Below are 72,089 nucleotides of genomic sequence, written 5' to 3' on the forward strand. Positions count from 1 at the left end.
TTCCAAGAACTGTGGGGGATGACAACATCAGCAAAGCCCAGCAACTGCACCCCACCCAGCCTGGCAGTTGGCTCTGTGGGCATTCTACAACATCCATCCAGAACCTGAGGTTCTTGTCCCCTTGGAGGATGTGGAGTGGCACCAGGAGTAAAGACTGAAGAAGGTGGCTGTTTTGGGAACAAGAGATCCAGCACCTGCTGGGTGGGGATGAAATCCCAGGAGATTAACCCCATGTTGCTGCTGAAATGTAGGTTCCTCCCACAAATGACAGGCAGGAGCTCATTCCTAAGCTGGTCCTGCCTGTAAGGTTCAAGGCTCTGAACCCTGAAGGGCTCCTCCGTGTTCTGATCATTTTCACCCTGGGTTGGGACCAAGAATGGTGGGTTCAAAATGGAAATGGTGACAAACAGAAAAATGACTTGTGCCAATACACTAGAGTCAAAGCACAATGGGACAGTTCCCATCAGTACAAACACACACACACACACACACACACACACACACACACACAGAGTCAGAATAGGAGTCCTGGGCCATTCATCAGGGATCAGACTAGAGGGCCTGCTGGGCTCACCTGCCCTGTGCTACTCACTGTTACTCTTGAGCTCCTCTGCGACAATCGCCAGAGGCTCTGGCGTCTAAGATGAAGCCTCACCCAGTGTATCCACAAAAGGGCTAGTTGGCCCCCCTGAGATTCCTGGGAGCCTGAGGCTCGGCATTGTCTGCAACCACAGGAGAACATCCTTCTCCCTCCAGTGGCTCCAACCAAGTGAGCTCGGATGGCTTGGTCAGTGAAGTGGGTGCCTGGATACCAGGGTTCCATGTTCTGTTTGATCCATTGTCAAGGCAATGATGTCATTTCCTGTGCCCATACCTGAGCCTCTTTTCACATAAGACCACTTTCAACAGCCCTATGGGCTGCCGATTTCTCCTCCATGCCTACCCATCTCAGGTGCGCAGGTGTTCACCAACAACTACCCAAACATCCCCACCAGCATCTGCCCTGCTTGGTGCCACTAGAGTTCCAGCTTGGAGCCTTCAAAAATGCATTCACAACCAGTCCTTCCCTCTCAGCAGCTTTTGGACCCTGGTCCCATCATTGTGCAACTCATGGTGTGCCCAGTCTTTTCTGGAAAGTAGGGTAGCATCTAATCTCTAGGGTTTATTGTGTCTATTGGCCCATAACACCCTCTGTTCTCTCTGAAACCAGAGATGGGACTCACAGGTGGCTAAAGCACAAATGTAGAGATGGGATAATCACAAGAAAGGGAGAGACAAAGAATGCACCCTAACTCAATCAGGCCTGTGTCCCACACAGGGACATGGCCAATGTCCGTCCCATCGTGGCTGCAGTTCCCTCTCTACACCATGGCAAGTTGGAGGGGACTGAGATGCAGAGGCTGCTCCCCTCTGCCATACAACTTCCCAAGGCTTCTCCTAAGATTTCAAAAGGGCCAAGTGTGTCTAGTGTTGGGGTCTCACAGAGACTCCGAGGTACCACAGCATCCTGCTGCCCAGAACCGGTTCACCCCTCACCTCAAGGGGGCTCAGCCTCTGGATTCATGGGAATTGAAGTGGGTACAGGTGATGGGATATCACCTCCAAGACTGAGTTATGCCAAGTCCATGACCCCTGTCTGCATCCCTGTCTCCAGCACCACTCCCCCCTCTCTCTTTCCTCCTCAGAGCAAACAAATCCATTTAGCAAGTGTGTCCTGTGATAAAGACATGACGGTCACCCATCCTCTCATTACAAAAACACTGAGGCTCAGCCAACATGGATCCTACAGGGAACACAGGCATAAACTCAGACTCCGATCCTCCCAGCCGAGCCTCAGTGGAGCCTGGACTCCCAGCCTCCTGAGTCAAGGAAACAGAGGTTCCTAGCCGAGCCACCTTGGATGCAGCCGCACACAAACTGAACTCATCAATGCCCCTTGCTCTCAGTTGTGAGTAAGAGGGGAAGTGGTGTTTCACAACCCTGGACATCAAGTGCAGTCTCCAGGCTTTGGGGTGTGCCCTGGCCTCTGTCTATCTGCCCAGGCTCTCCAACCCACACTGGCCTCTTACCCAACCTCCTCCTAGGGCCAAACTCAATCCTGCCTCTCAATTTCTGCTGCCTTCCCCAACACACTGCTCCCCAAAATGAGCAGGGCTGGCTCTCGGTTATCATGCTGGTGCCAGCAGCAATGCCACCCCACTGACATAATTCTGAGTCCCAACCTAGGCACTCCAGCTGTCTTTGCCACACCTGGCCTGTTTGGGCTCTGGCTCTTGCTCTTTTCTTTCATGTGCATGTGTTTTGAGGTTTTGAGTTTCTCCAACTGCAGAACTGCAGCTGTGGCAGGGTAGAGCTCATGAGGGTGACATTCTGAGCCACATCCAATCCCATCAGGACTGTTCACTGGGGTGACTGCTGGAACACAGTGATGAGTGAACACATGGGAGGTGGTTGGACCCACCTTGCCTCTGGGTGGCTTCCTTTCAGGACAGGAATGTAGGCATGGGAGCCCCTGGCGTGGGATGCTTTGCACAAGGCGTGACCATGGGCTCTCTTTCCTGGCAAAAATGGCTCCACTCAGCATGGAGAGCACTGTCATTCCTGGTGGCTAACAACAGCCCTGGACCCCAGAAAGGAACCCACACTCAAGATTAACGTCTGAGTGTGCGTGTCCTCGAGGAAATGAGGTCTCCTGATCCCAGGTGCAAAGGGGTAAGTCCTCTAACTCCAGGGGCCATGAAGGGACATCTGAGTTTCCCTTGTCCTTCTTTCCCTCTCTAACTAACCACAGTTAGGACCCTGGCCTCATTCCCCAGTGAGGATCATTAGGCTCCATAAAGGACAGTCTCTAAGATGCTCAGTGGACCAACACCCTCTGCACAACCCATAACCCTATTCACCCAAGAGGCAAGAGGATTTCTATTCAGGAAAACCAGGAAAGGGAGAGCCTTTCTCAAGGACACAAGGACATTAGTGAGTGAGGGAGTGATTAATGGATGGAGAACTATTTCCAACCCCAACTTCCAGGAGCATATATGGCCCCCTGGAGAATTCTGCAGTGTGTTGGTGATTAAGGAGAACGTGTGAATTCAGGGGTCACTAGGTCCTCTCAGCCATAAGGAGGGAAACTGCCATAAAGGAACTAGGACAAGGGTGCGAGGAATGCTCACTGGTGGGAGATCGGAAGGAAGGAAAGTGTACTCATTAGAAAAGTGTCGCCTGAAAATTCTTAGCCAGCCAAAAGCCGTGCGAACTTGTGTGGGAAAAGAGTCTTTGCACAGTGATGAAGCTAAGAGCTCACATGATGGAACACAGCATCAACTGGGACCAAATCCAATATCTGATATTCTTGTAGGAAGAGGAGAGTCTGGACCCAGATACCAGGGAGACTGGGGGATACCGGATATGTGAGGTTGGAGCCAGGGCGGGATGCCCATATGGGAACCACAGATCGTGGGCAGCAATAGGAGAGTGGGCAAGGGCTGGGAGAGTTGGGGAGACAGTCCCCTTGAAACCTGGGAGGGGTTATGGCACTGGGACAGCCCAACACCTACTGTGTTGAGCCTCTGGAGCTCAACGGAAGACACTTCCTCTGTTGTCGGCCACCCAGTTAACAGAGTTTGGTTGCAGCAGCCTAGGACCCAGCTGAAGGTCTGAGCATGTTGGCCATGCAGGTTGGATCTGGACCACAGACACCCTCATCAGAGATTGTAGGGTCTCAGCCCTGAGGCAAGACAGGCACTAAGTCAGGCCAGGTGGGGAAACGGATAGGCACACACTCTGGGGGCTGGTGCCTGTGTTACTGGGAGCACTTCTGATCGCAATTCCCTGATCTGCTGCCAACACAGGCTACAGAGGAGGGTACAGAAACACAGACCACGGATCTGCCCCACTCAGTGGGCCCAGGCCAACACCACACCCAGCAGCCTCGTGCCATACCCAATGAGTCTCGAAGTGGCCCCCTCTTCCCATCCTGAGAGCTCTTCCCTTCCTCATGTGCCAATAGCTCCCTACTGTCACTGGCAATATCTACTCTGTGAGATGTCAACATCCGTGGGTACTGTTCTCTCATCCCAGGACAGTGTGGTCCCACACACCCTGGTGAAATGGGCCACCTGGAGGCTGGACCTGGAGGTTGTTGAGGCTGAATGGCAGCGGTGGTCCTCTGGCACTTAATATTATTTAAGTTAAACAAAAACAAAAACAAAAAAAAAAACGGGTCTTGGTGCTCAAAAATGTTTGATTTGCATATTCTCATCCCCTAACCCCAATATTTTCATTATTTCCTCACATATGAAATCTTACTAGCATAAAGGTAATTTCGTATTAAACAAAGTGGATTGAAATAACATTGGTAAAAATAATCAATCACCATACTTTCAATTTTTGTTCTGCTTTCCTATTAGAAACCACTTGGATACAAGAGAACAGAGGACAGACTCATGGAAATGCTTGAAATGACAAGAAGCTCCCACTCAAGCTCAGCATTCAGTCCTGGACAGGGTAAGACCAGGCCACTTTGACATCTGTGCCAAAGAGTCTACCAGACAGAATCCTCTGACTGATCCCTGACTGAGCCATAGGAACTGGCTAGAAAAGCCTTCACATCCTCAATACATTCTTCACGTCAGAATACTTGACAACCATTGATATCCATCTCTCGTTAACTTGCTCCCCAGCCAACCATTCTTCAACAAATTCAAAGGAGTAACTCATGCAAGCACACAGAAAGGGGTGTTCACTACACACATCCATGTGCGAAAAAGACAACTGGTATTTCTTGTTTGGGCTATTTCAAATGAAATCCCTTCTGCATGACCTCCACAAACCAAAGGAAAATATTTGTGAAATTCCCACGTAGAAGACAAGATACACTTGCCAAGGAGGCAGTGGCAAGAATTTTGACACTCCAAATGTAGAGTGTGTGTTTAGGAAGCAGTCACAGTTTCCATGAGAGAGTCCCATGAAATCAATTAGGAAGATCCATGCTCTAGCCCTACCATGCAAGTGATGTGACTTGAAAGAGTCACTTACTCTTAGTAACCATCATCACTAACAACTAAGTCAATGAATAAAGGTCCTCAGGTGCCAAGCTACAAAATGTGGGATGAGCATGGATGAGGATGGGTGGGAGAAGTCTCCAACTCTAACACAATTAGGGAAGGATGTGCTGACCTCAAGTGGCTGGGGGGCTGGGATCCTGCCACAGAGGGGGATTCCAAACCTCACATCCCCTGACCCAGGCCAGAAGACCAGGTAGAGTCCAAGGACCCTGGGGTGGCCCAATGGCAATAAAGGTCAAAAGGAACTAGGGATCTGCCTGGTCCCTCAATCCCCTACTCTGAGCAGGGCTGCATGACGAGGCCAGAGGCCATCCACAGCAATCTGCCTTTACAGGAAAACAGGGACTGCAGGCTGCCTCTGGCTCACTGAATCAGGGTGGTGTTTTCATAAAGCAAGACCACTTCCTCACATTTGACCAGCAGCTCATGTGTTGACAGCACAATGACTGACTTGACTCAGGCCCTGATGAATGAAATAGAAAATTCATAGCAAACCCATCTTTAGCTCTTCCACATCATCAGGGGCTCTGATTCAATTCCGTCCAGAAAGGTGTCTGAAATGATTTCTAAACATGCTGGGGACTCACCTCTGTGTGGAACTTTTCAGGAAAAAGGGGATCAAATCTCATGAAGCAACTCTTCTCTCTTCTAGCCCATGGGCAATGCAAGGAACCTGCATGATACCAGAGGCTCACTTCTCTCTTCTCATGTCTTCTGGAAAGGATTCGTTAATGCTTCCTGCAAGGTGAAGCAGAAGCCTGCATCCCCAGCTGCACAGAAGTGTTTTAGGGCAGTGTCTCCCTTAAAACCCAAAAATAAAAAAAAACAGGTCATTCAACAGGCACATGGATTCGAGTACATGTTCAATGATCCCTCCTCCCTGGAGCCTTCCACATGCCCATCTTCCACATTCACAGAGCAATGCTTGGCCATTCTCAAGACCAGGAGACCATGATGCTCCTCACCAGGAAGTCAATAAGGAACATGAAGAGAGCAGCATGGATTGCAGAAGGTGGCACATCAAGGATCTTCAGCTCTGCTGCTAGAACACAAGAGCTTAACTTCAGTATTGACTTTTTGCCAACTACCAAGTACGATAGCAGTGTCAAGCCCAATATGCAGATATGCAAGTAGTAGGTGACACCCCGCATCCATTCACAAAAGTGGGCAACATCTGCATCAGAACAAGGAAGTATCTTACCCTTACTCATAAAAATCATCAGAAACAAAATAAAATGGATGCAAGACTTCTCATTTCACTATTAGGTAGCTGTTGGAATTCCCTATTAAATAATACCTCCTCCAAAATAAAAAGTATCTCAGACATGTGTCAACTATTCAATGGATGACATTTTAAAAACTATGGACTTTACTTAATATTTATGTATGCTATATCCCTGCCTAAGGCTCTATGAGAAAGGAGCACATAGAATTGGATCTTTGAAAATCTCACATTTGCTGATAAATATTACTGCTGATCTCAGGCATGGCGAAGTGAAAAGTGGGACTTTGGATATTCCAAGAATGCTATGTTGTGGGATTGGTGTCCCTGATTCATACATAGCATATGGTTTCTATGAAATCCAGTGAGGGAGCAGGAGTAACGAAGCTGATTGCACAGATGACCTCAGGGAATACTGACAGATAGGCCAAATGAAAAATATGCTCCAGCTAACCATTGGTATTTGGGCTTCTGATCCCAGTCCTGTTTTTAAAAAAGGTGCAGACAGGCAGTGTTCATTAAAAACTGTCTACCATGTAAAAGTGGGTAATTTAAATGGCATCTAGTTACACATCTGATAGAATGGTCTGGCAACATATGAATTTCATTCTAACAACAACAACAACAACAAAACATAGAAAATGAGACATAAAGATAAAACCTTGTCTTCACCAGGATGCCTAAAAATAGGTTTTATTTGGCTCATGCCAATAAATATCTTTCAATAGAATTTCTGATTTCTGAATGAATCCATTCAACTTCATACTGCACAGATCACAAGGTTTTCTTTACAGAATATTCTCTTCTTCTTCTTAAAGCCTCACATAGAAAATGTCTCACAGGACATAGGAGGGGAATGACCCAAAGGATGAGAGAATGGCTGGAACCGTTCTCAAATGTGCCCATGTAGCCTAAAGTTTGAAGGCATCTAATTGTACTCTAAAATAATTATGAACCTATTCGATCCGTTATTAATAAATATCACCACTTTACCACTTGAACCAAATCACAGAAAATTGGAAACAGATGATCATTGGCTTTGATTCCTTTACTTCTGTTTCATTACTCAGAGTCGATCAACTCTATACTTCAAGTGACACAGATTTATTACAGAATGCCTAAGATCCTAAGGATCTATTTTAGCTCAGCCAATGGTATTGCTTCATTATTTTATTATTTTGTAAGTAATAAAAAATAACTTCATGTTGGATGACATATTCAAGCCATGAATATATCATCCAACATTGTTCTTCCCAAAATATTAGCCCAATTTCTGCGCGCGCTCACTTACTGTTCAGGAATTTTACTAATTGTTTGAAGGTTCTAGAGGACCTGTTAGACTCCTAATGGACAAACATACTCCAGAGAACGGACGAGTGCCATAAGAAGAAAATAAGGTCAGCCTACAGCAATGGGCAGCTGCCTGCCCTCGGCTGGGAGGAGCCCTGGCCATGGCACCAGGGCTGCTGGGCAGCAGAAGCTTCCACAGCCCTGCAGGGAGCCTGGAGCACAGCTCTGCCTAACCATGCTCAGCCCTGGACAGATGCACATGAGTTCCCATCACAGGCTCGAGTGTGACAGTCCCAGGTGCATGCCTGTCATGCCAGCCACCAGGGAGGCTGAGGCAGGAGGAACGTTTGAGGTCAGCCTTGGCAACTTAGACCCCGAGGCAAAGGGGAAATACTTTTACAGGGGTCTCTGAGGGTGTAGCTCAGGTAGGTCACTTGCCTCACAGGCTCAAGGCCCTGGGTTCAATCCCCAGAACCCACGTACACACAAAAAGTGAACTTGGAATATTGTTTAAAATGATGGGTCAGGTACACACAAGGACTTCAATATGACCTCTCAGAGGAGCTCAATTTGAGATCAGACTGAACAAAAGACCACCTGGACCATTGACTCAGTGTCTGAAACCCTCTGTGAGCATGGGAAGCACTGCTGGCAAGACACCAGAGGGCCAAAGCACTTGTGCCCCCTGCAGAGGCGTCTCTTGTCTACCGCCAAAGACTGTTCCCCTCCTGGGGCAGCTGAGAGCAAGCTGGGCCTTGGAGCAAGGACTAGTGCTTTAGATATAGACTATGCAAGCAAGGGGCAATGTCTTTAATAAAACTAAAATTAAAAAGTCACATTGATAAAATTTTAAAAAGAAGAAAATACGGTCAAGTAGAGGAAGCCCATTTTCACAGGAAAAATCCCCCAGTGAAAAGCATCAGAATAGATACCAAGAAAAATACCAACAAAAACAGTGTGCTCCCACTATGTATCTACTCAACATGCAAAAGTTAGAAAGCTAGATAATACAATCCTGGCCACAGGTAGAGCTATGCAGAAGAGCCACCTGGCAGTGCTTAGTCAAAGAAGTAAACATGCACACTTTGACCTAGAAATTCCACCTGTGTGTAAACCAGCGGTGCTTAAGCAGTTTCACAAGGGGACATGCACAGGGAAATTTATCCTCAGGTTCTTATAGAGTTGTCTGTGCTTACAGGGAGTTGATGGTTGTCAAGATGCCCACAGCTGCGAAAGTCAAAAGCTAAAAAAATAATAGATGCCAACCTGGATATATTAATAATCCCGTATCTATGATCACCTTCATAAGGTAGCTTCCCAACTTCTGTGTGGAAGTGAGTTTCTCCTTGGCCCTTACACTGTTGTGGAGACCACTAGGAGTTCAGCTTTGTGCAGGATCATCTGACCTGGACTTTTGGCAAGACCTGTACAGCCCTCACACATGCTCAGATGCTACAGGACTTTTCAGACCAGTCCAGACAACAGTAGGCATCCATTCATTGTCTGCACTCTACAGATTCCTAGATGCACGACATTCATTACCATCAAATGCAGAATTTTCATCAAAAACTAATATATATATATATCATTCCAATCTGAATCAAGAAAATTGGAAATATCCCCAAATCCAAAGAGTGGATCCCCATTGTGATGCTACAAGTTGAAAATTCCACAGCTGACCTCATGGGATGGTTCACAGTCAAAAGACAGCTGCATGAAAAATATTACATGACCTTCCTGCTATGTGAAAAGTGGCATGTGAAGTACACATGCATGTCTTCCTCAGACATGGGTTCATTTGCAAGACACCTTGTGCAATTGAAAATACTCCAAAAGGGGAGAAATCAGAACCATGTCTCCAAAGTATTTCAGCAGAGACCAACTCCATCTGTCTATCTATCTCTCAGTGAGTGTGTGTGCTCTTGTGTGTGTTTGTGTGTCTTTGTTTGTGTTTGTACCTTCATAGCTGATACTTCATTGCCCCCATTGGAAAACTGACTCAGATAATGCCATCTGCCAAACTCCTAAAAACCAATGTTCTTGCTGATAGAATGAAACATTCCTTCCTGTTGGTTTGGATGTGTCCTTTAGGAATCACTGCTACATTTAGTATACTCAAATCATCACAGTAGATCAGGTAACAAAAACATATATATTTTAAAATAATAATAATATATTAATGGAAACAACAAATACAGGATAGAGTAACAACTGTGTTACTAAACAAGGTCAAGGACAATGGCAAACTATAGATTCAAACTTTGAAGAAAATAGTAATCAATGTAAATATTCCTGGGCTGCCTCAGCCCCGCCCAGGCAGACAGCAACAGAATGGTTTTGCAAGCATCCTCAGGAGGGCTGGAGCCTTCTTTGCAGGACGAGAGGGAGGTTGAGGCTGGATCCACCCATCATTCTTTTGGGAGAGGCTCCTTTTCCCCAGCACAAAGCTGGATTTTTTGTGAGGATTCTTGGCATAAAATACGTTGGCCTCTGCTGGAATCCTCAGCTCTGGGGAGAGAGGGGTGTACAAAAAGAAGGTGGCACTCAGGAGGTGCTCCCTAGGACACGCCAACACTGAGAGCCTGTGCCAGAAAAGGCCAGAGCCACACACCTGAGAGCTCTCCAATTCAGCACCAATACCAACAAAGACAGCCTCCACAGTCCTCCCTGAGGAAGAACTAGGCAGAGCACTTCAACAGACCTAATGTCTGTTCCTACCGAAGGCTTTGGACTCCAGAATATCTCAGGTCCTCTTGCATCTGCCAAAGCACACCACTAGGGTTTGCATCTGAAATCTCCCACAAAAGGCTCCTGTGCCGAAGATTCAGTCCCCACATGAGCCATCTTCATAGGTGGGTTTGGAGGGAAGCATTGGATGGTGAGTGCTCTGATGTCAACATGAAATTCTCATTCAAGATGAATACACTACTGGGGGCTGGGAGGGACTGGAAGAAAGGTTGAGCATGGTTGGAGTAAGACCTAAACAGGGTTGTGCCCTGGGCAACAGTACCTTGTTCCTGTTGGCTCCACTGAATCCTCATTCTCCAAGGAGAGGTCCTCCCTCTCCATCTTTCTCTCTCTCCCTCTCTGCCAGCCTCGTTCTCTCTCTCCCAGTCTATGCCTTTGTGGCAAGGGCTGAGGAGCTCTCCACTGCCACACACTAGAGCTTTATGGACAGCCTCAGTGCACAACCAAAGAGAAAGCTATGAAACCCAGAGAAAAAAGGCCTAGGATTCCTCCTCTGAGTTATTTTCCTCAAGTATGGCCACAGTGAGGACAGGCTGACCAGAGCGGATACCACGTTAGAGCCATGCTTCTGCGTTGGTGGAGCCCGCCTCCATGTGAACCAGGCTTCTGAGAATGGAGGCCACATTCCAAATACTGCCCTACTGAGAACAATGGTTCCAAAGACCAGCAAAGGGACTGCTTCCCTCCAACATGGTGTATGGCCCAGTGGTACAATGACCCCGAGTGGGGGAATACAACAGCCGCTTCTCCTTCCTCTGAACATGTGTTTCCTGTCGCCCTCCTCTAACCTAGAGCCTGTTCTCCATCCCTTCTGGGTTGGATGTGGAGATCTCTGAAATGAATTTCTTAGGCTACCAAGGCCCCAGACAGACTTCCTCTTCCATAGACTCTACTAACCTAACAGTAGGTTAAGATAGGAGACAAGTGATCCTAGAACTCATAGGGATGGTGGTCTTCAGGGTACATAGGCTGGGATAATGGCTGCTGTGGTGTTTGGCTCACAAAAACCAACCAACCAACCAACGAAAAAGCGCTGGCATTATTATCAGATGAGCTCTGTGGCTACGTGCTCAGGAAGCCCTCATCTGACTTTAGTTAGGGATCACAACCTGGCTATTGTGATCACTCCTTGCCTAGTGGACTCAGGTGCGTAAGACCATGGAATTTATGCAAAAACAGATGATTCAGGCTGTCTCCCAGGCTGTGTTTTCTTCCCAATTTCATCCTGTTACTGCTTGCTAGAATCCTGGCAATGCTCTGCCAGGCAGTGGTTTTTTGGTCACACAGAAGGCTTTCAATAGTACTGCTTCAGTCCACAAAATGCCAGTTCCCTCTTTAGCCCATGCATTCCCATGTTCCTTTGAAACCACTCCTATCCCAGACCATGAAAACATACTGCTCCTGGAGAGAGGCTTTCCTCCTCACTCCTCAAAGATGTCAGCTTTGGATGCCTGTTCATGTCCAGGGGAGGGCACCTGGTGGGGAGCCGCAATATCCACCGGGGTATACCATTGGACCTCAAGACCTTCCACCAGCAGAAGTGCAGTTGGCTTTGTGCACGAACCCAACACACCTGTTGGAGTGTTCTTGGGGGTCAGAGACTACTCTTTGTTGCTAAGAGTTGACCTGAGTCCACATTCTGACCCTTGCTCTCTGCTATCTGATTGTCTCACTTACTCTGACGGCGAGAGATGATTTGGCCCAGCTCATAATCCTCTGGATTCTCCTCAGTAAGGAAGTGTAGGTCGAGGGCGCTGCGGATGACGACAGGAGCCCTATCGTGGCAGGTCACCTGGAGCAGCATGGGAGACAGGCCTTCAGGAAATGGGCCTTGAAGTGACTACTCAAGGACAGTGGGCAGGGGCATTCTGGAGGCACCTCCACTCTAAATACAAGGGCAACATCCATGACCCTACTACCCGAGGCTGACCTCCTGCTCATCGTGTGGGCTCTTCCCACAGGCTACTAGCCCAATCCTTGTACATAGGACTTCCTGGGCCTGCCATTGCTCTTTGTGGAGCTGCACTCCTCTCGGAGTGAAAGGACCCCACTACCTGCATACAGATGCAATCTCATCCCACAAGTTGGGAGGAATGGGACAATAGCCTCCAAGATCCCAGGTCTGCCCGAGGATGCAGGCGGCATTGGGAATGGCCTAGGCACAAAACCTAGAGGCTTTGGTCTGGATTGCCAGGGCCAAAAACAGACCCAGGAACATGACCACACACAGGAGAGCTGAAAGATAGCCACGAGAGCTCCTGGCCTCCAGAGGCTCAGTGCTGGCTGGGATGTAGGAGGGCACCTCATCCGGCAAGGGTGGTCATTGGGTTACCTGGACATTTAGTGTGCTTGCTCCACATCCATATCGACTCTGCAGAGAGACTCTCTCAGCTCCTTGTTCAAGGAACATGGAGAACCTCACACTGCTGTCCTCCTCCATAGACGTCAGCATCCCATACAAGGGAACCTGCAACCTAGTTCCTGTCCTATTCTCATCTGTCACCCATACCTGTCCCTGCCCTTCTGGACTGCATGCTGCCACCTGACACACAGACTCCCTCAGACATGGCAGTGGACAAGCTGCTGCACTCGCTCATCTCAGCTCCAGCCCTTCACACTGACCTCTCCCTTCTTGATTCCCATCTATCCTCCTGATCATCCAGAAGCTCCAAATTCAAGAGGGCATGAGTAGTCCATGGTATTGGACCAGTGTCTGCTCCCCACCCAGGTGTAAGCACCACGGGACACCCCTGCTCCCAGGCTTACCAGAACACTCTTGGCCATCTCTGGACTTTGTGTTTCTAAGTGGACACGAGTTAAGCAGGTGTCTCCCACCTGCTTGTGGGAAAGCGGCCTGGAGGACTTGCAGGTTGATTCTGAGAACTGTGGGGGATGGAACATCAGCAAACCCAGAAACAGAAAGCCACCCCAGACTGTCAGTTGGCTCTATGGGCTTCCAGCAAATATGTCCAGGTGCTGAGGCTTCTTATTTCCTCAGGTCGGAGTGGAATGGCAGCACATGCACAGCTTGAATAAGGTAGGTGTTTACCTCCTTTCCCTTGACCTGGGGGCGTTTCCTCACGATGAAATATTCTATTCCCAGATTCATGGACAGACACACGAGTGAGTGGTCAGAGACCTTGATTTCTGCAGAGCGAAGTGGAGAGAATTGTTAGGTGGCACTCAAGGATTATACCACAAAACACCCACAACCCCTGAGAGTCTCCGCCAGGCCCATCACACTTTGGTATTTTGGGGCCAAGGCCCACTTTCTCTTGGCTGTCAGTTATCCTGAGCACACTGTGGATCATGTCTCCCCACTGTCTGATTGTCCTACTTACTCTCATCCTCAGACATCATATACAGCAGCTCAAAGTTGTCCACATCCTCATGCTGCAACAAATTTTGGTCCAAGGCCCTGCGGATGAGGCTTGTCACCGTCTCCTGAAAGGTCACCTGGATCAGGGTGGGACAAATGTCATCAGAGAATGGCTTTTAGAAGAGCTACCCAGAAGACTGTGGTCAAACATTCAGGAGAAATCTCAGCTACATATACAAGGGCACAATCTTGTTATCCTGCTACCTGAGTGTGTCCTCCATATACCACCTGGGTTCTTGCAATGTGCTACTAGAACAATCCTGGTACAAATATCTGCCTGTACCTGCCATCTCCCCTCCCCCTGGGGAGCCACATTCCACTCATGTCAAAGGACCAAACTGCCTATGCACAGACACACTCTCATCTCACTGAGATGAGAGCAATGGGCCAGGGATCTGCGCACCAAGTGTGATCTGGGATGCAGGCTGCCTTTGTGGGTGGAAGAGGCAGATGCACTGAAAATTTGGGTCCTGACTGCCACGACACAAAACAGACTCAGATACAAGAGTGTGCACTTGAGTGCTTCATGATAGCTTTGAGAGGCCCTGGCCTCTGGAAGCTCGGTGCGGGTCTGGTTGTCATGATGTACTTGACTCAGCACTGGCAGTCACTGAACATGTCTCCTCTGCAGCTGGACACCTGCAGCATTAGCGTGTCTACTGCACATCCATAGAAATTCTGCCAAGAACCCCTTTAGCTCCGTATTTACATACATGCAAAGCCTAACATTCCGAAGCTTTGGCATGACCCCCCAGGTGATCCCGACCCCAAATTCCTACACCTAGTCATGCTAAGGAGGTTCTCTTCCCTGCCACCAGGAACACATCCCCTCCTACACATGTGACAAGTCACTGCCACCTCCTCTGCTCCAACTTCACTCATTGAGAATACCAAGTTCTAGGCACTGCAGCCTGCACCCTGGACATATCTCTGCCTTCATCTGTCCACAGCACTTCCGTCTGCACTTCTGGCCTGCAAAACCCACAATACACAGGCCCACTCACCACTGAAGCTGGGCATGCTGATGCTCTCCCTCCTCAGGTCAAGCCCTTAAGACGGACCTCTCTCTTCTTTATTTCCCACCATAGCCCTGGGGTTGGCTGTGTCTCCTGCCTTCCACTGTGTGGACACCCAGGAGGCAGCCCTGCTGTCGGGCTTACCGGGATGCGCTTTGTCTCCCTCAGGCTCTGTCCCTCTAGGAGGACGTGAACAACGCGGCTGTCTTCCACCTGCTCGCTGGAGTGAAGCAGTGAGGAGCTGCTACTCACAGCTGCTGGGGTCCTGGATGCCACTGCCACAGAAGGTTCCAAGAACTGTGGGGGATGACAACATCAGCAAAGCCCAGCAACTGCACCCCACCCAGCCTGGCAGTTGGCTCTGTGGGCATTCTACAAATCCATCCAGAACCTGAGGTTCTTGTCCCCTTGGAGGATGTGGAGTGGCACCAGGAGTAAAGACTGAAGAAGGTGGCTGTTTTGGGAACAAGAGATCCAGCACCTGCTGGGTGGGGATGAAATCCCAGGAGATTAACCCCATGTTGCTGCTGAAATGTAGGTTCCTCCCACAAATGACAGGCAGGAGCTCATTCCTAAGCTGGTCCTGCCTGTAAGGTTCAAGGCTCTGAACCCTGAAGGGCTCCTCCGTGTTCTGATCATTTTCACCCTGGGTTGGGACCAAGAATGGTGGGTTCAAAATGGAAATGGTGACAAACAGAAAAATGACTTGTGCCAATACACTAGAGTCAAAGCACAATGGGACAGTTCCCATCAGTACAAACACACACACACACACACACACACACACACACACACACAGAGTCAGAATAGGAGTCCTGGGCCATTCATCAGGGATCAGACTAGAGGGCCTGCTGGGCTCACCTGCCCTGTGCTACTCACTGTTACTCTTGAGCTCCTCTGCGACAATCGCCAGAGGCTCTGGCGTCTAAGATGAAGCCTCACCCAGTGTATCCACAAAAGGGCTAGTTGGCCCCCCTGAGATTCCTGGGAGCCTGAGGCTCGGCATTGTCTGCAACCACAGGAGAACATCCTTCTCCCTCCACTGGCTCCAACCAAGTGAGCTCGGATGGCTTGGTCAGTGAAGTGGGTGCCTGGATACCAGGGTTCCATGTTCTGTTTGATCCATTGTCAAGGCAATGATGTCATTTCCTGTGCCCATACCTGAGCCTCTTTTCACATAAGACCACTTTCAACAGCCCTATGGGCTGCCGATTTCTCCTCCATGCCTACCCATCTCAGGTGCGCAGGTGTTCACCAACAACTACCCAAACATCCCCACCAGCATCTGCCCTGCTTGGTGCCACTAGAGTTCCAGCTTGGAGCCTTCAAAAATGCATTCACAACCAGTCCTTCCCTCTCAGCAGCTTTTGGACCCTGGTCCCATCATTGTGCAACTCATGGTGTGCCCAGTCTTTTCAGGAAAGTAGGGTAGCATCTAATCTCTAGGGTTTATTGTGTCTATTGGCCCATAACACCCTCTGTTCTCTCTGAAACCAGAGATGGGACTCACAGGTGGCTAAAGCACAAATGTAGAGATGGGATAATCACAAGAAAGGGAGAGACAAAGAATGCACCCTAACTCAATCAGGCCTGTGTCCCACACAGGGACATGGCCAATGTCCGTCCCATCGTGGCTGCAGTTCCCTCTCTACACCATGGCAAGTTGGAGGGGACTGAGATGCAGAGGCTGCTCCCCTCTGCCATACAACTTCCCAAGGCTTCTCCTAAGATTTCAAAAGGGCCAAGTGTGTCTAGTGTTGGGGTCTCACAGAGACTCCGAGGTACCACAGCATCCTGCTGCCCAGAACCGGTTCACACCTTACCTCAAGGGGGATCAGCCTCTGGATTCATGGGAATTGAAGTGGGTACAGGTGATGGGATATCACCTCCAAGACTGAGTTATGCCAAGTCCATGACCCCTGTCTGCATCCCTGTCTCCAGCACCACTCCCCCCTCTCTCTTTCCTCCTCAGAGCAAACAAATCCATTTAGCAAGTGTGTCCTGTGATAAAGACATGACGGTCACCCATCCTCTCATTACAAAAACACTGAGGCTCAGCCAACATGGATCCTACAGGGAACACAGGCATAAACTCAGACTCCGATCCTCCCAGCCGAGCCTCAGTGGAGCCTGGACTCCCAGCCTCCTGAGTCAAGGAAACAGAGGTTCCTAGCCGAGCCACCTTGGATGCAGCCGCACACAAACTGAACTCATCAATGCCCCTTGCTCTCAGTTGTGAGTAAGAGGGGAAGTGGTGTTTCACAACCCTGGACATCAAGTGCAGTCTCCAGGCGTTGGGGTGTGCCCTGGCCTCTGTCTATCTGCCCAGGCTCTCCAACCCACACTGGCCTCTTACCCAACCTCCTCCTAGGGCCAAACTCAATCCTGCCTCTCAATTTCTGCTGCCTTCCCCAACACACTGCTCCCCAAAATGAGCAGGGCTGGCTCTCGGTTATCATGCTGGTGCCAGCAGCAATGCCACCCCACTGGCATAATTCTGAGTCCCAACCTAGGCACTCCAGCTGTCTTTGCCACACCTGGCCTGTTTGGGCTCTGGCTCTTGCTCTTTTCTTTCATGTGCATGTGTTTTGAGGTTTTGAGTTTCTCCCACTGCAGAACTGCAGCTGTGGCAGGGTAGAGCTCATGAGGGTGACATTCTGAGCCACATCCAATCCCATCAGGACTGTTCACTGGGGTGACTGCTGGAACACAGTGATGAGTGAACACATGGGAGGTGGTTGGACCCACCTTGCCTCTGAGTGGCTTCCTTTCAGGACAGGAATGTAGGCATGGGAGCCCCTGGCGTGGGATGCTTTGCACAAGGCGTGACCATGGGCTCTCTTTCCTGGCAAAAATGGCTCCACTCAGCATGGAGAGCACTGTCATTCCTGGTGGCTAACAACAGCCCTGGACCCCAGAAAGGAACCCACACTCAAGATTAACGTCTGAGTGTGCGTGTCCTCGAGGAAATGAGGTCTCCTGATCCCAGGTGCAAAGGGGTAAGTCCTCTAACTCCAGGGGCCATGAAGGGACATCTGAGTTTCCCTCGTCCTTCTTTCCCTCTCTAACTAACCACAGTTAGGACCCTGGCCTCATTCCCCAGTGAGGATCATTAGGCTCCATAAAGGACAGTCTCTAAGATGCTCAGTGGACCAACACCCTCTGCACAACCCATAACCCTATTCACCCAAGAGGCAAGAGGATTTCTATTCAGGAAAACCAGGAAAGGGAGAGCCTTTCTCAAGGACACAAGGACATTAGTGAGTGAGGGAGTGATTAATGGATGGAGAACTATTTCCAACCCCAACTTCCAGGAGCATATATGGCCCCCTGGAGAATTCTGCAGTGTGTTGGTGATTAAGGAGAACGTGTGAATTCAGGGGTCACTAGGTCCTCTCAGCCATAAGGAGGGAAACTGCCATAAAGGAACTAGGACAAGGGTGCGAGGAATGCTCACTGGTGGGAGATCGGAAGGAAGGAAAGTGTACTCATTAGAAAAGTGTCGCCTGAAAATTCTTAGCCAGCCAAAAGTCGTGCGAACTTGTGTGGGAAAAGAGTCTTTGCACAGTGATGAAGCTAAGAGCTCACATGATGGAAAACAGCATCAACTGGGACCAAATCCAATATCTGATATTCTTGTAGGAAGAGGAGAGTCTGGACCCAGATACCAGGGAGACTGGGGGATACCGGATATGTGAGGTTGGAGCCAGGGCGGGATGCCCATATGGGAACCACAGATCGTGGGCAGCAATAGGAGAGTGGGCAAGGGCTGGGAGAGTTGGGGAGACAGTCCCCTTGAAACCTGGGAGGGGTTATGGCACTGGGACAGCCCAACACCTACTGTGTTGAGCCTCTGGAGCTCAACGGAAGACACTTCCTCTGTTGTCCGCCACCCAGTTAACAGAGTTTGGTTGCAGCAGCCTAGGACCCAGCTGAAGGTCTGAGCATGTTGGCCATGCAGGTTGGATCTGGACCACAGACACCCTCATCAGAGATTGTAGGGTCTCAGCCCTGAGGCAAGACAGGCACTAAGTCAGGCCAGGTGGGGAAAAGGATAGGCACACACTCTGGGGGCTGGTGCCTGTGTTACTGGGAGCACTTCTGATCGCAATTCCCTGATCTGCTGCCAACACAGGCTACAGAGAAGGGTACAGAAACACAGACCACGGATCTGCCCCACTCAGTGGGCCCAGGCCAACACCACACCCAGCAGCTTCGTGCCATACCCAATGAGTCTCGAAGCGGCCCCCTCTTCCCATCCTGAGAGCTCTTCCCTTCCTCATGTGCCAATAGCTCCCTACTGTCACTGGCAATATCTACTCTGTGAGATGTCAACATCCGTGGGTACTGTTCTCTCATCCCAGGACAGTGTGGTCCCACACACCCTGGTGAAATGGGCCACCTGGAGGCTGGACCTGGAGGTTGTTGAGGCTGAATGGCAGCGGTGGTCCTCTGGCACTTAATATTATTTAAGTTAAAAAAAAAAAAACAAAAACAAAAACAAAAAACGGGTCTTGGTGCTCAAAAATGTTTGATTTGCATATTCTCATCCCCTAACCCCAATATTTTCATTATTTCCTCACATATGAAATCTTACTAGCATAAAGGTAATTTCGTATTAAACAAAGTGGATTGAAATAACATTGGTAAAAATAATCAATCACCATACTTTCAATTTTTGTTCTGCCTTCCTATTAGAAACCACTTGGATACAAGAGAACAGAGGACAGACTCATGGAAATGCTTGAAATGACAAGAAGCTCCCACTCAAGCTCAGCATTCAGTCCTGGACAGGGTAAGACCAGGCCACTTTGACATCTGTGCCAAAGAGTCTACCAGACAGAATCCTCTGAGTGATCCCTGACTGAGCCATAGGAACTGGCTAGAAAAGCCTTCACATCCTCAATACATTCTTCACGTCAGAATACTTGACAACCATTGATATCCATCTCTCGTTAACTTGCTTCCCAGCCAACCATTCTTCAACAAATTCAAAGGAGTAACTCATGCAAGCACACAGAAAGGGGTGTTCACTACACACATCCATGTGCGAAAAAGACAACTGGTATTTCTTGTTTGGGCTATTTCAAATGAAATCCCTTCTGCATGACCTCCACAAACCAAAGGAAAATATTTGTGAAATTCCCACGTAGAAGACAAGATACACTTGCCAAGGAGGCAGTGGCAAGAATTTTGACACTCCAAATGTAGAGTGTGTGTTTAGGAAGCAGTCACAGTTTCCATGAGAGAGTCCCATGAAATCAATTAGGAAGATCCATGCTCTAGCCCTACCATGCAAGTGATGTGACTTGAAAGAGTCACTTAGTCTTAGTAACCATCATCACTAACAACTAAGTCAATGAATAAAGGTCCTCAGGTGCCAAGCTACAAAATGTGGGATGAGCATGGATGAGGATGGGTGGGAGAAGTCTCCAACTCTAACACAATTAGGGAAGGATGTGCTGACCTCAAGTGGCTGGGGGGCTGGGATCCTGCCACAGAGGGGGATTCCAAACCTCACATCCCCTGACCCAGGCCAGAAGACCAGGTAGAGTCCAAGGACCCTGGGGTGGCCCAATGGCAATAAAGGTCAAAAGGAACTAGGGATCTGCCTGGTCCCTCAATCCCCTACTCTGAGCAGGGCTGCATGACGAGGCCAGAGGCCATCCACAGCAATCTGCCTTTACAGGAAAACAGGGACTGCAGGCTGCCTCTGGCTCACTGAATCAGGGTGGTGTTTTCATAAAGCAAGACCACTTCCTCACATTTGACCAGCAGCTCATGTGTTGACAGCACAATGACTGACTTGACTCAGGCCCTGATGAATGAAATAGAAAATTCATAGCAAACCCATCTTTAGCTCTTCCACATCATCAGGGGCTCTGATTCAATTCCGTCCAGAAAGGTGTCTGAAATGATTTCTAAACATGCTGGGGACTCACCTCTGTGTGGAACTTTTCAGGAAAAAGGGGATCAAATCTCATGAAGCAACTCTTCTCTCTTCTAGCCCATGGGCAATGCAAGGAACCTGCATGATACCAGAGGCTCACTTCTCTCTTCTCATGTCTTCTGGAAAGGATTCGTTAATGCTTCCTGCAAGGTGAAGCAGAAGCCTGCATCCCCAGCTGCACAGAAGTGTTTTAGGGCAGTGTCTCCCTTAAAACCCAAAAATAAAAAAAACAGGTCATTCAACAGGCACATGGATTCGAGTACATGTTCAATGATCCCTCCTCCCTGGAGCCTTCCACATGCCCATCTTCCACATTCACAGAGCAATGCTTGGCCATTCTCAAGACCAGGAGACCATGATGCTCATCACCAGGAAGTCAATAAGGAACATGAAGAGAGCAGCATGGATTGCAGAAGGTGGCACATCAAGGATCTTCAGCTCTGCTGCTAGAACACAAGAGCTTAACTTCAGTATTGACTTTTTGCCAACTACCAAGTACGATAGCAGTGTCAAGCCCAATATGCAGATATGCAAGTAGTAGGTGACACCCAGCATCCATTCACAAAAGTGGGCAACATCTGCATCAGAACAAGGAAGTATCTTACCCTTACTCATAAAAATCATCAGAAACAAAATAAAATGGATGCAAGACTTCTCATTTCACTATTAGGTAGCTGTTGGAATTCCCTATTAAATAATACCTCCTCCAAAATAAAAAGTATCTCAGACATGTGTCAACTATTCAATGGATGACATTTTAAAAACTATGGACTTTACTTAATATTTATGTATGCTATATCCCTGCCTAAGGCTCTATGAGAAAGGAGCACATAGAATTGGATCTTTGAAAATCTCACATTTGCTGATAAATATTACTGCTGATCTCAGGCATGGCGAAGTGAAAAGTGGGACTTTGGATATTCCAAGAATGCTATGTTGTGGGCTTGGTGTCCCTGATTCATACATAGCATATGGTTTCTATGAAATCCAGTGAGGGAGCAGGAGTAACGAAGCTGATTGCACAGATGACCTCAGGGAATACTGACAGATAGGCCAAATGAAAAATATGCTCCAGCTAACCATTGGTATTTGGGCTTCTGATCCCAGTCCTGTTTTTAAAAAAGGTGCAGACAGGCAGTGTTCATTAAAAACTGTCTACCATGTAAAAGTGGGTAATTTAAATGGCATCTAGTTACACATCTGATAGAATGGTCTGGCAACATATGAATTTCATTCTAACAACAACAACAACAACAAAACATAGAAAATGAGACATAAAGATAAAACCTTGTCTTCACCAGGATGCCTAAAAATAGGTTTTATTTGGCTCATGCAAATAAATATCTTTCAATAGAATTTCTGATTTCTGAATGAATCCATTCAACTTCCTACTGCACAGATCACAAGGTTTTCTTTACAGAATATTCTCTTCTTCTTCTTAAAGCCTCACATAGAAAATGTCTCACAGGACATAGGAGGGGAATGACCCAAAGGATGAGAGAATGGCTGGAACCCTTCTCAAATGTGCCCATGTAGCCTAAAGTTTGAAGGCATCTAATTGTACTCTAAAACAATTATGAACCTATTCGATCCATTATTAATAAATATTACCACTTTACCACTTGAACCAAATCACAGAAAATTGGAAACAGATGATCATTGGCTTTGATACCTTTACTTCTGTTTCATTACTCAGAGTCGATCAACTCTATACTTCAAGTGACACAGATTTATTACAGAATGCCTAAGATCCTAAGGATCTATTTTAGCTCAGCCCATGGTATTGCTTCATTATTTTATTATTTTGTAAGTAATAAAAAATAACTTCATGTTGGATGATATATTCAAGCCATGAATATATCATCCAACATTGTTCTTCCCAAAATATTAGCCCAATTTCTGCGCGCGCTCACTTACTGTTCAGGAATTTTACTAATTGTTTGAAGGTTCTAGAGGACCTGTTAGACTCCTAATGGACAAACTATACAACATACTCCAGAGAACGGACGAGTGCCATAAGAAGAAAATAAGGTCAGCCTACAGCAATGGGCAGCTGCCTGCCCTCGGCTGGGAGGAGCCCTGGCCATGGCACCAGGGCTGCTGGGCAGCAGAAGCCTCCACAGCCCTGCAGGGAGCCTGGAGCACAGCTCTGCCTAACCATGCTCAGCCCTGGACAGATGCACATGAGTTCCCATCACAGGCTCGAGTGTGACAGTCCCAGGTGCATGCCTGTCATGCCAGCCACAGGGAGGCTGAGGCAAGAGGAACGTTTGAGGTCAGCCTTGGCAACTTAGACCCCGAGGCAAAGGGGAAATACTTTTACAGGGGTCTCTGAGGGTGTAGCTCAGGTAGGTCACTTGCCTCACAGGCTCAAGGCCCTGGGTTCAATCCCCAGAACCCACGTACACACAAAAAGTGAACTTGGAATATTGTTTAAAATGATGGGTCAGGAACACACAAGGACTTCAATATGACCTCTCAGAGGAGCTCAATTTGAGATCAGACTGAACAAAAGACCACCTGGACCATTGACTCAGTGTCTGAAACCCTCTGTGAGCATGGGAAGCACTGCTGGCAAGACACCAGAGGGCCAAAGCACTTGTGCCCCCTGCAGGGGTGTCTCTTGTCTACCGCCAAAGACTGTTCCCCTCCTGGGGCAGCTGAGAGCAAGCTGGGCCTTGGAGCAAGGACTAGTGCTTTAGATATAGACTATGCAAGCAAGGGGCAATGTCTTTAATAAAACTAAAATTAAAAAGTCACATTGAAAAAATTTTAAAAAGAAGAAAATAAGGTCAAGTAGAGGAAGCCCATTTTCACAGGAAAAATCCCCCAGTGAAAAGCATCAGAATAGATACCAAGAAAAATACCAACAAAAACAGTGTGCTCCCACTATGTATCTACTCAACATGCAAAAGTTAGAAAGCTAGATAATACAATCCTGGCCACAGGTAGAGCTATGCAGAAGAGCCACCTGGCAGTGCTTAGTCAAAGAAGTAAACATGCACACTTTGACCTAGAAATTCCACCTGTGTGTAAACCAGGCGGTGCTTAAGCAGTTTCACAAGGGGACATGCACAGGGAAATTTATCCTCAGGTTCTTATAGAGTTGTCTGTGCTTACAGGGAGTTGATGGTTGTCAAGATGCCCACAGCTGCGAAAGTCAAAAGCTAAAAAAATAATAGATGCCAACCTGGATATATTAATAATCCCGTATCTATGATCACCTTCATAAGGTAGCTTCCCAACTTCTGTGTGGAAGTGTGTTTCTCCTTGGCCCTTACACTGTTGTGGAGACCACTAGGAGTTCAGCTTTGTGCAGGATCATCTGACCTGGACTTTTGGCAAGACCTGTACAGCCCTCACACATGCTCAGATGCTACAGGACTTTTCAGACCAGTCCAGACAACAGTAGGCATCCATTCATTGTCTGCACTCTACAGATTCCTAGATGCACGACATTCATTACCATAAAATGCAGAATTTTCATCAAAAACTAATATATATATCATTCCAATCTGAATCAAGAAAATCGGAAATATCCCCAAATCCAAAGAGTGGATCCCCATTGTGATGCTACAAGTTGAAAATTCCACAGCTGACCTCATGGGATGGTTCACAGTCAAAAGACAGCTGCATGAAAAATATTACATGACCTTCCTGCTATGTGAAAAGTGGCATGTGAAGTACACATGCATGTCTTCCTCAGACATGGGTTCATTTGCAAGACACCTTGTGCAATTGAAAATACTCCAAAAGGGGAGAAATCAGAACCATGTCTCCAAAGTATTTCAGCAGAGACCAACTCCATCTGTCTATCTATCTCTCAGTGAGTGTGTGTGCTCTTGTGTGTGTTTGTGTGTCTTTGTTTGTGTTTGAACCATCACAGCTGATACTTCATTGCCCCCATTGGAAAACTGACTCAGATAATGCCATCTGCCAAACTCCTAAAAACCAAAGTTCTTGCTGATAGAATGAAACATTCCTTCCTGTTGGTTTGGATGTGTCCTTTAGGAATCACTGCTACATTTAGTATACACAAATCATCACAGTGGATCAGGTAACAAAAACATATATATTTTAAAATAATAATATATTAACGGAAACAACAAATACAGGATAGAGTAACAACTGTGTTACTAAACAAGGTCAAGGACAATGGCAAACTATAGATTCAAACTTTGAAGAAAATAGTAATCAATGTAAATATTCCTGGGCTGCCTCAGCCCCGCCCAGGCACACAGCAACAGAATGGTTTTGCAAGCATCCTCAGGAGGGCAGGAGCCTTCTTTGCAGGACGAGAGGGAGGTTGAGGCTCGATCCACCCATCATTCTTTTGGGAGAGGCTCCTTTTCCTCAGCACAAAGTTGGATTTTTTGTGAGGATTCTTGGCATCAAATACGTTGGCCTCTGCTGGAATCCTCAGCTCTGCGGAGAGAGGGGTGTACAAAAAGAAGGTGGCACTCAGGAGGTGCTCCCTAGGACACGCCAACATCTGAGAGCCTGTGCCAGAAAAGGCCAGAGCCACACACCTGAGAGCTCTCCAATTCAGCACCAATACCAACAAAGACAGCCTCCACAGTCCTCCCTGAGGAAGAACTAGGCAGAGCACTTCAACAGACCTAATGTCTGTTCCTACCGAAGGCTTTGGACTCCAGAATATCTCAGGTCCTCTTGCATCTGCCAAAGCACACCACTAGGATTTGCATCTGAAATCTCCCACAAAAGGCTCCTGTGCCAAAGATTCAGTCCCCACATGAGCCATCTTCATAGGTGGGTTTGGAGGGAAGCATTGGATGGTGAGTGCTCTGATGTCAACATGAAATTCTCATTCAAGATGAATACACTACTGGGGGGTGGGAGGGACTGGAAGAAAGGTTGAGCATGGTTGGAGTAAGACCTAAACAGGGTTGTGCCCTGGGCAACAGTACCTTGTTCCTGTTGGCTCCACTGAATCCTCATTCTCCAAGGAGAGGTCCTCCCTCTCCATCTTTCTCTCTCTCCCTCTCTGCCAGCCTCGTTCTCTCTCTCCCAGTCTATGCCTTTGTGGCAAGGGCTGAGGAGCTCTCCACTGCCACACACTAGAGCTTTATGGACAGCCTCAGTGCACAACCAAAGAGAAAGCTATGAAACCCAGAGAAAAAAGGCCTAGGATTCCTCCTCTGAGTTATTTTCCTCAAGTATGGCCACAGTGAGGACAGGCTGACCAGCGCGGATACCACGTTAGAGCCATGCTTCTGCGTTGGTGGAGCCCGCCTCCATGTGAACCAGGCTTCTGAGAATGGAGGCCACATTCCAAATACTGCCCTACTGAGAACAATGGTTCCAAAGACCAGCAAAGGGACTGCTTCCCTCCAACATGGTGTATGGCCCAGTGGTGCCATGACCCCGAGTGGGGGAATACAACAGCCGCTTCTCCTTCCTCTGAACATGTGTTTCCTGTCGCCCTCCTCTAACCTAGAGCCTGTTCTCCATCCCTTCTGGGTTGGATGTGGAGATCTCTGCTATGAATTTCTTAGGCTACCAAGGCCCCAGACAGACTTCCTCTTCCATAGACTCTACTAACTTAACAGTAGGTTAAGATAGGAGACAAGTGATCCTAGAACTCATAGGGATGGTGGTCTTCAGGGTACATAGGCTGGGATAATGGCTGCTGTGGTGTTTGGCTCACAAAAACCAACCAACCAACCAACGAAAAAGCGCTGGCATTATTATCAGATGAGCTCTGTGGCTACGTGCTCAGGAAGCCCTCATCTGACTTTAGTTAGGGATCACAACCTGGCTATTGTGATCACTCCTTGCCTAGTGGACTCAGGTGCGTAAGACCATGGAATTTATGCAAAAACAGATGATTCAGGCTGTCTCCCAGGCTGTGTTTTCTTCCCAATTTCATCCTGTTACTGCTTGCTAGAATCCTGGCAATGCTCTGCCCAGGCAGTGGTTTTTTGGTGACACAGAAGGCTTTCAATAGTACTGCTTCAGTCCACAAAATGCCAGTTCCCTCTTTAGCCCATGCATTCCCATGTTCCTTTGAAACCACTCCTATCCCAGACCATGAAAACATACTGCTCCTGGAGAGAGGCTTTCCTCCTCACTCCTCAAAGATGTCAGCTTTGGATGCCTGTTCATGTCCAGGGGAGGGCACCTGGTGGGGAGCCGCAATATCCACCGGGGTATACCATTGGACCTCAAGACCTTCCACCAGCAGAAGTGCAGTTGGCTTTGTGCACGAACCCAACACACCTGTTGGAGTGTTCTTGGGGGTCAGAGACTACTCTTTGTTGCTAAGAGTTGACCTGAGTCCACATCCTGACCCTTGCTCTCTGCTATCTGATTGTCTCACTTACTCTGACGGCGACAGATGATTTGGCCCAGCTCATAATCCTCTGGATTCTCCTCAGTAAGGAAGTGTAGGTCGAGGGCGCTGCGGATGACGACAGGAGCCCTATCGTGGCAGGTCACCTGGAGCAGCATGGGAGACAGGCCTTCAGGAAATGGGCCTTGAAGTGACTACTCAAGGACAGTGGGCAGGGGCATTCTGGAGGCACCTCCACTCTAAATACAAGGGCAACATCCATGACCCTACTACCCGAGGCTGACCTCCTGCTCATCGTGTGGGCTCTTCCCACAGGCTACTAGCCCAATCCTTGTACATAGGACTTCCTGGGCCTGCCATTGCTCTTTGTGGAGCTGCACTCCTCTCGGAGTGAAAGGACCCCACTACCTGCATACAGATGCAATCTCATCCCACAAGTTGGGAGGAATGGGACAATAGCCTCCAAGATCCCAGGTCTGCCCGAGGATGCAGGCGGCATTGGGAATGGCCTAGGCACAAAACCTAGAGGCTTTGGTCTGGATTGCCAGGGCCAAAAACAGACCCAGGAACATGACCACACACAGGAGAGCTGAAAGATAGCCACGAGAGCTCCTGGCCTCCAGAGGCTCAGTGCTGGCTGGGATGTAGGAGGGCACCTCATCCGGCAAGGGTGGTCATTGGGTTACCTGGACATTTAGTGTGCTTGCTCCACATCCATATCGACTCTGCAGAGAGACTCTCTCAGCTCCTTGTTCAAGGAACATGGAGAACCTCACACTGCTGTCCTCCTCCATAGACGTCAGCATCCCATACAAGGGAACCTGCAACCTAGTTCCTGTCCTATTCTCATCTGTCACCCATACCTGTCCCTGCCCTTCTGGACTGCATGCTGCCACCTGACACACAGACTCCCTCAGACATGGCAGTGGACAAGCTGCTGCACTCGCTCATCTCAGCTCCAGCCCTTCACACTGACCTCTCCCTTCTTGATTCCCATCTATCCTCCTGATCATCCAGAAGCTCCAAATTCAAGAGGGCATGAGTAGTCCATGGTATTGGACCAGTGTCTGCTCCCCACCCAGGTGTAAGCACCACGGGACACCCCTGCTCCCAGGCTTACCAGAACACTCTTGGCCATCTCTGGACTTTGTGTTTCTAAGTGGACACGAATTAAGCAGGTGTCTCCCACCTGCTTGTGGGAAAGCGGCCTGGAGGACTTGCAGGTTGATTCTGAGAACTGTGGGGGATGGAACATCAGCAAACCCAGAAACAGAAAGCCACCCCAGACTGTCAGTTGGCTCTATGGGCTTCCAGCAAATATGTCCAGGTGCTGAGGCTTCTTATTTCCTCAGGTCAGAGTGGAATGGCAGCACATGCACAGCTTGAATAAGGTAGGTGTTTACCTCCTTTCCCTTGACCTGGGGGCGTTTCCTCACCATGAAATATTGTATTCCCAGATTCATGGACAGACACACGAGTGAGTGGTCAGAGACCTTGATTTCTGCAGAGCAAAGTGGAGAGAATTGTTAGGTGGCACTCAAGGATTATACCACAAAACACCCACAACCCCTGAGAGTCTCCGCCAGGCCCATCACACTTTGGTATTTTGGGGCCAAGGCCCACTTCCTCTTGGCTGTCAGTTATCCTGAGCCCACTGTGGATCATGTCTCCCCACTGTCTGATTGTCCTACTTACTCTCATCCTCAGACATCATATACAGCAGCTCAAAGTTGTCCACATCCTCATGCTGCAACAAATTTTGGTCCAAGGCCCTGCGGATGAGGCTTGTCACCGTCTCCTGAAAGGTCACCTGGATCAGGGTGGGACAAATGTCATCAGAGAATGGCTTTTAGAAGAGCTACCCAGAAGACTGTGGTCAAACATTCAGGAGAAATCTCAGCTACATATACAAGGGCACAATCTTGTTATCCTGCTACCTGAGTGTGTCCTCCATATACCACCTGGGTTCTTGCAATGTGCTACTAGAACAATCCTGGTACAAATATCTGCCTGTACCTGCCATCTCCCCTCCCCCTGGGGAGCCACATTCCACTCATGTCAAAGGACCAAACTGCCTATGCACAGACACACTCTCATCTCACTGAGATGAGAGCAATGGGCCAGGGATCTGCGCACCAAGTGTGATCTGGGATGCAGGCTGCCTTTGTGGGTGCAAGAGGCAGATGCACTGAAAATTTGGGTCCTGACTGCCACGACACAAAACAGACTCAGATACAAGAGTGTGCACTTGAGTGCTTCATGATAGCTTTGAGAGGCCCTGGCCTCTGGAAGCTCGGTGCGGGTCTGGTTGTCATGATGTACTTGACTCAGCACTGGCAGTCACTGAACATGTCTCCTCTGCAGCTGGACACCTGCAGCATTAGCGTGTCTACTGCACATCCATAGAAATTCTGCCAAGAACCCCTTTAGCTCCGTATTTACATACATGCAAAGCCTAACATTCCGAAGCTTTGGCATGACCCCCCAGGTGATCCCGACCCCAAATTCCTACACCTAGTCATGCTAAGGAGGTTCTCTTCCCTGCCACCAGGAACACATCCCCTCCTACACATGTGACAAGTCACTGCCACCTCCTCTGCTCCAACTTCACTCATTGAGAATACCAAGTTCTAGGCACTGCAGCCTGCACCCTGGACATATCTCTGCCTTCATCTGTCCACAGCACTTCCGTCTGCACTTCTGGCCTGCAAAACCCACAATACACAGGCCCACTCACCACTGAAGCTGGGCATGCTGATGCTCTCCCTCCTCAGGTCAAGCCCTTAAGACGGACCTCTCTCTTCTTTATTTCCCACCATAGCCCTGGGGTTGGCTGTGTCTCCTGCCTTCCACTGTGTGGACACCCAGGAGGCAGCCCTGCTGTCAGGCTTACCGGGATGCGCTTTGTCTCCCTCAGGCTCTGTCCCTCTAGGAGGACGTGAACAACGCGGCTGTCTTCCACCTGCTCGCTGGAGTGAAGCAGTGAGGAGCTGCTACTCACAGCTGCTGGGGTCCTGGATGCCACTGCCACAGAAGGTTCCAAGAACTGTGGGGGATGACAACATCAGCAAAGCCCAGCAACTGCACCCCACCCAGCCTGGCAGTTGGCTCTGTGGGCATTCTACAACATCCATCCAGAACCTGAGGTTCTTGTCCCCTTGGAGGATGTGGAGTGGCACCAGGAGTAAAGACTGAAGAAGGTGGCTGTTTTGGGAACTAGAGATCCAGCACCTGCTGGGTGGGGATGAAATCCCAGGAGATTAACCCCATGTTGCTGCTGAAATGTAGGTTCCTCCCACAAATGACAGGCAGGAGCTCATTCCTAAGCTGGTCCTGCCTGTAAGGTTCAAGGCTCTGAACCCTGAAGGGCTCCTCCGTGTTCTGATCATTTTCACCCTGGGTTGGGACCAAGAATGGTGGGTTCAAAATGGAAATGGTGACAAACAGAAAAATGACTTGTGCCAATACACTAGAGTCAAAGCACAATGGGACAGTTCCCATCAGTACAAACACACACACACACACACACACACACACACACACACACACAGAGTCAGAATAGGAGTCCTGGGCCATTCATCAGGGATCAGACTAGAGGGCCTGCTGGGCTCACCTGCCCTGTGCTACTCACTGTTACTCTTGAGCTCCTCTGCGACAATCGCCAGAGGCTCTGGCGTCTAAGATGAAGCCTCACCCAGTGTATCCACAAAAGGGCTAGTTGGCCCCCCTGAGATTCCTGGGAGCCTGAGGCTCGGCATTGTCTGCAACCACAGGAGAACATCCTTCTCCCTCCAGTGGCTCCAACCAAGTGAGCTCGGATGGCTTGGTCAGTGAAGTGGGTGCCTGGATACCAGGGTTCCATGTTCTGTTTGATCCATTGTCAAGGCAATGATGTCATTTCCTGTGCCCATACCTGAGCCTCTTTTCACATAAGACCACTTTCAACAGCCCTATGGGCTGCCGATTTCTCCTCCATGCCTACCCATCTCAGGTGCGCAGGTGTTCACCAACAACTACCCAAACATCCCCACCAGCATCTGCCCTGCTTGGTGCCACTAGAGTTCCAGCTTGGAGCCTTCAAAAATGCATTCACAACCAGTCCTTCCCTCTCAGCAGCTTTTGGACCCTGGTCCCATCATTGTGCAACTCATGGTGTGCCCAGTCTTTTCTGGAAAGTAGGGTAGCATCTAATCTCTAGGGTTTATTGTGTCTATTGGCCCATAACACCCTCTGTTCTCTCTGAAACCAGAGATGGGACTCACAGGTGGCTAAAGCACAAATGTAGAGATGGGATAATCACAAGAAAGGGAGAGACAAAGAATGCACCCTAACTCAATCAGGCCTGTGTCCCACACAGGGACATGGCCAATGTCCGTCCCATCGTGGCTGCAGTTCCCTCTCTACACCATGGCAAGTTGGAGGGGACTGAGATGCAGAGGCTGCTCCCCTCTGCCATACAACTTCCCAAGGCTTCTCCTAAGATTTCAAAAGGGCCAAGTGTGTCTAGTGTTGGGGTCTCACAGAGACTCCGAGGTACCACAGCATCCTGCTGCCCAGAACCGGTTCACCCCTCACCTCAAGGGGGCTCAGCCTCTGGATTCATGGGAATTGAAGTGGGTACAGGTGATGGGATATCACCTCCAAGACTGAGTTATGCCAAGTCCATGACCCCTGTCTGCATCCCTGTCTCCAGCACCACTCCCCCCTCTCTCTTTCCTCCTCAGAGCAAACAAATCCATTTAGCAAGTGTGTCCTGTGATAAAGACATGACGGTCACCCATCCTCTCATTACAAAAACACTGAGGCTCAGCCAACATGGATCCTACAGGGAACACAGGCATAAACTCAGACTCCGATCCTCCCAGCCGAGCCTCAGTGGAGCCTGGACTCCCAGCCTCCTGAGTCAAGGAAACAGAGGTTCCTAGCCGAGCCACCTTGGATGCAGCCGCACACAAACTGAACTCATCAATGCCCCTTGCTCTCAGTTGTGAGTAAGAGGGGAAGTGGTGTTTCACAACCCTGGACATCAAGTGCAGTCTCCAGGCTTTGGGGTGTGCCCTGGCCTCTGTCTATCTGCCCAGGCTCTCCAACCCACACTGGCCTCTTACCCAACCTCCTCCTAGGGCCAAACTCAATCCTGCCTCTCAATTTCTGCTGCCTTCCCCAACACACTGCTCCCCAAAATGAGCAGGGCTGGCTCTCGGTTATCATGCTGGTGCCAGCAGCAATGCCACCCCACTGACATAATTCTGAGTCCCAACCTAGGCACTCCAGCTGTCTTTGCCACACCTGGCCTGTTTGGGCTCTGGCTCTTGCTCTTTTCTTTCATGTGCATGTGTTTTGAGGTTTTGAGTTTCTCCCACTGCAGAACTGCAGCTGTGGCAGGGTAGAGCTCATGAGGGTGACATTCTGAGCCACATCCAATCCCATCAGGACTGTTCACTGGGGTGACTGCTGGAACACAGTGATGAGTGAACACATGGGAGGTGGTTGGACCCACCTTGCCTCTGAGTGGCTTCCTTTCAGGACAGGAATGTAGGCATGGGAGCCCCTGGCGTGGGATGCTTTGCACAAGGCGTGACCATGGGCTCTCTTTCCTGGCAAAAATGGCTCCACTCAGCATGGAGAGCACTGTCATTCCTGGTGGCTAACAACAGCCCTGGACCCCAGAAAGGAACCCACACTCAAGATTAACGTCTGAGTGTGCGTGTCCTCGAGGAAATGAGGTCTCCTGATCCCAGGTGCAAAGGGGTAAGTCCTCTAACTCCAGGGGCCATGAAGGGACATCTGAGTTTCCCTTGTCCTTCTTTCCCTCTCTAACTAACCACAGTTAGGACCCTGGCCTCATTCCCCAGTGAGGATCATTAGGCTCCATAAAGGACAGTCTCTAAGATGCTCAGTGGACCAACACCCTCTGCACAACCCATAACCCTATTCACCCAAGAGGCAAGAGGATTTCTATTCAGGAAAACCAGGAAAGGGAGAGCCTTTCTCAAGGACACAAGGACATTAGTGAGTGAGGGAGTGATTAATGGATGGAGAACTATTTCCAACACCAACTTCCAGGAGCATATATGGCCCCCTGGAGAATTCTGCAGTGTGTTGGTGATTAAGGAGAACGTGTGAATTCAGGGGTCACTAGGTCCTCTCAGCCATAAGGAGGGAAACTGCCATAAAGGAACTAGGACAAGGGTGCGAGGAATGCTCACTGGTGGCAGATCGGAAGGAAGGAAAGTGTACTCATTAGAAAAGTGTCGCCTGAAAATTCTTAGCCAGCCAAAAGTCGTGTGAACTTGTGTGGGAAAAGAGTCTTTGCACAGTGATGAAGCTAAGAGCTCACATGATGGAACACAGCATCAACTGGGACCAAATCCAATATCTGATATTCTTGTAGGAAGAGGAGAGTCTGGACCCAGATACCAGGGAGACTGGGGGATACCGGATATGTGAGGTTGGAGCCAGGGCGGGATGCTCATATGGGAACCACAGATCGTGGGCAGCAATAGGAGAGTGGGCAAGGGCTGGGAGAGTTGGGGAGACAGTCCCCTTGAAACCTGGGAGGGGTTATGGCACTGGGACAGCCCAACACCTACTGTGTTGAGCCTCTGGAGCTCAACAGAAGACACTTCCTCTGTTGTCGGCCACCCAGTTAACAGAGTTTGGTTGCAGCAGCCTAGGACCCAGCTGAAGGTCTGAGCATGTTGGCCATGCAGGTTGGATCTGGACCACAGACACCCTCATCAGAGATTGTAGGGTCTCAGCCCTGAGGCAAGACAGGCACTAAGTCAGGCCAGGTGGGGAAACGGATAGGCACACACTCTGGGGGCTGGTGCCTGTGTTACTGGGAGCACTTCTGATCGCAATTCCCTGATCTGCTGCCAACACAGGCTACAGAGGAGGGTACAGAAACACAGACCACGGATCTGCCCCACTCAGTGGGCCCAGGCCAACACCACACCCAGCAGCCTCGTGCCATACCCAATGAGTCTCGAAGCGGCCCCCTCTTCCCATCCTGAGAGCTCTTCCCTTCCTCATGTGCCAATAGCTCCCTACTGTCACTGGCAATATCTACTCTGTGAGATGTCAACATCCGTGGGTACTGTTCTCTCATCCCAGGACAGTGTGGTCCCACACACCCTGGTGAAATGGGCCACCTGGAGGCTGGACCTGGAGGTTGTTGAGGCTGAATGGCAGCGGTGGTCCTCTGGCACTTAATATTATTTAAGTTAAAAAAAAAAACAAAAAAACAAAAAACGGGTCTTGGTGCTCAAAAATGTTTGATTTGCATATTCTCATCCCCTAACCCCAATATTTTCATTATTTCCTCACATATGAAATCTTACTAGCATAAAGGTAATTTCGTATTAAACAAAGTGGATTGAAATAACATTGGTAAAAATAATCAATCACCATACTTTCAATTTTTGTTCTGCTTTCCTATTAGAAACCACTTGGATACAAGAGAACAGAGGACAGACTCATGGAAATGCTTGAAATGACAAGAAGCTCCCACTCAAGCTCAGCATTCAGTCCTGGACAGGGTAAGACCAGGCCACTTTGACATCTGTGCCAAAGAGTCTACCAGACAGAATCCTCTGACTGATCCCTGACTGAGCCATAGGAACTGGCTAGAAAAGCCTTCACATCCTCAATACATTCTTCACGTCAGAATACTTGACAACCATTGATATCCATCTCTCGTTAACTTGCTCCCCAGCCAACCATTCTTCAACAAATTCAAAGGAGTAACTCATGCAAGCACACAGAAAGGGGTGTTCACTACACACATCCATGTGCGAAAAAGACAACTGGTATTTCTTGTTTGGGCTATTTCAAATGAAATCCCTTCTGCATGACCTCCACAAACCAAAGGAAAATATTTGTGAAATTCCCACGTAGAAGACAAGATACACTTGCCAAGGAGGCAGTGGCAAGAATTTTGACACTCCAAATGTAGAGTGTGTGTTTAGGAAGCAGTCACAGTTTCCATGAGAGAGTCCCATGAAATCAATTAGGAAGATCCATGCTCTAGCCCTACCATGCAAGTGATGTGACTTGAAAGAGTCACTTAGTCTTAGTAACCATCATCACTAACAACTAAGTCAATGACTAAAGGTCCTCAGGTGCCAAGCTACAAAATGTGGGATGAGCATGGATGAGGATGGGTGGGAGAAGTCTCCAACTCTAACACAATTAGGGAAGGATGTGCTGACCTCAAGTGGCTGGGGGGCTGGGATCCTGCCACAGAGGGGGATTCCAAACCTCACATCCCCTGACCCAGGCCAGAAGACCAGGTAGAGTCCAAGGACCCTGGGGTGGCCCAATGGCAATAAAGGTCAAAAGGAACTAGGGATCTGCCTGGTCCCTCAATCCCCTACTCTGAGCAGGGCTGCATGACGAGGCCAGAGGCCATCCACAGCAATCTGCCTTTACAGGAAAACAGGGACTGCAGGCTGCCTCTGGCTCACTGAATCAGGGTTGTGTTTTCATAAAGCAAGACCACTTCCTCACATTTGACCAGCAGCTCATGTGTTGACAGCACAATGACTGACTTGACTCAGGCCCTGATGAATGAAATAGAAAATTCATAGCAAACCCATCTTTAGCTCTTCCACATCATCAGGGGCTCTGATTCAATTCCGTCCAGAAAGGTGTCTGAAATGATTTCTAAACATGCTGGGGACTCACCTCTGTGTGGAACTTTTCAGGAAAAAGGGGATCAAATCTCATGAAGCAACTCTTCTCTCTTCTAGCCCATGGGCAATGCAAGGAACCTGCATGATACCAGAGGCTCACTTCTCTCTTCTCATGTCTTCTGGAAAGGATTCGTTAATGCTTCCTGCAAGGTGAAGCAGAAGCCTGCATCCCCAGCTGCACAGAAGTGTTTTAGGGCAGTGTCTCCCTTAAAACCCAAAAATAAAAAAACAGGTCATTCAACAGGCACATGGATTCGAGTACATGTTCAATGATCCCTCCTCCCTGGAGCCTTCCACATGCCCATCTTCCACATTCACAGAGCAATGCTTGGCCATTCTCAAGACCAGGAGACCATGATGCTCATCACCAGGAAGTCAATAAGGAACATGAAGAGAGCAGCATGGATTGCAGAAGGTGGCACATCAAGGATCTTCAGCTCTGCTGCTAGAACACAAGAGCTTAACTTCAGTATTGACTTTTTGCCAACTACCAAGTACGATAGCAGTGTCAAGCCCAATATGCAGATATGCAAGTAGTAGGTGACACCCCGCATCCATTCACAAAAGTGGGCAACATCTGCATCAGAACAAGGAAGTATCTTACCCTTACTCATAAAAATCATCAGAAACAAAATAAAATGGATGCAAGACTTCTCATTTCACTATTAGGTAGCTGTTGGAATTCCCTATTAAATAATACCTCCTCCAAAATAAAAAGTATCTCAGACATGTGTCAACTATTCAATGGATGGCATTTTAAAAACTATGGACTTTACTTAATATTTATGTATGCTATATCCCTGCCTAAGGCTCTATGAGAAAGGAGCACATAGAATTGGATCTTTGAAAATCTCACATTTGCTGATAAATATTACTGCTGATCTCAGGCATGGCGAAGTGAAAAGTGGGACTTTGGATATTCCAAGAATGCTATGTTGTGGGCTTGGTGTCCCTGATTCATACATAGCATATGGTTTCTATGAAATCCAGTGAGGGAGCAGGAGTAACGAAGCTGATTGCACAGATGACCTGAGGGAATACTGACAGATAGGCCAAATGAAAAATATGCTCCAGCTAACCATTGGTATTTGGGCTTCTGATCCCAGTCCTGTTTTTAAAAAAGGTGCAGACAGGCAGTGTTCATTAAAAACTGTCTACCATGTAAAAGTGGGTAATTTAAATGGCATCTAGTTACACATCTGATAGAATGGTCTGGCAACATATGAATTTCATTCTAACAACAACAACAACAACAAAACATAGAAAATGAGACATAAAGATAAAACCTTGTCTTCACCAGGATGCCTAAAAATAGGTTTTATTTGGCTCATGCCAATAAATATCTTTCAATAGAATTTCTGATTTCTGAATGAATCCATTCAACTTCATACTGCACAGATCACAAGGTTTTCTTTACAGAATATTCTCTTCTTCTTCTTAAAGCCTCACATAGAAAATGTCTCACAGGACATAGGAGGGGAATGACCCAAAGGATGAGAGAATGGCTGGAACCGTTCGCAAATGTGCCCATGTAGCCTAAATTTTGAAGGCATCTAATTGTACTCTAAAACAATTGTGAACCTATTCGATCCATTATTAATAAATATCAACACTTTACCACTTGAACCAAATCACAGAAAGTTGGAAACAGATGATCATTGGCTTTGATACCTTTACTTCTGTTTCATTACTCAGAGTCGATCAACTCTATACTTCAAGTGACACAGATTTATTACAGAATGAGTAAGATCCTAAGGATCTATTTTAGCTCAGCCCATGGTATTGCTTCATTATTTTATTATTTTGTAAGTAATAAAATATAACTTCATGTTGGATGATATATTCAAGCCATGAATATATCATCCAACATTGTTCTTCCTAAAATATTAGCCCAATTTCTGCGCGCGCTCACTTACTGTTCAGGAATTTTACTAATTGTTTGAAGGTTCTAGAGGACCTGTTAGACTCCTAATGGACAAACCATACAACATAGTCCAGAGAACGGACGAGTGCCATAAGAAGAAAATAAGGTCAGCCTACAGCAATGGGCAGCTGCCTGCCCTCGGCTGGGAGGAGCCCTGGCCATGGCACCAGGGCTGCTGGGCAGCAGAAGCCTCCACAGCCCTGCAGGGAGCCTGGAGCACAGCTCTGCCTAACCATGCTCAGCCCTGGACAGATGCACATGAGTTCCCATCACAGGCTCGAGTGTGACAGTCCCAGGTGCATGCCTGTCATGCCAGCCACCAGGGAGGCTGAGGCAAGAGGAACGTTTGAGGTCAGCCTTGGCAACTTAGACCCCGAGGCAAAGGGGAAATACTTTTACAGGGGTCTCTGAGGGTGTAGCTCAGGTAGGTCACTTGCCTCACAGGCTCAAGGCCCTGGGTTCAATCCCCAGAACCCACGTACACACAAAAAGTGAACTTGGAATATTGTTTAAAATGATGGATCAGGTACACACAAGGACTTCAATATGACCTCTCAGAGGAGCTCAATTTGAGATCAGACTGAACAAAAGACCACCTGGACCATTGACTCAGTGTCTGAAACCCTCTGTGAGCATGGGAAGCACTGCTGGCAAGACACCAGAGGGCCAAAGCACTTGTGCCCCCTGCAGGGGCGTCTCTTGTCTACCGCCAAAGACTGTTCCCCTCCTGGGGCAGCTGAGAGCAAGCTGGGCCTTGGAGCAAGGACTAGTGCTTTAGATATAGACTATGCAAGCAAGGGGCAATGTCTTTAATAAAACTAAAATTAAAAAGTCACATTGAAAAAATTTTAAAAAGAAGAAAATAAGGTCAAGTAGAGGAAGCCCATTTTCACAGGAAAAAATCCCCCAGTGAAAAGCATCAGAATAGATACCAAGAAAAATACCAACAAAAACAGTGTGCTCCCACTATGTATCTACTCAACATGCAAAAGTTAGAAAGCTAGATAATACAATCCTGGCCACAGGTAGAGCTATGCAGAAGAGCCACCTGGCAGTGCTTAGTCAAAGAAGTAAACATGCACACTTTGACCTAGAAATTCCACCTGTGTGTAAACCAGGCGGTGCTTAAGCAGTTTCACAAGGGGACATGCACAGGGAAATTTATCCTCAGGTTCTTATAGAGTTGTCTGTGCTTACAGGGAGTTGATGGTTGTCAAGATGCCCACAGCTGCGAAAGTCAAAAGCTAAAAAAATAATAGATGCCAACCTGGATATATTAATAATCCCGTATCTATGATCACCTTCATAAGGTAGCTTCCCAACTTCTGTGTGGAAGTGAGTTCCTCCTTGGCCCTTACACTGTTGTGGAGACCACTAGGAGTTCAGCTTTGTGCAGGATCATCTGACCTGGACTTTTGGCAAGACCTGTACAGCCCTCACACATGCTCAGATGCTACAGGACTTTTCAGACCAGTCCAGACAACAGTAGGCATCCATTCATTGTCTGCACTCTACAGATTCCTAGATGCACGACATTCATTACCATCAAATGCAGAATTTTCATCAAAAACTAATATATATATCATTCCAATCTGAATCAAGAAAATCGGAAATATCCCCAAATCCAAAGAGTGGATCCCCATTGTGATGCTACAAGTTGAAAATTCCACAGCTGACCTCATGGGATGGTTCACAGTCAAAAGACAGCTGCATGAAAAATATTACATGACCTTCCTGCTATGTGAAAAGTGGCATGTGAAGTACACATGCATGTCTTCCTCAGACATGGGTTCATTTGCAAGACACCTTGTGCAATTGAAAATACTCCAAAAGGGGAGAAATCAGAACCATGTCTCCAAAGTATTTCAGCAGAGACCAACTCCATCTGTCTATCTATCTCTCAGTGAGTGTGTGTGCTCTTGTGTGTGTTTGTGTGTCTTTGTTTGTGTTTGTACCATCATAGCTGATACTTCATTGCCCCCATTGGAAAACTGACTCAGATAATGCCATCTGCCAAACTCCTAAAAACCAAAGTTCTTGCTGATAGAATGAAACATTCCTTCCTGTTGGTTTGGATGTGTCCTTTAGGAATCACTGCTACATTTAGTATACTCAAATCATCACAGTAGATCAGGTAACAAAAACATATATATTTTAAAATAATAATAATATATTAATGGGAACAACAAATACAGGATAGAGTAACAACTGTGTTACTAAACAAGGTCAAGGACAATGGCAAACTATAGATTCAAACTTTGAAGAAAATAGTAATCAATGTAAATATTCCTGGGCTGCCTCAGCCCCGCCCAGGCACACAGCAACAGAATGGTTTTGCAAGCATCCTCAGGAGGGCAGGAGCCTTCTTTGCAGGACGAGAGGGAGGTTGAGGCTCGATCCACCCATCATTCTTTTGGGAGAGGCTCCTTTTCCTCAGCACAAAGTTGGCTTTTTTGTGAGGATTCTTGGCATCAAATACGTTGGCCTCTGCTGGAATCCTCAGCTCTGGGGAGAGAGGGGTGTACAAAAAGAAGGTGGCACTCAGGAGGTGCTCCCTAGCACACGCCAACATCTGAGAGCCTGTGCCAGAAAAGGCCAGAGCCACACACCTGAGAGCTCTCCAATTCAGCACCAATACCAACAAAGACAGCCTCCACAGTAATCCCTGAGGAAGAACAAGGCAGAGCACTTCAACAGACCTAATGTCTGTTCCTACCGAAGGCTTTGGACTCAGAATATCTCATGTCCTCTTGCATCTGCCAAAGCACACCACTAGGGTTTGCATCTGAAATCTCCCACAAAAGGTTCCTGTGCCGAAGATTCAGTCCCCACATGAGCCATCTTCATAGGTGGGTTTGGAGGGAAGCATTGGATGGTGAGTGCTCTGATGTCAACATGAAATTCTCATTCAAGATGAATACACTACTGGGGGGTGGGAGGGACTGGAAGAAAGGTTGAGCATGGTTGGAGTAAGACCTAAACAGGGTTGTGCCCTGGGCAACAGTACCTTGTTCCTGTTGGCTCCACTGAATCCTCATTCTCCAAGGAGAGGTCCTCCCTCTCCATCTTTCTCTCTCTCCCTCTCTGCCAGCCTCGTTCTCTCTCTCCCAGTCTATGCCTTTGTGGCAAGGGCTGAGGAGCTCTCCACTGCCACACACTAGAGCTTTATGGACAGCCTCAGTGCACAACCAAAGAGAAAGCTATGAAACCCAGAGAAAAAAGGCCTAGGATTCCTCCTCTGAGTTATTTTCCTCAAGTATGGCCACAGTGAGGACAGGCTGACCAGCGCGGATACCACGTTAGAGCCATGCTTCTGCGTTGGTGGAGCCCGCCTCCATGTGAACCAGGCTTCTGAGAATGGAGGCCACATTCCAAATACTGCCCTACTGAGAACAATGGTTCCAAAGACCAGCAAAGGGACTGCTTCCCTCCAACATGGTGTATGGCCCAGTGGTGCCATGACCCCGAGTGGGGGAATACAACAGCCGCTTCTCCTTCCTCTGAACATGTGTTTCCTGTCGCCCTCCTCTAACCTAGAGCCTGTTCTCCATCCCTTCTGGGTTGGATGTGGAGATCTCTGCTATGAATTTCTTAGGCTACCAAGGCCCCAGACAGACTTCCTCTTCCATAGACTCTACTAACCTAACAGTAGGTTAAGATAGGAGACAAGTGATCCTAGAACTCATAGGGATGGTGGTCTTCAGGGTACATAGGCTGGGATAATGGCTGCTGTGGTGTTTGGCTCACAAAAACCAACCAACCAACCAACGAAAAAGCGCTGGCATTATTATCAGATGAGCTCTGTGGCTACGTGCTCAGGAAGCCCTCATCTGACTTTAGTTAGGGATCACAACCTGGCTATTGTGATCACTCCTTGCCTAGTGGACTCAGGTGCGTAAGACCATGGAATTTATGCAAAAACAGATGATTCAGGCTGTCTCCCAGGCTGTGTTTTCTTCCCAATTTCATCCTGTTACTGCTTGCTAGAATCCTGGCAATGCTCTGCCCAGGCAGTGGTTTTTTGGTGACACAGAAGGCTTTCAATAGTACTGCTTCAGTCCACAAAATGCCAGTTCCCTCTTTAGCCCATGCATTCCCATGTTCCTTTGAAACCACTCCTATCCCAGACCATGAAAACATACTGCTCCTGGAGAGAGGCTTTCCTCCTCACTCCTCAAAGATGTCAGCTTTGGATGCCTGTTCATGTCCAGGGGAGGGCACCTGGTGGGGAGCCGCAATATCCACCGGGGTATACCATTGGACCTCAAGACCTTCCACCAGCAGAAGTGCAGTTGGCTTTGTGCACGAACCCAACACACCTGTTGGAGTGTTCTTGGGGGTCAGAGACTACTCTTTGTTGCTAAGAGTTGACCTGAGTCCACATCCTGACCCTTGCTCTCTGCTATCTGATTGTCTCACTTACTCTGACGGCGAGAGATGATTTGGCCCAGCTCATAATCCTCTGGATTCTCCTCAGTAAGGAAGTGTAGGTCGAGGGCGCTGCGGATGACGACAGGAGCCCTATCGTGGCAGGTCACCTGGAGCAGCATGGGAGACAGGCCTTCAGGAAATGGGCCTTGAAGTGACTACTCAAGGACAGTGGGCAGGGGCATTCTGGAGGCACCTCCACTCTAAATACAAGGGCAACATCCATGACCCTACTACCCGAGGCTGACCTCCTGCTCATCGTGTGGGCTCTTCCCACAGGCTACTAGCCCAATCCTTGTACATAGGACTTCCTGGGCCTGCCATTGCTCTTTGTGGAGCTGCACTCCTCTCGGAGTGAAAGGACCCCACTACCTGCATACAGATGCAATCTCATCCCACAAGTTGGGAGGAATGGGACAATAGCCTCCAAGATCCCAGGTCTGCCCGAGGATGCAGGCGGCATTGGGAATGGCCTAGGCACAAAACCGAGAGGCTTTGGTCTGGATTGCCAGGGCCAAAAACAGACCCAGGAACATGACCACACACAGGAGAGCTGAAAGATAGCCACGAGAGCTCCTGGCCTCCAGAGGCTCAGTGCTGGCTGGGATGTAGGAGGGCACCTCATCCGGCAAGGGTGGTCATTGGGTTACCTGGACATTTAGTGTGCTTGCTCCACATCCATATCGACTCTGCAGAGAGACTCTCTCAGCTCCTTGTTCAAGGAACATGGAGAACCTCACACTGCTGTCCTCCTCCATAGACGTCAGCATCCCATACAAGGGAACCTGCAACCTAGTTCCTGTCCTATTCTCATCTGTCACCCATACCTGTCCCTGCTCTTCTGGACTGCATGCTGCCACCTGACACACAGACTCCCTCAGACATGGCAGTGGACAAGCTGCTGCACTCGCTCATCTCAGCTCCAGCCCTTCACACTGACCTCTCCCTTCTTGATTCCCATCTATCCTCCTGATCATCCAGAAGCTCCAAATTCAAGAGGGCATGAGTAGTCCATGGTATTGGACCAGTGTCTGCTCCCCACCCAGGTGTAAGCACCACGGGACACCCCTGCTCCCAGGCTTACCAGAACACTCTTGGCCATCTCTGGACTTTGTGTTTCTAAGTGGACACGAATTAAGCAGGTGTCTCCCACCTGCTTGTGGGAAAGCGGCCTGGAGGACTTGCAGGTTGATTCTGAGAACTGTGGGGGATGGAACATCAGCAAACCCAGAAACAGAAAGCCACCCCAGACTGTCAGTTGGCTCTATGGGCTTCCAGCAAATATGTCCAGGTGCTGAGGCTTCTTATTTCCTCAGGTCGGAGTGGAATGGCAGCACATGCACAGCTTGAATAAGGTAGGTGTTTACCTCCTTTCCCTTGACCTGGGGGCGTTTCCTCACGATGAAATATTGTATTCCCAGATTCATGGACAGACACACGAGTGAGTGGTCAGAGACCTTGATTTCTGCAGAGCGAAGTGGAGAGAATTGTTAGGTGGCACTCAAGGATTATACCACAAAACACCCACAACCCCTGAGAGTCTCCGCCAGGCCCATCACACTTTGGTATTTTTGGGCCCAGGCCCACTTTCTCTTGGCTGTCAGTTATCCTGAGCCCACTGTGGATCATGTCTCCCCACTGTCTGATTGTCCTACTTACTCTCATCCTCAGACATCATATACAGCAGCTCAAAGTTGTCCACATCCTCATGCTGCAACAAATTTTGGTCCAAGGCCCTGCGGATGAGGCTTGTCACCGTCTCCTGAAAGGTCACCTGGATCAGGGTGGGACAAATGTCATCAGAGAATGGCTTTTAGAAGAGCTACCCAGAAGACTGTGGTCAAACATTCAGGAGAAATCTCAGCTACATATACAAGGGCACAATCTTGTTATCCTGCTACCTGAGTGTGTCCTCCATATACCACCTGGGTTCTTGCAATGTGCTACTAGAACAATCCTGGTACAAATATCTGCCTGTACCTGCCATCTCCCCTCCCCCTGGGGAGCCACATTCCACTCATGTCAAAGGACCAAACTGCCTATGCACAGACACACTCTCATCTCACTGAGATGAGAGCAATGGGCCAGGGATCTGCGCACCAAGTGTGATCTGGGATGCAGGCTGCCTTTGTGGGTGGAAGAGGCAGATGCACTGAAAATTTGGGTCCTGACTGCCACGACACAAAACAGACTCAGATACAAGAGTGTGCACTTGAGTGCTTCATGATAGCTTTGAGAGGCCCTGGCCTCTGGAAGCTCGGTGCGGGTCTGGTTGTCATGATGTACTTGACTCAGCACTGGCAGTCACTGAACATGTCTCCTCTGCAGCTGGACACCTGCAGCATTAGCGTGTCTACTGCACATCCATAGAAATTCTGCCAAGAACCCCTTTAGCTCCGTATTTACATACATGCAAAGCCTAACATTCCGAAGCTTTGGCATGACCCCCCAGGTGATCCCGACCCCAAATTCCTACACCTAGTCATGCTAAGGAGGTTCTCTTCCCTGCCACCAGGAACACATCCCCTCCTACACATGTGACAAGTCACTGCCACCTCCTCTGCTCCAACTTCACTCATTGAGAATACCAAGTTCTAGGCACTGCAGCCTGCACCCTGGACATATCTCTGCCTTCATCTGTCCACAGCACTTCCGTCTGCACTTCTGGCCTGCAAAACCCACAATACACAGGCCCACTCACCACTGAAGCTGGGCATGCTGATGCTCTCCCTCCTCAGGTCAAGCCCTTAAGACGGACCTCTCTCTTCTTTATTTCCCACCATAGCCCTGGGGTTGGCTGTGTCTCCTGCCTTCCACTGTGTGGACACCCAGGAGGCAGCCCTGCTGTCGGGCTTACCGGGATGCGCTTTGTCTCCCTCAGGCTCTGTCCCTCTAGGAGGACGTGAACAACGCGGCTGTCTTCCACCTGCTCGCTGGAGTGAAGCAGTGAGGAGCTGCTACTCACAGCTGCTGGGGTCCTGGATGCCACTGCCACAGAAGGTTCCAAGAACTGTGGGGGATGACAACATCAGCAAAGCCCAGCAACTGCACCCCACCCAGCCTGGCAGTTGGCTCTGTGGGCATTCTACAACATCCATCCAGAACCTGAGGTTCTTGTCCCCTTGGAGGATGTGGAGTGGCACCAGGAGTAAAGACTGAAGAAGATGGCTGTTTTGGGAACAAGAGATCCAGCACCTGCTGGGTGGGGATGAAATCCCAGGAGATTAACCCCATGTTGCTGCTGAAATGTAGGTTCCTCCCACAAATGACAGGCAGGAGCTCATTCCTAAGCTGGTCCTGCCTGTAAGGTTCAAGGCTCTGAACCCTGAAGGGCTCCTCCGTGTTCTGATCATTTTCACCCTGGGTTGGGACCAAGAATGGTGGGTTCAAAATGGAAATGGTGACAAACAGAAAAATGACTTGTGCCAATACACTAGAGTCAAAGCACAATGGGACAGTTCCCATCAGTACAAACACACACACACACACACACACACACACACACACACACACACAGAGTCAGAATAGGAGTCCTGGGCCATTCATCAGGGATCAGACTAGAGGGCCTGCTGGGCTCACCTGCCCTGTGCTACTCACTGCTACTCTTGAGCTCCTCTGCGACAATCGCCAGAGGCTCTGGCGTCTAAGATGAAGCCTCACCCAGTGTATCCACAAAAGGGCTAGTTGGCCCCCCTGAGATTCCTGGGAGCCTGAGGCTCGGCATTGTCTGCAACCACAGGAGAACATCCTTCTCCCTCCAGTGGCTCCAACCAAGTGAGCTCGGATGGCTTGGTCAGTGAAGTGGGTGCCTGGATACCAGGGTTCCATGTTCTGTTTGATCCATTGTCAAGGCAATGATGTCATTTCCTGTGCCCATACCTGAGCCTCTTTTCACATAAGACCACTTTCAACAGCCCTATGGGCTGCCGATTTCTCCTCCATGCCTACCCATCTCAGGTGCGCAGGTGTTCACCAACAACTACCCAAACATCCCCACCAGCATCTGCCCTGCTTGGTGCCACTAGAGTTCCAGCTTGGAGCCTTCAAAAATGCATTCACAACCAGTCCTTCCCTCTCAGCAGCTTTTGGACCCTGGTCCCATCATTGTGCAACTCATGGTGTGCCCAGTCTTTTCTGGAAAGTAGGGTAGCATCTAATCTCTAGGGTTTATTGTGTCTATTGGCCCATAACACCCTCTGTTCTCTCTGAAACCAGAGATGGGACTCACAGGTGGCTAAAGCACAAATGTAGAGATGGGATAATCACAAGAAAGGGAGAGACAAAGAATGCACCCTAACTCAATCAGGCCTGTGTCCCACACAGGGACATGGCCAATGTCCGTCCCATCGTGGCTGCAGTTCCCTCTCTACACCATGGCAAGTTGGAGGGGACTGAGATGCAGAGGCTGCTCCCCTCTGCCATACAACTTCCCAAGGCTTCTCCTAAGATTTCAAAAGGGCCAAGTGTGTCTAGTGTTGGGGTCTCACAGAGACTCCGAGGTACCACAGCATCCTGCTGCCCAGAACCGGTTCACCCCTCACCTCAAGGGGGCTCAGCCTCTGGATTCATGGGAATTGAAGTGGGTACAGGTGATGGGATATCACCTCCAAGACTGAGTTATGCCAAGTCCATGAGCCCTGTCTGCATCCCTGTCTCCAGCACCACTCCCCCCTCTCTCTTTCCTCCTCAGAGCAAACAAATCCATTTAGCAAGTGTGTCCTGTGATAAAGACATGACGGTCACCCATCCTCTCATTACAAAAACACTGAGGCTCAGCCAACATGGATCCTACAGGGAACACAGGCATAAACTCAGACTCCGATCCTCCCAGCCGAGCCTCAGTGGAGCCTGGACTCCCAGCCTCCTGAGTCAAGGAAACAGAGGTTCCTAGCCGAGCCACCTTGGATGCAGCCGCACACAAACTGAACTCATCAATGCCCCTTGCTCTCAGTTGTGAGTAAGAGGGGAAGTGGTGTTTCACAACCCTGGACATCAAGTGCAGTCTCCAGGCTTTGGGGTGTGCCCTGGCCTCTGTCTATCTGCCCAGGCTCTCCAACCCACACTGGCCTCTTACCCAACCTCCTCCTAGGGCCAAACTCAATCCTGCCTCTCAATTTCTGCTGCCTTCCCCAACACACTGCTCCCCAAAATGAGCAGGGCTGGCTCTCGGTTATCATGCTGGTGCCAGCAGCAATGCCACCCCACTGACATAATTCTGAGTCCCAACCTAGGCACTCCAGCTGTCTTTGCCACACCTGGCCTGTTTGGGCTCTGGCTCTTGCTCTTTTCTTTCATGTGCATGTGTTTTGAGGTTTTGAGTTTCTCCCACTGCAGAACTGCAGCTGTGGCAGGGTAGAGCTCATGAGGGTGACATTCTGAGCCACATCCAATCCCATCAGGACTGTTCACTGGGGTGACTGCTGGAACACAGTGATGAGTGAACACATGGGAGGTGGTTGGACCCACCTTGCCTCTGAGTGGCTTCCTTTCAGGACAGGAATGTAGGCATGGGAGCCCCTGGCGTGGGATGCTTTGCACAAGGCGTGACCATGGGCTCTCTTTCCTGGCAAAAATGGCTCCACTCAGCATGGAGAGCACTGTCATTCCTGGTGGCTAACAACAGCCCTGGACCCCAGAAAGGAACCCACACTCAAGATTAACGTCTGAGTGTGCGTGTCCTCGAGGAAATGAGGTCTCCTGATCCCAGGTGCAAAGGGGTAAGTCCTCTAACTCCAGGGGCCATGAAGGGACATCTGAGTTTCCCTTGTCCTTCTTTCCCTCTCTAACTAACCACAGTTAGGACCCTGGCCTCATTCCCCAGTGAGGATCATTAGGCTCCATAAAGGACAGTCTCTAAGATGCTCAGTGGACCAACACCCTCTGCACAACCCATAACCCTATTCACCCAAGAGGCAAGAGGATTTCTATTCAGGAAAACCAGGAAAGGGAGAGCCTTTCTCAAGGACACAAGGACATTAGTGAGTGAGGGAGTGATTAATGGATGGAGAACTATTTCCAACCCCAACTTCCAGGAGCATATATGGCCCCCTGGAGAATTCTGCAGTGTGTTGGTGATTAAGGAGAACGTGTGAATTCAGGGGTCACTAGGTCCTCTCAGCCATAAGGAGGGAAACTGCCATAAAGGAACTAGGACAAGGGTGCGAGGAATGCTCACTGGTGGGAGATCGGAAGGAAGGAAAGTGTACTCATTAGAAAAGTGTCGCCTGAAAATTCTTAGCCAGCCAAAAGTCGTGCGAACTTGTGTGGGAAAAGAGTCTTTGCACAGTGATGAAGCTAAGAGCTCACATGATGGAACACAGCATCAACTGGGACCAAATCCAATATCTGATATTCTTGTAGGAAGAGGAGAGTCTGGACCCAGATACCAGGGAGACTGGGGGATACCGGATATGTGAGGTTGGAGCCAGGGCGGGATGCCCATATGGGAACCACAGATCGTGGGCAGCAATAGGAGAGTGGGCAAGGGCTGGGAGAGTTGGGGAGACAGTCCCCTTGAAACCTGGGAGGGGTTATGGCACTGGGACAGCCCAACACCTACTGTGTTGAGCCTCTGGAGCTCAACGGAAGACACTTCCTCTGTTGTCGGCCACCCAGTTAACAGAGTTTGGTTGCAGCAGCCTAGGACCCAGCTGAAGGTCTGAGCATGTTGGCCATGCAGGTTGGATCTGGACCACAGACACCCTCATCAGAGATTGTAGGGTCTCAGCCCTGAGGCAAGACAGGCACTAAGTCAGGCCAGGTGGGGAAACGGATAGGCACACACTCTGGGGGCTGGTGCCTGTGTTACTGGGAGCACTTCTGATCGCAATTCCCTGATCTGCTGCCAACACAGGCTACAGAGGAGGGTACAGAAACACAGACCACGGATCTGCCCCACTCAGTGGGCCCAGGCCAACACCACACCCAGCAGCCTCGTGCCATACCCAATGAGTCTCGAAGCGGCCCCCTCTTCCCATCCTGAGAGCTCTTCCCTTCCTCATGTGCCAATAGCTCCCTACTGTCACTGGCAATATCTACTCTGTGAGATGTCAACATCCGTGGGTACTGTTCTCTCATCCCAGGACAGTGTGGTCCCACACACCCTGGTGAAATGGGCCACCTGGAGGCTGGACCTGGAGGTTGTTGAGGCTGAATGGCAGCGGTGGTCCTCTGGCACTTAATATTATTTAAGTTTAAAAAAAAAAAAAAAAAAACAAAAACAAAAAACGGGTCTTGGTGCTCAAAAATGTTTGATTTGCATATTCTCATCCCCTAACCCCAATATTTTCATTATTTCCTCACATATGAAATCTTACTAGCATAAAGGTAATTTCGTATTAAACAAAGTGGATTGAAATAACATTGGTAAAAATAATCAATCACCATACTTTCAATTTTTGTTCTGCTTTCCTATTAGAAACCACTTGGATACAAGAGAACAGAGGACAGACTCATGGAAATGCTTGAAATGACAAGAAGCTCCCACTCAAGCTCAGCATTCAGTCCTGGACAGGGTAAGACCAGGCCACTTTGATATCTGTGCCAAAGAGTCTACCAGACAGAATCCTCTGACTGATCCCTGACTGAGCCATAGGAACTGGCTAGAAAAGCCTTCACATCCTCAATACATTCTTCACGTCAGAATACTTGACAACCATTGATATCCATCTCTCGTTAACTTGCTCCCCAGCCAACCATTCTTCAACAAATTCAAAGGAGTAACTCATGCAAGCACACAGAAAGGGGTGTTCACTACACACATCCATGTGCGAAAAAGACAACTGGTATTTCTTGTTTGGGCTATTTCAAATGAAATCCCTTCTGCATGACCTCCACAAACCAAAGGAAAATATTTGTGAAATTCCCACGTAGAAGACAAGATACACTTGCCAAGGAGGCAGTGGCAAGAATTTTGACACTCCAAATGTAGAGTGTGTGTTTAGGAAGCAGTCACAGTTTCCATGAGAGAGTCCCATGAAATCAATTAGGAAGATCCATGCTCTAGCCCTACCATGCAAGTGATGTGACTTGAAAGAGTCACTTAGTCTTAGTAACCATCATCACTAACAAGTAAGTCAATGAATAAAGGTCCTCAGGTGCCAAGCTACAAAATGTGGGATGAGCATGGATGAGGATGGGTGGGAGAAGTCTCCAACTCTAACACAATTAGGGAAGGATGTGCTGACCTCAAGTGGCTGGGGGGCTGGGATCCTGCCACAGAGGGGGATTCCAAACCTCACATCCCCTGACCCAGGCCAGAAGACCAGGTAGAGTCCAAGGACCCTGGGGTGGCCCAATGGCAATAAAGGTCAAAAGGAACTAGGGATCTGCCTGGTCCCTCAATCCCCTACTCTGAGCAGGGCTGCATGACGAGGCCAGAGGCCATCCACAGCAATCTGCCTTTACAGGAAAACAGGGACTGCAGGCTGCCTCTGGCTCACTGAATCAGGGTGGTGTTTTCATAAAGCAAGACCACTTCCTCACATTTGACCAGCAGCTCATGTGTTGACAGCACAATGACTGACTTGACTCAGGCCCTGATGAATGAAATAGAAAATTCATAGCAAACCCATTTTTAGCTCTTCCACATCATCAGGGGCTCTGATTCAATTCCGTCCAGAAAGGTGTCTGAAATGATTTCTAAACATGCTGGGGACTCACCTCTGTGTGGAACTTTTCAGGAAAAAGGGGATCAAATCTCATGAAGCAACTCTTGTCTCTTCTTGCCCATGGGCAATGCAAGGAACCTGCATGATACCAGAGGCTCACTTTTCTCTTCTCATGTCTTCTGGAAAGGATTCGTTAATGCTTCCTGCAAGGTGAAGCAGAAGCCTGCATCCCCAGCTGCACAGAAGTGTTTTAGGGCAGTGTCTCCCTTAAAACCCAAAAATAAAAAAAACAGGTCATTCAACAGGCACATGGATTCGAGTACATGTTCAATGATCCCTCCTCCCTGGAGCCTTCCACATGCCCATCTTCCACATTCACAGAGCAATGCTTGGCCATTCTCAAGACCAGGAGACCATGATGCTCATCACCAGGAAGTCAATAAGGAACATGAAGAGAGCAGCATGGATTGCAGAAGGTGGCACATCAAGGATCTTCAGCTCTGCTGCTAGAACACAAGAGCTTAACTTCAGTATTGACTTTTTGCCAACTACCAAGTACGATAGCAGTGTCAAGCCCAATATGCAGATATGCAAGTAGTAGGTGACACCCCGCATCCATTCACAAAAGTGGGCAACATCTGCATCAGAACAAGGAAGTATCTTACCCTTACTCATAAAAATCATCAGAAACAAAATAAAATGGATGCAAGACTTCTCATTTCACTATTAGGTAGCTGTTGGAATTCCCTATTAAATAATACCTCCTCCAAAATAAAAAGTATCTCAGACATGTGTCAACTACTCAATGGATGGCATTTTAAAAACTATGGACTTTACTTAATATTTATGTATGCTATATCCCTGCCTAAGGCTCTATGAGAAAGGAGCACATAGAATTGGATCTTTGAAAATCTCACATTTGCTGATAAATATTACTGCTGATCTCAGGCATGGCGAAGTGAAAAGTGGGACTTTGGATATTCCAAGAATGCTATGTTGTGGGCTTGGTGTCCCTGATTCATACATAGCATATGGTTTCTATGAAATCCAGTGAGGGAGCAGGAGTAACGAAGCTGATTGCACAGATGACCTCAGGGAATACTGACAGATAGGCCAAATGAAAAATATGCTCCAGCTAACCATTGGTATTTGGGCTTCTGATCCCAGTCCTGTTTTTAAAAAAGGTGCAGACAGGCAGTGTTCATTAAAAACTGTCTACCATGTAAAAGTGGGTAATTTAAATGGCATCTAGTTACACATCTGATAGAATGGTCTGGCAACATATGAATTTCATTCTAACAACAACAACAACAACAAAACATAGAAAATGAGACATAAAGATAAAACCTTGTCTTCACCAGGATGCCTAAAAATAGGTTTTATTTGGCTCATGCAAATAAATATCTTTCAATATAATTTCTGATTTCTGAATGAATCCATTCAACTTCATACTGCACAGATCACAAGGTTTTCTTTACAGAATATTCTCTTCTTCTTCTTAAAGCCTCACATAGAAAATGTCTCACAGGACATAGGAGGGGAATGACCCAAAGGATGAGAGAATGGCTGGAACCGTTCTCAAATGTGCCCATGTAGCCTAAAGTTTGAAGGCATCTAATTGTACTCTAAAACAATTGTGAACCTATTCGATCCATTATTAATAAATATCAACACTTTACCACTTGAACCAAATCACAGAAAGTTGGAAACAGATGATCATTGGCTTTGATACCTTTACTTCTGTTTCATTACTCAGAGTCGATCAACTCTATACTTCAAGTGACACAGATTTATTACAGAATGAGTAAGATCCTAAGGATCTATTTTAGCTCAGCCCATGGTATTGCTTCATTATTTTATTATTTTGTAAGTAATAAAATATAACTTCATGTTGGATGATATATTCAAGCCATGAATATATCATCCAACATTGTTCTTCCCAAAATATTAGCCCAATTTCTGCGCGCGCTCACTTACTGTTCAGGAATTTTACTAATTGTTTGAAGGTTCTAGAGGACCTGTTAGACTCCTAATGGACAAACCATACAACATACTCCAGAGAACGGACGAGTGCCATAAGAAGAAAATAAGGTCAGCCTACAGCAATGGGCAGCTGCCTGCCCTCGGCTGGGAGGAGCCCTGGCCATGGCACCAGGGCTGCTGGGCAGCAGAAGCCTCCACAGCCCTGCAGGGAGCCTGGAGCACAGCTCTGCCTAACCATGCTCAGCCCTGGACAGATGCACATGAGTTCCCATCACAGGCTCGAGTGTGACAGTCCCAGGTGCATGCCTGTCATGCCAGCCACCAGCAGGCTGAGGCAAGAGGAACGTTTGAGGTCAGCCTTGGCAACTTAGACCCCGAGGCAAAGGGGAAATACTTTTACAGGGGTCTCTGAGGGTGTAGCTCAGGTAGGTCACTTGCCTCACAGGCTCAAGGCCCTGGGTTCAATCCCCAGAACCCACGTACACACAAAAAGTGAACTTGGAATATTGTTTAAAATGATGGATCAGGTACACACAAGGACTTCAATATGACCTCTCAGAGGAGCTCAATTTGAGATCAGACTGAACAAAAGACCACCTGGACCATTGACTCAGTGTCTGAAACCCTCTGTGAGCATGGGAAGCACTGCTGGCAAGACACCAGAGGGCCAAAGCACTCGTGCCCCCTGCAGGGGCGTCTCTTGTCTACCGCCAAAGACTGTTCCCCTCCTGGGGCAGCTGAGAGCAAGCTGGGCCTTGGAGCAAGGACTAGTGCTTTAGATATAGACTATGCAAGCAAGGGGCAATGTCTTTAATAAAACTAAAATTAAAAAGTCACATTGAAAAAATTTTAAAAAGAAGAAAATAAGGTCAAGTAGAGGAAGCCCATTTTCACAGGAAAAAATCCCCCAGTGAAAAGCATCAGAATAGATACCAAGAAAAATACCAACAAAAACAGTGTGCTCCCACTATGTATCTACTCATCATGCAAAAGTTAGAAAGCTAGATAATACAATCCTGGCCACAGGTAGAGCTATGCAGAAGAGCCACCTGGCAGTGCTTAGTCAAAGAAGTAAACATGCACACTTTGACCTAGAAATTCCACCTGTGTGTAAACCAGGCGGTGCTTAAGCAGTTTCACAAGGGGACATGCACAGGGAAATTTATCCTCAGGTTCTTATAGAGTTGTCTGTGCTTACAGGGAGTTGATGGTTGTCAAGATGCCCACAGCTGCGAAAGTCAAAAGCTAAAAAAAAATAGATGCCAACCTGGATATATTAATAATCCCGTATCTATGATCACCTTCATAAGGTAGCTTCCCAACTTCTGTGTGGAAGTGAGTTCCTCCTTGGCCCTTACACTGTTGTGGAGACCACTAGGAGTTCAGCTTTGTGCAGGATCATCTGACCTGGACTTTTGGCAAGACCTGTACAGCCCTCACACATGCTCAGATGCTACAGGACTTTTCAGACCAGTCCAGACAACAGTAGGCATCCATTCATTGTCTGCACTCTACAGATTCCTAGATGCACGACATTCATTACCATCAAATGCAGAATTTTCATCAAAAACTAATATATATATCATTCCAATCTGAATCAAGAAAATCGGAAATATCCCCAAATCCAAAGAGTGGATCCCCATTGTGATGCTACAAGTTGAAAATTCCACAGCTGACCTCATGGGATGGTTCACAGTCAAAAGACAGCTGCATGAAAAATATTACATGACCTTCCTGCTATGTGAAAAGTGGCATGTGAAGTACACATGCATGTCTTCCTCAGACATGGGTTCATTTGCAAGACACCTTGTGCAATTGAAAATACTCCAAAAGGGGAGAAATCAGAACCATGTCTCCAAAGTATTTCAGCAGAGACCAACTCCATCTGTCTATCTATCTCTCAGTGAGTGTGTGTGCTCTTGTGTGTGTTTGTGTGTCTTTGTTTGTGTTTGTACCATCATAGCTGATACTTCATTGCCCCCATTGGAAAACTGACTCAGATAATGCCATCTGCCAAACTCCTAAAAACCAAAGTTCTTGCTGATAGAATGAAACATTCCTTCCTGTTGGTTTGGATGTGTCCTTTAGGAATCACTGCTACATTTAGTATACTCAAATCATCACAGTAGATCAGGTAACAAAAACATATATATTTTAAAATAATAATAATATATTAATGGGAACAACAAATACAGGATAGAGTAACAACTGTGTTACTAAACAAGGTCAAGGACAATGGCAAACTATAGATTCAAACTTTGAAGAAAATAGTAATCAATGTAAATATTCCTGGGCTGCCTCAGCCCCGCCCAGGCACACAGCAACAGAATGGTTTTGCAAGCATCCTCAGGAGGGCAGGAGCCTTCTTTGCAGGACGAGCGGGAGGTTGAGGCTCGATCCACCCATCATTCTTTTGGGAGAGGCTCCTTTTCCTCAGCACAAAGTTGGATTTTTTGTGAGGATTCTTGGCATAAAATACGTTGGCCTCTGCTGGAATCCTCAGCTCTGGGGAGAGAGGGGTGTACAAAAAGAAGGTGGCACTCAGGAGGTGCTCCCTAGCACACGCCAACATCTGAGAGCCTGTGCCAGAAAAGGCCAGAGCCACACACCTGAGAGCTCTCCAATTCAGCACCAATACCAACAAAGACAGCCTCCACAGTAATCCCTGAGGAAGAACAAGGCAGAGCACTTCAACAGACCTAATGTCTGTTCCTACCGAAGGCTTTGGACTCCAGAATATCTCAGGTCCTCTTGCATCTGCCAAAGCACACCACTAGGGTTTGCATCTGAAATCTCCCACAAAAGGTTCCTGTGCCGAAGATTCAGTCCCCACATGAGCCATCTTCATAGGTGGGTTTGGAGGGAAGCACTGGATGGTGAGTGCTCTGATGTCAACATGAAATTCTCATTCAAGATGAATACACTACTGGGGGGTGGGAGGGACTGGAAGAAAGGTTGAGCATGGTTGGAGTAAGACCTAAACAGGGTTGTGCCCTGGGCAACAGTACCTTGTTCCTGTTGGCTCCACTGAATCCTCATTCTCCAAGGAGAGGTCCTCCCTCTCCATCTTTCTCTCTCTCCCTCTCTGCCAGCCTCGTTCTCTCTCTCCCAGTCTATGCCTTTGTGGCAAGGGCTGAGGAGCTCTCCACTGCCACACACTAGAGCTTTATGGACAGCCTCAGTGCACAACCAAAGAGAAAGCTATGAAACCCAGAGAAAAAAGGCCTAGGATTCCTCCTCTGAGTTATTTTCCTCAAGTATGGCCACAGTGAGGACAGGCTGACCAGCACGGATACCACGTTAGAGCCATGCTTCTGCGTTGGTGGAGCCCGCCTCCATGTGAACCAGGCTTCTGAGAATGGAGGCCACATTCCAAATACTGCCCTACTGAGAACAATGGTTCCAAAGACCAGCAAAGGGACTGCTTCCCTCCAACATGGTGTATGGCCCAGTGGTGCCATGACCCCGAGTGGGGGAATACAACAGCCGCTTCTCCTTCCTCTGAACATGTGTTTCCTGTCGCCCTCCTCTAACCTAGAGCCTGTTCTCCATCCCTTCTGGGTTGGATGTGGAGATCTCTGCTATGAATTTCTTAGGCTACCAAGGCCCCAGACAGACTTCCTCTTCCATAGACTCTACTAACCTAACAGTAGGTTAAGATAGGAGACAAGTGATCCTAGAACTCATAGGGATGGTGGTCTTCAGGGTACATAGGCTGGGATAATGGCTGCTGTGGTGTTTGGCTCACAAAAACCAACCAACCAACCAACGAAAAAGCGCTGGCATTATTATCAGATGAGCTCTGTGGCTATGTGCTCAGGAAGCCCTCATCTGACTTTAGTTAGGGATCACAACCTGGCTATTGTGATCACTCCTTGCCTAGTGGACTCAGGTGCGTAAGACCATGGAATTTATGCAAAAACAGATGATTCAGGCTGTCTCCCAGGCTGTGTTTTCTTCCCAATTTCATCCTGTTACTGCTTGCTAGAATCCTGGCAATGCTCTGCCCAGGCAGTGGTTTTTTGGTCACACAGAAGGCTTTCAATAGTACTGCTTCAGTCCACAAAATGCCAGTTCCCTCTTTAGCCCATGCATTCCCATGTTCCTTTGAAACCACTCCTATCCCAGACCATGAAAACATACTGCTCCTGGAGAGAGGCTTTCCTCCTCACTCCTCAAAGATGTCAGCTTTGGATGCCTGTTCATGTCCAGGGGAGGGCACCTGGTGGGGAGCCGCAATATCCACCGGGGTATACCATTGGACCTCAAGACCTTCCACCAGCAGAAGTGCAGTTGGCTTTGTGCACGAACCCAACACACCTGTTGGAGTGTTCTTGGGGGTCAGAGACTACTCTTTGTTGCTAAGAGTTGACCTGAGTCCACATCCTGACCCTTGCTCTCTGCTATCTGATTGTCTCACTTACTCTGACGGCGAGAGATGATTTGGCCCAGCTCATAATCCTCTGGATTCTCCTCAGTAAGGAAGTGTAGGTCGAGGGCGCTGCGGATGACGACAGGAGCCCTATCGTGGCAGGTCACCTGGAGCAGCATGGGAGACAGGCCTTCAGGAAATGGGCCTTGAAGTGACTACTCAAGGACAGTGGGCAGGGGCATTCTGGAGGCACCTCCACTCTAAATACAAGGGCAACATCCATGCCCCTACTACCCGAGGCTGACCTCCTGCTCATCGTGTGGGCTCTTCCCACAGGCTACTAGCCCAATCCTTGTACATAGGACTTCCTGGGCCTGCCATTGCTCTTTGTGGAGCTGCACTCCTCTCGGAGTGAAAGGACCCCACTACCTGCATACAGATGCAATCTCATCCCACAAGTTGGGAGGAATAGGACAATAGCCTCCAAGATCCCAGGTCTGCCCGAGGATGCAGGCGGCATTGGGAATGGCCTTGGCACAAAACCTAGAGGCTTTGGTCTGGATTGCCAGGGCCAAAAACAGACCCAGGAACATGACCACACACAGGAGAGCTGAAAGATAGCCACGAGAGCTCCTGGCCTCCAGAGGCTCAGTGCTGGCTGGGATGTAGGAGGGCACCTCATCCGGCAAGGGTGGTCATTGGGTTACCTGGACATTTAGTGTGCTTGCTCCACATCCATATCGACTCTGCAGAGAGACTCTCTCAGCTCCTTGTTCAAGGAACATGGAGAACCTCACACTGCTGTCCTCCTCCATAGACGTCAGCATCCCATACAAGGGAACCTGCAACCTAGTTCCTGTCCTATTCTCATCTGTCACCCATACCTGTCCCTGCCCTTCTGGACTGCATGCTGCCACCTGACACACAGACTCCCTCAGACATGGCAGTGGACAAGCTGCTGCACTCGCTCATCTCAGCTCCAGCCCTTCACACTGACCTCTCCCTTCTTGATTCCCATCTATCCTCCTGATCATCCAGAAGCTCCAAATTCAAGAGGGCAGGAGTAGTCCATGGTATTGGACCAGTGTCTGCTCCCCACCCAGGTGTAAGCACCACGGGACACCCCTGCTCCCAGGCTTACCAGAACACTCTTGGCCATCTCTGGACTTTGTGTTTCTAAGTGGACACGAATTAAGCAGGTGTCTCCCACCTGCTTGTGGGAAAGCGGCCTGGAGGACTTGCAGGTTGATTCTGAGAACTGTGGGGGATGGAACATCAGCAAACCCAGAAACAGAAAGCCACCCCAGACTGTCAGTTGGCTCTATGGGCTTCCAGCAAATATGTCCAGGTGCTGAGGCTTCTTATTTCCTCAGGTCGGAGTGGAATGGCAGCACATGCACAGCTTGAATAAGGTAGGTGTTTACCTCCTTTCCCTTGACCTGGGGGCGTTTCCTCACCATGAAATATTGTATTCCCAGATTCATGGACAGACACACGAGTGAGTGGTCAGAGACCTTGATTTCTGCAGAGCGAAGTGGAGAGAATTGTTAGGTGGCACTCAAGGATTATACCACAAAACACCCACAACCCCTGAGAGTCTCCGCCAGGCCCATCACACTTTGGTATTTTGGGGCCAAGGCCCACTTTCTCTTGGCTGTCAGTTATCCTGAGCCCACTGTGGATCATGTCTCCCCACTGTCTGATTGTCCTACTTACTCTCATCCTCAGACATCATATACAGCAGCTCAAAGTTGTCCACATCCTCATGCTGCAACAAATTTTGGTCCAAGGCCCTGTGGATGAGGCTTGTCACCGTCTCCTGAAAGGTCACCTGGATCAGGGTGGGACAAATGTCATCAGAGAATGGCTTTTAGAAGAGCTACCCAGAAGACTGTGGTCAAACATTCAGGAGAAATCTCAGCTACATATACAAGGGCACAATCTTGTTATCCTGCTACCTGAGTGTGTCCTCCATATACCACCTGGGTTCTTGCAATGTGCTACTAGAACAATCCTGGTACAAATATCTGCCTGTACCTGCCATCTCCCCTCCCCCTGGGGAGCCACATTCCACTCATGTCAAAGGACCAAACTGCCTATGCACAGACACACTCTCATCTCACTGAGATGAGAGCAATGGGCCAGGGATCTGCGCACCAAGTGTGATCTGGGATGCAGGCTGCCTTTGTGGGTGGAAGAGGCAGATGCACTGAAAATTTGGGTCCTGACTGCCACGCCACAAAACAGACTCAGATACAAGAGTGTGCACTTGAGTGCTTCATGATAGCTTTGAGAGGCCCTGGCCTCTGGAAGCTCGGTGCGGGTCTGGTTGTCATGATGTACTTGACTCAGCACTGGCAGTCACTGAACATGTCTCCTCTGCAGCTGGACACCTGCAGCATTAGCGTGTCTACTGCACATCCATAGAAATTCTGCCAACAACCCCTTTAGCTCCGTATTTACCTACATGCAAAGCCTAACATTCCGAAGCTTTGGCATGAACCCCCAGGTGATCCCGACCCCAAATTCCTACACCTAGTCATGCTAAGGAGGTTCTCTTCCCTGCCACCAGGAACACATCCCCTCCTACACATGTGACAAGTCACTGCCACCTCCTCTGCTCCAACTTCACTCATTGAGAATACCAAGTTCTAGGCACTGCAGCCTGCACCCTGGACATATCTCTGCCTTCATCTGTCCACAGCACTTCCGTCTGCACTTCTGGCCTGCAAAACCCACAATACACAGGCCCACTCACCACTGAAGCTGGGCATGCTGATGCTCTCCCTCCTCAGGTCAAGCCCTTAAGACGGACCTCTCTCTTCTTTATTTCCCACCATAGCCCTGGGGTTGGCTGTGTCTCCTGCCTTCCACTGTGTGGACACCCAGGAGGCAGCCCTGCTGTCGGGCTTACCGGGATGCGCTTTGTCTCCCTCAGGCTCTGTCCCTCTAGGAGGACGTGAACAACGCGGCTGTCTTCCACCTGCTCGCTGGAGTGAAGCAGTGAGGAGCTGCTACTCACAGCTGCTGGGGTCCTGGATGCCACTGCCACAGAAGGTTCCAAGAACTGTGGGGGATGACAACATCAGCAAAGCCCAGCAACTGCACCCCACCCAGCCTGGCAGTTGGCTCTGTGGGCATTCTACAACATCCATCCAGAACCTGAGGTTCTTGTCCCCTTGGAGGATGTGGAGTGGCACCAGGAGTAAAGACTGAAGAAGGTGGCTGTTTTGGGAACAAGAGATCCAGCACCTGCTGGGTGGGGATGAAATCCCAGGAGATTAACCCCATGTTGCTGCTGAAATGTAGGTTCCTCCCACAAATGACAGGCAGGAGCTCATTCCTAAGCTGGTCCTGCCTGTAAGGTTCAAGGCTCTGAACCCTGAAGGGCTCCTCCGTGTTCTGATCATTTTCACCCTGGGTTGGGACCAAGAATGGTGGGTTCAAAATGGAAATGGTGACAAACAGAAAAATGACTTGTGCCAATACACTAGAGTCAAAGCACAATGGGACAGTTCCCATCAGTACAAACACACACACACACACACACACACACACACACACACACACACACACACAGAGAGAGTCAGAATAGGAGTCCTGGGCCATTCATCAGGGATCAGACTAGAGGGCCTGCTGGGCTCACCTGCCCTGTGCTACTCACTGTTACTCTTGAGCTCCTCTGCGACAATCGCCAGAGGCTCTGGCGTCTAAGATGAAGCCTCACCCAGTGTATCCACAAAAGGGCTAGTTGGCCCCCCTGAGATTCCTGGGAGCCTGAGGCTCGGCATTGTCTGCAACCACAGGAGAACATCCTTCTCCCTCCAGTGGCTCCAACCAAGTGAGCTTGGATGGCTTGGTCAGTGAAGTGGGTGCCTGGATACCAGGGTTCCATGTTCTGTTTGATCCATTGTCAAGGCAATGATGTCATTTCCTGTGCCCATACCTGAGCCTCTTTTCACATAAGACCACTTTCAACAGCCCTATGGGCTGCCGATTTCTCCTCCATGCCTACCCATCTCAGGTGCGCAGGTGTTCACCAACAACTACCCAAACATCCCCACCAGCATCTGCCCTGCTTGGTGCCACTAGAGTTCCAGCTTGGAGCCTTCAAAAATGCATTCACAACCAGTCCTTCCCTCTCAGCAGCTTTTGGACCCTGGTCCCATCATTGTGCAACTCATGGTGTGCCCAGTCTTTTCTGGAAAGTAGGGTAGCATCTAATCTCTAGGGTTTATTGTGTCTATTGGCCCATAACACCCTCTGTTCTCTCTGAAACCAGAGATGGGACTCACAGGTGGCTAAAGCACAAATGTAGAGATGGGATAATCACAAGAAAGGGAGAGACAAAGAATGCACCCTAACTCAATCAGGCCTGTGTCCCACACAGGGACATGGCCAATGTCCGTCCCATCGTGGCTGCAGTTCCCTCTCTACACCATGGCAAGTTGGAGGGGACTGAGATGCAGAGGCTGCTCCCCTCTGCCATACAACTTCCCAAGGCTTCTCCTAAGATTTCTAAAGGGCCAAGTGTGTCTAGTGTTGGGGTCTCACAGAGACTCCGAGGTACCACAGCATCCTGCTGCCCAGAACCGGTTCACCCCTCACCTCAAGGGGGCTCAGCCTCTGGATTCATGGGAATTGAAGTGGGTACAGGTGATGGGATATCACCTCCAAGACTGAGTTATGCCAAGTCCATGACCCCTGTCTGCATCCCTGTCTCCAGCACCACTCCCCCCTCTCTCTTTCCTCCTCAGAGCAAACAAATCCACTTAGCAAGTGTGTCCTGTGATAAAGACATGACGGTCACCCATCCTCTCATTACAAAAACACTGAGGCTCAGCCAACATGGATCCTACAGGGAACACAGGCATAAACTCAGACTCCGATCCTCCCAGCCGAGCCTCAGTGGAGCCTGGACTCCCAGCCTCCTGAGTCAAGGAAACAGAGGTTCCTAGCCGAGCCACCTTGGATGCAGCCGCACACAAACTGAACTCATCAATGCCCCTTGCTCTCAGTTGTGAGTAAGAGGGGAAGTGGTGTTTCACAACCCTGGACATCAAGTGCAGTCTCCAGGCTTTGGGGTGTGCCCTGGCCTCTGTCTATCTGCCCAGGCTCTCCAACCCACACTGGCCTCTTACCCAACCTCCTCTTAGGGCCAAACTCAATCCTGCCTCTCAATTTCTGCTGCCTTCCCCAACACACTGCTCCCCAAAATGAGCAGGGCTGGCTCTCGGTTATCATGCTGGTGCCAGCAGCAATGCCACCCCACTGACATAATTCTGAGTCCCAACCTAGGCACTCCAGCTGTCTTTGCCACACCTGGCCTGTTTGGGCTCTGGCTCTTGCTCTTTTCTTTCATGTGCATGTGTTTTGAGGTTTTGAGTTTCTCCCACTGCAGAACTGCAGCTGTGGCAGGGTAGAGCTCATGAGGGTGACATTCTGAGCCACATCCAATCCCATCAGGACTGTTCACTGGGGTGACTGCTGGAACACAGTGATGAGTGAACACATGGGAGGTGGTTGGACCCACCTTGCCTCTGGGTGGCTTCCTTTCAGGACAGGAATGTAGGCATGGGAGCCCCTGGCGTGGGATGCTTTGCACAAGGCGTGACCATGGGCTCTCTTTCCTGGCAAAAATGGCTCCACTCAGCATGGAGAGCACTGTCATTCCTGGTGGCTAACAACAGCCCTGGACCCCAGAAAGGAACCCACACTCAAGATTAACGTCTGAGTGTGCGTGTCCTCGAGGAAATGAGGTCTCCTGATCCCAGGTGCAAAGGGGTAAGTCCTCTAACTCCAGGGGCCATGAAGGGACATCTGAGTTTCCCTTGTCCTTCTTTCCCTCTCTAACTAACCACAGTTAGGACCCTGGCCTCATTCCCCAGTGAGGATCATTAGGCTCCATAAAGGACAGTCTCTAAGATGCTCAGTGGACCAACACCCTCTGCACAACCCATAACCCTATTCACCCAAGAGGCAAGAGGATTTCTATTCAGGAAAACCAGGAAAGGGAGAGCCTTTCTCAAGGACACAAGGACATTAGTGAGTGAGGGAGTGATTAATGGATGGAGAACTATTTCCAACACCAACTTCCAGGAGCATATATGGCCCCCTGGAGAATTCTGCAGTGTGTTGGTGATTAAGGAGAACGTGTGAATTCAGGGGTCACTAGGTCCTCTCAGCCATAAGGAGGGAAACTGCCATAAAGGAACTAGGACAAGGGTGCGAGGAATGCTCACTGGTGGGAGATCGGAAGGAAGGAAAGTGTACTCATTAGAAAAGTGTCGCCTGAAAATTCTTAGCCAGCCAAAAGTCGTGCGAACTTGTGTGGGAAAAGAGTCTTTGCACAGTGATGAAGCTAAGAGCTCACATGATGGAACACAGCATCAACTGGGACCAAATCCAATATCTGATATTCTTGTAGGAAGAGGAGAGTCTGGACCCAGATACCAGGGAGACTGGGGGATACCGGATATGTGAGGTTGGAGCCAGGGCGGGATGCCCATATGGGAACCACAGATCGTGGGCAGCAATAGGAGAGTGGGCAAGGGCTGGGAGAGTTGGGGAGACAGTCCCCTTGAAACCTGGGAGGGGTTATGGCACTGGGACAGCCCAACACCTACTGTGTTGAGCCTCTGGAGCTCAACGGAAGACACTTCCTCTGTTGTCGGCCACCCAGTTAACAGAGTTTGGTTGCAGCAGCCTAGGACCCAGCTGAAGGTCTGAGCATGTTGGCCATGCAGGTTGGATCTGGACCACAGACACCCTCATCAGAGATTGTAGGGTCTCAGCCCTGAGGCAAGACAGGCACTAAGTCAGGCCAGGTGGGGAAACGGATAGGCACACACTCTGGGGGCTGGTGCCTGTGTTACTGGGAGCACTTCTGATCGCAATTCCCTGATCTGCTGCCAACACAGGCTACAGAGGAGGGTACAGAAACACAGACCACGGATCTGCCCCACTCAGTGGGCCCAGGCCAACACCACACCCAGCAGCCTCGTGCCATACCCAATGAGTCTCGAAGCGGCCCCCTCTTCCCATCCTGAGAGCTCTTCCCTTCCTCATGTGCCAATAGCTCCCTACTGTCACTGGCAATATCTACTCTGTGAGATGTCAACATCCGTGGGTACTGTTCTCTCATCCCAGGACAGTGTGGTCCCACACACCCTGGTGAAATGGGCCACCTGGAGGCTGGACCTGGAGGTTGTTGAGGCTGAATGGCAGCGGTGGTCCTCTGGCACTTAATATTATTTAAGTTAAAAAAAAAAAAAAACAAAAACAAAAAACGGGTCTTGGTGCTCAAAAATGTTTGATTTGCATATTCTCATCCCCTAACCCCAATATTTTCATTATTTCCTCACATATGAAATCTTACTAGCATAAAGGTAATTTCGTATTAAACAAAGTGGATTGAAATAACATTGGTAAAAATAATCAATCACCATACTTTCAATTTTTGTTCTGCTTTCCTATTAGAAACCACTTGGATACAAGAGAACAGAGGACAGACTCATGGAAATGCTTGAAATGACAAGAAGCTCCCACTCAAGCTCAGCATTCAGTCCTGGACAGGGTAAGACCAGGCCACTTTGACATCTGTGCCAAAGAGTCTACCAGACAGAATCCTCTGACTGATCCCTGACTGAGCCATAGGAACTGGCTAGAAAAGCCTTCACATCCTCAATACATTCTTCACGTCAGAATACTTGACAACCATTGATATCCATCTCTCGTTAACTTGCTCCCCAGCCAACCATTCTTCAACAAATTCAAAGGAGTAACTCATGCAAGCACACAGAAAGGGGTGTTCACTACACACATCCATGTGCGAAAAAGACAACTGGTATTTCTTGTTTGGGCTATTTCAAATGAAATCCCTTCTGCATGACCTCCACAAACCAAAGGAAAATATTTGTGAAATTCCCACGTAGAAGACAAGATACACTTGCCAAGGAGGCAGTGGCAAGAATTTTGACACTCCAAATGTAGAGTGTGTGTTTAGGAAGCAGTCACAGTTTCCATGAGAGAGTCCCATGAAATCAATTAGGAAGATCCATGCTCTAGCCCTACCATGCAAGTGATGTGACTTGAAAGAGTCACTTAGTCTTAGTAACCATCATCACTAACAAGTAAGTCAATGAAAAAAGGTCCTCAGGTGCCAAGCTACAAAATGTGGGATGAGCATGGATGAGGATGGGTGGGAGAAGTCTCCAACTCTAACACAATTAGGGAAGGATGTGCTGACCTCAAGTGGCTGGGGGGGGCTGGGATTCTGCCACAGAGGGGGATTCCAAACCTCACATCCCCTGACCCAGGCCAGAAGACCAGGTAGAGTCCAAGGACCCTGGGGTGGCCCAATGGCAATAAAGGTCAAAAGGAACTAGGGATCTGCCTGGTCCCTCAATCCCCTACTCTGAGCAGGGCTGCATGACGAGGCCAGAGGCCATCCACAGCAATCTGCCTTTACAGGAAAACAGGGACTGCAGGCTGCCTCTGGCTCACTGAATCAGGGTGGTGTTTTCATAAAGCAAGACCACTTCCTCACACTTGACCAGCAGCTCATGTGTTGACAGCACAATGACTGACTTGACTCAGGCCCTGATGAATGAAATAGAAAATTCATAGCAAACCCATCTTTAGCTCTTCCACATCATCAGGGGCTCTGATTCAATTCCGTCCAGAAAGGTGTCTGAAATGATTTCTAAACATGCTGGGGACTCACCTCTGTGTGGAACTTTTCAGGAAAAAGGGGATCAAATCTCATGAAGCAACTCTTCTCTCTTCTAGCCCATGGGCAATGCAAGGAACCTGCATGATACCAGAGGCTCACTTCTCTCTTCTCATGTCTTCTGGAAAGGATTCGTTAATGCTTCCTGCAAGGTGAAGCAGAAGCCTGCATCCCCAGCTGCACAGAAGTGTTTTAGGGCAGTGTCTCCCTTAAAACCCAAAAATAAAAAAACAGGTCATTCAACAGGCACATGGATTCGAGTACATGTTCAATGATCCCTCCTCCCTGGAGCCTTCCACATGCCCATCTTCCACATTCACAGAGCAATGCTTGGCCATTCTCAAGACCAGGAGACCATGATGCTCATCACCAGGAAGTCAATAAGGAACATGAAGAGAGCAGCATGGATTGCAGAAGGTGGCACATCAAGGATCTTCAGCTCTGCTGCTAGAACACAAGAGCTTAACTTCAGTATTGACTTTTTGCCAACTACCAAGTACGATAGCAGTGTCAAGCCCAATATGCAGATATGCAAGTAGTAGGTGACACCCCGCATCCATTCACAAAAGTGGGCAACATCTGCATCAGAACAAGGAAGTATCTTACCCTTACTCATAAAAATCATCAGAAACAAAATAAAATGGATGCAAGACTTCTCATTTCACTATTAGGTAGCTGTTGGAATTCCCTATTAAATAATACCTCCTCCAAAATAAAAAGTATCTCAGACATGTGTCAACTATTCAATGGATGACATTTTAAAAACTATGGACTTTACTTAATATTTATGTATGCTATATCCCTGCCTAAGGCTCTATGAGAAAGGAGCACATAGAATTGGATCTTTGAAAATCTCACATTTGCTGATAAATATTACTGCTGATCTCAGGCATGGCGAAGTGAAAAGTGGGACTTTGGATATTCCAAGAATGCTATGTTGTGGGATTGGTGTCCCTGATTCATACATAGCATATGGTTTCTATGAAATCCAGTGAGGGAGCAGGAGTAACGAAGCTGATTGCACAGATGACCTCAGGGAATACTGACAGATAGGCCAAATGAAAAATATGCTCCAGCTAACCATTGGTATTTGGGCTTCTGATCCCAGTCCTGTTTTTAAAAAAGGTGCAGACAGGCAGTGTTCATTAAAAACTGTCTACCATGTAAAAGTGGGTAATTTAAATGGCATCTAGTTACACATCTGATAGAATGGTCTGGCAACATATGAATTTCATTCTAACAACAACAGCAACAACAACAAAACATAGAAAATGAGACATAAAGATAAAACCTTGTCTTCACCAGGATGCCTAAAAATAGGTTTTATTTGGCTCATGCAAATAAATATCTTTCAATAGAATTTCTGATTTCTGAATGAATCCATTCAACTTCATACTGCACAGATCACAAGGTTTTCTTTACAGAATATTCTCTTCTTCTTCTTAAAGCCTCACATAGAAAATGTATCACAGGACATAGGAGGGGAATGACCCAAAGGATGAGAGAATGGCTGGAACCGTTCGCAAATGTGCCCATGTAGCCTAAAGTTTGAAGGCATCTAATTGTACTCTAAAACAATTATGAACCTATTCGATCCATTACTAATAAATATCACCACTTTACCACTTGAACCAAATCACAGAAAATTGGAAACAGATGATCATTGGCTTTGATGCCTTTACTTCTGTTTCATTACTCAGAGTCGATCAACTCTATACTTCAAGTGACACAGATTTATTACAGAATGCCTAAGATCCTAAGGATCTATTTTAGCTCAGCCCATGGTATTGCTTCATTATTTTATTATTTTGTAAGTAATAAAATATAACTTCATGTTGGATGATATATTCAAGCCATGAATATATCATCCAACATTGTTCTTCCCAAAATATTAGCCCAATTTCTGCGCACGCTCACTTACTGTTCAGGAATTTTACTAATTGTTTGAAGGTTCTAGAGGACCTGTTAGACTCCTAATGGACAAACCATACAACATACTCCAGAGAACGGACGAGTGCCATAAGAAGAAAATAAGGTCAGCCTACAGCAATGGGCAGCTGCCTGCCCTCGGCTGGGAGGAGCCCTGGCCATGGCACCAGGGCTGCTGGGCAGCAGAAGCCTCCACAGCCCTGCAGGGAGCCTGGAGCACAGCTCTGCCTAACCATGCTCAGCCCTGGACAGATGCACATGAGTTCCCATCACAGGCTCGAGTGTGACAGTCCCAGGTGCATGCCTGTCATGCCAGCCACCAGGGAGGCTGAGGCAAGAGGAACGTTTGAGGTCAGCCTTGGCAACTTAGACCCCGAGGCAAAGGGGAAATACTTTTACAGGGGTCTCTGAGGGTGTAGCTCAGGTAGGTCACTTGCCTCACAGGCTCAAGGCCCTGGGTTCAATCCCCAGAACCCACGTACACACAAAAAGTGAACTTGGAATATTGTTTAAAATGATGGATCAGGTACACACAAGGACTTCAATATGACCTCTCAGAGGAGCTCAATTTGAGATCAGACTGAACAAAAGACCACCTGGACCATTGACTCAGTGTCTGAAACCCTCTGCGAGCATGGGAAGCACTGCTGGTAAGACACCAGAGGGCCAAAGCACTTGTGCCCCCTGCAGGGGTGTTTCTTGTCTACCGCCAAAGACTGTTCCCCTCCTGGGGCAGCTGAGAGCAAGCTGGGCCTTGGAGCAAGGACTAGTGCTTTAGATATAGACTATGCAAGCAAGGGGCAATGTCTTTAATAAAACTAAAATTAAAAAGTCACATTGAAAAAATTTAAAAAAGAAGAAAATAAGGTCAAGTAGAGGAAGCCCATTTTCACAGGAAAAAATCCCCCAGTGAAAAGCATCAGAATAGATACCAAGAAAAATACCAACAAAAACAGTGTGCTCCCACTATGTATCTACTCAACATGCAAAAGTTAGAAAGCTAGATAATACAATCCTGGCCACAGGTAGAGCTATGCAGAAGAGCCACCTGGCAGTGCTTAGTCAAAGAAGTAAACATGCACACTTTGACCTAGAAATTCCACCTGTGTGTAAACCATGCGGTGCTTAAGCAGTATCACAAGGGGACATGCACAGGGAAATTTATCCTCAGGTTCTTATAGAGTTGTCTGTGCTTACAGGGAGTTGATGGTTGTCAAGATGCCCACAGCTGCGAAAGTCAAAAGCTAAAAAAATAATAGATGCCAACCTGGATATATTAATAATCCCGTATCTATGATCACCTTCATAAGGTAGCTTCCCAACTTCTGTGTGGAAGTGAGTTTCTCCTTGGCCCTTACACTGTTGTGGAGACCACTAGGAGTTCAGCTTTGTGCAGGATCATCTGACCTGCACTTTTGGCAAGACCTGTACAGCCCTCACACATGCTCAGATGCTACAGGACTTTTCAGACCAGTCCAGACAACAGTAGGCATCCATTCATTGTCTGCACTCTACAGATTCCTAGATGCACGACATTCATTACCATCAAATGCAGAATTTTCATCAAAAACTAATATATATATCATTCCAATCTGAATCAAGAAAATCGGAAATATCCCCAAATCCAAAGAGTGGATCCCCATTGTGATGCTACAAGTTGAAAATTCCACAGCTGACCTCATGGGATGGTTCACAGTCAAAAGACAGCTGCATGAAAAATATTACATGACCTTCCTGCTCTGTGAAAAGTGGCATGTGAAGTACACATGCATGTCTTCCTCAGACATGGGTTCATTTGCAAGACACCTTGTGCAATTGAAAATACTCCAAAAGGGGAGAAATCAGAACCATGTCTCCAAAGTATTTCAGCAGAGACCAACTCCATCTGTCTATCTATCTCTCAGTGAGTGTGTGTGCTCTTGTGTGTGTTTGTGTGTCTTTGTGTTTGTACCATCACAGCTGATACTTCATTGCCCCCATTGGAAAACTGACTCAGATAATGCCATCTGCCAAACTCCTAAAAACCAAAGTTCTTGCTGATAGAATGAAACATTCCTTCCTGTTGGTTCGGATGTGTCCTTTAGGAATCACTGCTACATTTAGTATACTCAAATCATCACAGTAGATCAGGTAACAAAAACATATATATTTTAAAATAATAATAATATATTAATGGAAACAACAAATACAGGATAGAGTAACAACTGTGTTACTAAACAAGGTCAAGGACAATGGCAAACTATAGATTCAAACTTTGAAGAAAATAGTAATCAATGTAAATATTCCTGGGCTGCCTCAGCCCCGCCCAGGCACACAGCAACAGAATGGTTTTGCAAGCATCCTCAGGAGGGCAGGAGCCTTCTTTGCAGGACGAGAGGGAGGTTGAGGCTCGATCCACCCATCATTCTTTTGGGAGAGGCTCCTTTTCCTCAGCACAAAGTTGGATTTTTTGTGAGGATTCTTGGCATAAAATACGTTGGCCTCTGCTGGAATCCTCAGCTCTGGGGAGAGAGGGGTGTACAAAAAGAAGGTGGCACTCAGGAGGTGCTCCCTAGGACACGCCAACATCTGAGAGCCTGTGCCAGAAAAGGCCAGAACCACACACCTGAGAGCTCTCCAATTCAGCACCAATACCAACAAGGACAGCCTCCACAGTCCTCCCTGAGGAAGAACTAGGCAGAGCACTTCAACAGACCTAATGTCTGTTCCTACCGAAGGCTTTGGACTCCAGAATATCTCAGGTCCTCTTGCATCTGCCAAAGCACACCACTAGGGTTTGCATCTGAAATCTCCCACAAAAGGCTCCTGTGCCGAAGATTCAGTCCCCACATGAGCCATCTTCATAGGTGGGTTTGGAGGGAAGCATTGGATGGTGAGTGCTCTGATGTCAACATGAAATTCTCATTCAAGATGAATACACTACTGGGGGCTGGGAGGGACTGGAAGAAAGGTTGAGCATGGTTGGAGTAAGACCTAAACAGGGTTGTGCCCTGGGCAACAGTACCTTGTTCCTGTTGGCTCCACTGAATCCTCATTCTCCAAGGAGAGGTCCTCCCTCTCCATCTTTCTCTCTCTCCCTCTCTGCCAGCCTCGTTCTCTCTCTCCCAGTCTATGCCTTTGTGGCAAGGGCTGAGGCGCTCTCCACTGCCACACACTAGAGCTTTATGGACAGCCTCAGTGCACAACCAAAGAGAAAGCTATGAAACCCAGAGAAAAAAGGCCTAGGATTCCTCCTCTGAGTTATTTTCCTCAAGTATGGCCACAGTGAGGACAGGCTGAGCAGCACGGATACCACGTTAGAGCCATGCTTCTGCGTTGGTGGAGCCCGCCTCCATGTGAACCAGGCTTCTGAGAATGGAGGCCACATTCCAAATACTGCCCTACTGAGAACAATGGTTCCAAAGACCAGCAAAGGGACTGCTTCCCTCCAACATGGCGTATGGCCCAGTGGTGCCATGACCCCGAGTGGGGGAATACAACAGCCACTTCTCCTTCCTCTGAACATGTGTTTCCTGTCGCCCTCCTCTAACCTAGAGCCTGTTCTCCATCCCTTCTGGGTTGGATGTGGAGATCTCTGCTATGAATTTCTTAGGCTACCAAGGCCCCAGACAGACTTCCTCTTCCATAGACTCTACTAACCTAACAGTAGGTTAAGATAGGAGACAAGTGATCCTAGAACTCATAGGGATGGTGGTCTTCAGGGTACATAGGCTGGGATAATGGCTGCTGTGGTGTTTGGCTCACAAAAACCAACCCACCAACCAACGAAAAAGCGCTGGCATTATTATCAGATGAGCTCTGTGGCTACGTGCTCAGGAAGCCCTCATCTGACTTTAGTTAGGGATCACAACCTGGCTATTGTGATCACTCCTTGCCTAGTGGACTCAGGTGCGTAAGACCATGGAATTTATGCAAAAACAGATGATTCAGGCTGTCTCCCAGGCTGTGTTTTCTTCCCAATTTCATCCTGTTACTGCTTGCTAGAATCCTGGCAATGCTCTGCCCAGGCAGTGGTTTTTTGGTCACACAGAAGGCTTTCAATAGTACTGCTTCAGTCCACAAAATGCCAGTTCCCTCTTTAGCCCATGCATTCCCATGTTCCTTTGAAACCACTCCTATCCCAGACCATGAAAACATACTGCTCCTGGAGAGAGGCTTTCCTCCTCACTCCTCAAAGATGTCAGCTTTGGATGCCTGTTCATGTCCAGGGGAGGGCACCTGGTGGGGAGCCGCAATATCCACCGGGGTATACCATTGGACCTCAAGACCTTCCACCAGCAGAAGTGCAGTTGGCTTTGTGCACGAACCCAACACACCTGTTGGAGTGTTCTTGGGGGTCAGAGACTACTCTTTGTTGCTAAGAGTTGACCTGAGTCCACATCCTGACCCTTGCTCTCTGCTATCTGATTGTCTCACTTACTCTGACGGCGAGAGAT

Source organism: Urocitellus parryii, chromosome Y, assembly GCF_045843805.1.
Source record: "Urocitellus parryii isolate mUroPar1 chromosome Y, mUroPar1.hap1, whole genome shotgun sequence".
Classification (NCBI taxonomy): domain Eukaryota; kingdom Metazoa; phylum Chordata; class Mammalia; order Rodentia; family Sciuridae; genus Urocitellus; species Urocitellus parryii.